We start from the raw sequence: 72,089 nt of genomic DNA, 5'->3' as shown, positions 1-72,089 counted from the left end.
TAAGACGCGGAGATCACCTTCCTTCCCACAGATACAGGAGAAATACATCTACACGTGGAACTGCTCCTACAGAACACCCACTGAACGCTGGCAGAAAACGTCCGACCTCCAAAAAGGCAAGAAACTCCCCCCGTACTTGGGTAGGGCAAAAGAAAAAAGAAATAACAGAGACAAAAGAATAGGGACGGCACCTGCACCAGTGGGAGGGAGCTGTGAAGGAGGAAAGGTTTCCACGCACTAGGAAGCCCCTTCACGGGCAGAGACTGCGGGGGGCAGAGGGGGGAAGCTTCGGAGCCACTGAGGAGAGCGCAGACACAGGGGTGCGGAGGGCAAAGTGGAGAGATTCCCCCACGGAGGATCAGTGCCGACCAGCACTCACCAGCCCGAGAGGCTTATCTGCTCACCTGCCGGGGCGGGTGGGGCTGGGAGCTGAGGCTCCGGCTTCGGTCGGATCGCAGGGAGAGGACTGGGGCTGGCGGCGTGAACACAGCCTGAAGGGATTAGCGCACCACAGCTGGCTGTGAGGGAGACCGGGAAAAGGTCTGCAGCTGCTGAAGAGGCAAGAGACTTTTTCTTGCCTCTTTGTTTCGCTGCGCGCAAGGAGAGGGGATTCAGAGCGCCGCCTAAACGAACTCCAGAGAAGGGTGCGAGCCGCGGCGATCAGCGCGGACCCCAGAGACGGACATGAGATGCTGGGGATGGTGCTGCCGCCTCCAAAAAGCCTGTGTGTGAGCACAGGTCACTCTCCACACCACCCCTCCCGGTAGCCTGTGCAGCCCGCCACTGCCAGGGTCCCGTGATCCGGGGACAACTTCCCCGGGAGAACGCACTGCCCGCCTCAGGCTGGTGCAACGTCACGCCGGCCTCGGCCGCCGCAGGCTCGCCCCGCCTCCTCTGTACCCCTCCCTCCCCGCGGCCTGAGTGAGCCAGAGCCCCTGAAGCAGCTGCTCCTTTAACCCCGTCCTGTCTGGGTGGGGAACAGACGCCCTCAGGCGACCTACACACAGAGGCAGGTCCAAATCCAAAGCTGAACCCCAGGAGCTGTGCGAACAGGGAAGAGAAGGGGAAATCTCTCCCAGCAGCCTCAGAAGCGGCGGATTAAAACTCCACAAACAACTTGATGTGCCTGCATCTGTTGAATACCTGAATAGACAACGAATCATCCCAAATTCAGGAGGTGGACTTTGGGAGCAGGATATATTAATTTTTCCCTTTTTCTTTTTATTTGTGAGTGTATATGTATATGCTTCTGGGTGAGATTTTGTCTGTATAGCTTTGCTTTACAATAGCTTTATTTTACTTCACTATATTATAGCCTCTTTCTTTCTTTCTTTCTATTTTTTCTCCCTTTTACTCTGAGCCGTGTGGACGAAAGGCTCTTGGTGCTCCAGCCAGGCATCAGGGCCGTGCCTCTGAGGTGGGAGAGCCAACTTCAGGACACTGGTCCACAAGAGACCTCCCAGCTCCACGTAATACCAAACGGCAAAAATCACTCAGAGATCTCCATCTCAACATCAAGACCCAGCTTCACTCAACGACCAGCAAGCTACAGTGCTGGACACCCTATGCCAAACAACTAGCAAAACAGGAACACAGCCCCATCCATTAGCAGAGAGGCTGCCTAAAATCATAATAAGGCCACAGACACCCCAAAATACACCACCAGACGTGGACGTGCCCACCAGAAAGACAAGATCCAACCTCATCCACCAGAGCTCAGGCACTAGTTCCCTCCACCTGGAAGCCTACACAACCCACTGAACCAACCTTAGCCACTGGGGACAGATACCAAAAACAACGGGAACTACAAACCTGCAGCCTGTGAAAAGGAGACCCCAAACACAGTAAGATAAGCAAAATGAGATGACAGAAAAACACACAGCAGATGAAGGAGCAGGGTCAAAACACACCAGACTTAACAAATGAAGAGGAAATAGGTAGTCTACCTGAAAAAGAATTCAGAATAATGATAGTAAGGATGATCCAAAATCTAGGAAATAGAATAGACAAAATGCAAGAAACATTTAACAAGGACGTAGAAGAACTAAAGAGGAACCAAGCAATGATGAAAAACACAATAAATGAAATTAAAAATACTCTAGATGGGATCAATAGCAGAATAACTGAGGCAGAAGAACGGATAAGTGACCTGGAAGATAAAATGGTGGAAATAACTACTACAGAGCAGGATAAAGAAAAAAGAATGAAAAGAACTGAGGACAGTCTCAGAGACCTCTGGGACAACATTAAACGCACCAACATTCGAATTATAGGGGTCCCAGAAGAAGAAGAGAAAAAGAAAGGGACTGAGAAAATATTTGAAGAGATTCTAGTTGAAAACTTCCCTAATATGGGAAAGGAAATAGTTAATCAAGTCCTGGAAGCACAGAGAGTCCCATACAGGGTAAACCCAAGGAGAAACACGCCAAGACACATATTAATCAAACTGTCAAAAATTAAATATAAGGAAAACATATTAAAGGCAGCAAGGGAAAAAAAACAAATAACACACAAAAGAATCCCCATAAGGTTAACATCGGATCTTTCAGCAGAAACTCTGCAAGCCAGAAGGGAGTGGCAGAATATACTTAAAGTGATGAAGGAGAAAAACCTACAACCAAGATTACACTACCCAGCAGGGATCTCATTCAGATTCGATGGAGAAATTAAAACCTTTACAGACAAGCAAAAGCTGAGAGAGTTCAGCACCACCAAACCAGTTTTACAACAAATGCTAAAGGAACTTCTCTAGGCAAGAAACACAAGAGAAGGAAAACACCTACAATAACAAACCCAAAACATTTAAGAAAATGGGAATAGGAACATACATATCGATAATTACCTTGAATGTAAATGGATTAAATGTTCCCACCAAAAGACACAGGCTGGCTGAATGGATTCAAAAACAAGACCCATATATATGCTGTCTACAAGAGACCCACTTCAGACCTAGAGACACATACAGACTGAAAGTGAAGGGATGTAAAAAGATATTCCATGCAAATGGAAATCAAAAGAAAGCTGGAGTAGCAATTCTCATATCAGACAAAATAGAATTAAAATAAAGACTATTACAAGAGACAAAGAAGGACACTATATAATGATCAAGGGATCAATCCAAGAGGAAGGTATAACAATTGTAAATATTTATGCACCCAACATAGGATCACCTCAATACATAAGGCAAATACTAACAGCCATAAAAGGGGAAATCGACAGCAACACAATCATAGTAGGGGACTTTAACACCCCACTTTCACCAATGGACAGATCATCCAAAATGAAAATAAATAAGGAAACACATGCTTTAAATGATACATTAAACAAGATGGACTTAATTGATATTTATAGGACATTCCACCCAAAAACAACAGAATACACATTTTTCTCAAGTGCTCATGGAACATTCTCCAGGATAGATCATATCTTGGGTCACAAATCAAGCCTTGGTAAATTTTAGAAAATTGAAATCGTATCAAGTATCTTTTCCAACCACAACGCTATGAGACTAGATATCAATTACAGGAAAAGATCTGTAAAAAATACAAACACATGGAGGCTACACAATACATTACTTAATAACGAAGTGATTACTGAAGAAATCAAAGGGGAAATCAAAAAATACCTAGAAACAAATGACAATGGAGATACGACGACCCAAAACCTATGGGACGCAGCAAAAGCAGTGCTAAGAGGGAAGTTTATATCAATACAAGCCTACCTCAAGAAACAGGAAACATCTCGAATAAACAACCTAACCTTGCACCTAAAGCAATTAGAGAAAGAAGAACAAAAAACCCCCAAAGCCAGCAGAAGGAAAGAAATTATAAAGATCAGGTCAGAAATAAATGAAAAAGAAATGAAGGAAACAATAGCAAAAATCAATGAAACTGAAACCTGGTTCTTTGAGAAGATAAACAAAATTGATAAACCATTAGCCAGACTCATCAAGAGAAAAAGGGAGAAGACTCAAATCAATAGAATTAGAAATGAAAAAGGAGAATTAACCACTGACACTGCAGAAATACAAAAGATCATGAGAGATTACTACAAGCAACTACATGCCAATAAAATGGACAACCTGGAAGAAATGGACAGATTCTTAGAAATGCACAAACTGCCGAGACTGAACCAGGAAGAAATAGAAAATATGAACAGACCAATCACAAGCACTGAAATTGAAACTGTGATTAAAAACCTTCCAACAAACAAAAGCCCAGGACCAGATGGCTTCACAGGTGAATTCTATCAAACATTTAGAGAAGAGCTAACACCTATCCTTCTCAAACTCTTCCAAAATATTGCAGAGGGAGGAACACTCCCAAACTCATTCTACGAGGCCACCATCACCCTGATACCAAAACCAGACAAAGATGTCACAAAGAAAGAAAACTACAGGCCAATATCTCTGATGAACATAGATGCAAAAATCCTCAACAAAATACTAGCAAACAGAATCCAACAGCACATTAAAAGAATCATACACCATGATCAAGTGGGGTTTATCCCAGGAATGCAAGGATTCTTCAATATACGCAAATCAATCAACGTGATACACCATATTAACAAATTGAAGGAGAAAAACCATATGATCATCTCAATAGATGCAGAGAAAGCTTTCGACAAAATTCAACACCCATTTATGATAAAAGCCCTGCAGAAAGTAGGCATAGAGGGAACTTTCCTCAACATAATAAAGGCCATATATGACAAACCCACAGCCAACATTGTCCTCAATGATGAAAAACTGAAACCATTTCCACTAAGATCAGGAACAAGACAAGGTTGCCCACTCTCACCACTATTATTCAACATAGTTTCGGAAGTGTTAGCCACAGCAACCAGAGAAGACAAAGAAATAAAAGGAATCCAAATTGGAAAAGAAGAAGTAAAGCTGTCACTATTTGCAGATGACATGATACTATACATAGAGAATCCTAAAGATGCTACCAGAAAACTCCTAGAGCTAATCAATGAATTTGGTAAAGTAGCAGGATACAAAATTAATGCACAGAAATCTCTTGCATTTCGATACACTAATGACGAAAAATCTGAAAGTGAAATTAAGAAAACACTCCCATTTACCATTGCAACAAAAAGAATAAAATATCTAGGAATAAACCTACCTAAGGAGACAAAAGACCTGTATGCAGAAAATTATAAGACACTGATGAAAGAAATTAAAGATGATACAAATAGATGGAGAGATATACCATGTTCCTGGATTGGAAGAATCAACATTGTGAAAATGACTCTACTACCCAAAGCAATCTACAGATTCAATGCAATCCCTATCGAACTACCAATGGCATTTTTCACAGAACTAGAACAAAAAATTTCACAATTTGTATGGAAACACAAAAGACCCCGAATAGCCAAAGAAATCTTGAGAACGAGAAATGGAGCTGGGGGAATCAGGCTCCCTGACTTCAGACTATATTACAAAGCTTCAGTAATCAAGACAGTTTGGTACTGGCACAAAAACAGAAATATAGATCAATGGAACAGGATAGAAAGCCCAGAGATAAACCCATACACATATGGTCACCTTATCTTTGATAAAGGAGGCAAGCATATACAGTGGAGAAAAGACAGCCTCTTCAATAAGTGGTGCTGGGAAAATTGGACAGGTACATGTAAAAGTATGAAATTAGAACACTCCCTGACACCATGCACAAAAATAAACTCAAAATGGATTAAAGACCTAAGTGTAAGGGCAGACACTATCAAACTCTTAGAGGAAAACATAGGCAGAACACTGTATGACATACATCACAGCAAGATTCTTTTTGACCCAGCTCCCAGAGAAATGGAAGTAAGAACACAAATAAACAAATGGGACCTAATGAAACTTAAAAGCTTTTGCACAGCAAAGGAAACCATAAACAAGACCAAAAGACAACCCTCAGAATGGGAGAAAATATTTGCAAATGAAGCAACTGACAAAGGATTAATCTCCAAGATTTACAAGCAGCTCATGCAGCTCAATAACAAAAAAACCAACAACCCAATCCAAAAATGGGCAGAAGACCTAAATAGACATTTCTCCAAAGAAGATATACAGATGGCCTACAGACACATGAAAGAATGCTCAACATCATTAATCATTAGAGAAATGCAAATCAAAACTACAATGAGATATCATCTCACACTGGTCAGAATGGCCATCATCAAAAAATCTAGAAACAATAAATGCTGGAGAGGGTGTGGAGGAAAGGGAACCCTCTTGCACTGTTGGTGGGAATGTAAATTGATACAGCCACTATGGAGAACAGTATGGAGGTTCCTTAAAAAACTACAAATAGAACTACCATATGACCCAGCAATCCCACTACTGGGCATATACCCTGAGAAAACCATAGGTCAAAAAGAGTCATGTACCAAAATGTTCATTGCAGCTCTATTTACAATAGCCAGGACATGGAAGCAACCTAAATGTCCATCGACAGATGAATGGATAAAGAAGATGTGGCACATATATACAATGGAATATTACTCAGCCATAAAAAGAAATGAAATGGAGGTATTTGTAATGAGGTGGATGGAGTTAGAGTCTGTCATACAGAGTGAAGTAAGTCAGAAAGAGAAAAACAAATACAGTATGCTAACACATATATACGGAATCTAAGGGAAAAAAAAAAAAAAAAAAAGGCCATGAAGAACCTAGTGGCAAGACGGGAATAAAGACACAGACATACTAGAGAATGGACTTGAGGATATGGGGAGGGGGTGGGGTGAGATGTGACAGGGTAAGAGAGTGTCATGGACATATATACACTACCAAATGTAAAATAGATAACTAGTGGGAAGCAGCCGCATAGCACAGGGAGATCAGCTCGGTGCTTTGTGACCACCTAGAGGGGTGGGACGGGGAGGGTTGGAGGGAGGGAGATGCAAGAGGGAAGAGAAATGGGAACATATTGTATATGTATAACTGATTCACTTTGTTATAAAGCAGAAGCTAACACACCATTGTAAAGCAATTATACTTCAATAAAGATGTTAAGAAAAAAAGTATATATACACTATACATATATAATGTATATAATAGAGTGAGAACAGTATATATAAATATATTCACATTCTTCTCAGGTCTCCTCTTTTCCAGATTAAAAATCACAAATATTTTCAACTGTTTCTTATATGAAATGAATTTTAGATCAAATATGATATTCTGTGTGTCTGCAATCGTTTCTCAAGGTGTTCAATTGTTCTGAAAAAAAAAAAAGAAAGGCTATGTGGTCAAATATGTTGGACTAAATTTCTTTCCTGCATTTTTTTTTAATACTTTGAAAAGTACACATGCATTATGTATCAGCAGTTATTGAGCTAGACTCCAATTCACTTGATTCTCAGTAGTCTGGGCACTTCCTATGAGTCTACTAAATCCATGTTCTTCCCAAACTAAATGAAAGAGAGAGAAAGAGACACAGAGAGAGAGATTGAATCAGAGCCATTAGGTTGGAGACTCTCTGGGGTTGGTCCTGAGAAGGCAGTTTTTAGGTGAGGTGTGTGAGATTGACAAGTGTTTGAGGAGGTGGTTTCACAAGTGCTTCTGTGGGGATGCGTCCAAGCAGAACAGACGTACTGAAGCATTTGAAGTCACTGACAATGGTATGGGCACCAATGTGGACATAAAAGCTATCTTCTAGATCTCTTTCTGGTTCATCTCATCTCAAATCACATCCACTAACAACTTTGTGCAAAAAGTGATTGTTAGAATGTGGGATGTAATGGCCTCTGAACTCTACTTGAACCGAACATAGAGAAAAATTGACACCACCATAATTTGTTTTAGCAATTTGTCCAAACATGATCTTCGGTGTATGGTTTGGCAATTTCAGAAACAAAAGTATGAGAATTCAACTAACAGCCTAGTGGTCTGGATGAATGAAGATACTCAAATACTTGAAGCTACAGTTTCACCTCCACCAGCTAGAAAGCAAGCTCTCATGTCATTTGAATCTTATGTTGTTGGAGCCCTGAAATTTGGATTTATGACTCCACAAGATTGACTACCCACCAATCAAAACGAATTCCTGTCTCTCATGTATAAAACAAACAGAGCCACCACTGTTAAGAGATATTCCAAGTGGCAACAGATATCAGATTTCAAACATACTCACTAGTGGAACTACTCATGACTGGTGAAGGTGACTCAAAAAGTTCACCACCTGTGTCCTTTGAACAACTTGTTTTCACAACATAGCGGTGGTGATATATGTATGAACAGCTCAACTAACTGCTCATCTTCTGGCTTTTTGACTCTCCTTCCACCAGTAAAACCAACTTAGCTTCAGCCATTGCTTGTAAATCTATGTGTTATGGTTGTGTTAAATGGACCAATGAAAACTTTCCATTCAATGATGATGTCGATAAAAATTAATTTGGTGGGAGAAAAAAATTCATGATAAAAATAACTGAAACTGCAAAAGCAGTTCTAGGAGGAACTACTTGCCAAATTAAAAAAGGAAGAGAGAGTAGGAAAATAGCGGCTACTCTGGTAGTTGTTACCAGTAGCACTGACAGGGTGGCCTACAGTGGCAATCTGGTCAACTTTACTCAACAGCAAGCTTTAAGAGACACACGGGTTAAACTTAAGTTTGATGCCCATTTAACCTGGTAATTGTGGAGTCACCGGTGCTCCCGATACAGTAAGTCCCCTACATATGGACCTTCAAGTTGTGAACTTTCAAAAATGTGAACGTGCGTTCGCATGTCCAATCATGTAAGTTAGTTCACGTGTCTGGCATACATTGTCACGTGCATGCATCCTCTACAAGTGGTTGTGCTTTTGTGTACTCTACTGTACAGTACTGTATAGAGTACTGTAGTATGGTATCTGTATTTCAAGCCAAGGATGATGTCTGGAAGCAAGCATAAAAGCAGCAGTGATGTAGCTGGTACTGCTAAGAAGTGCCAAGTGATAACAATGGAAAAAAAAGTGAAAATAATTGAGAGAGAGGAACGAGGTGAAAAGATGGAATTGGAGGTCCAGAGAAAGGATGAAGAGAGACAAGAGGAAGAAGGAGTAACTAAAGAACTGAAGAGATTCACAACACAGGAAATGGCAAGGGGATTTTCTTTATTTGAGGAGACACTGTTAGTTTTTAAGGCACAGGACCTGAATGTAGAACTGTACACGAAGGTTGCAGCAGCTGTTCAGAATGCAGTCCAGTGCTACAGTATCATCTATGACGAGAAAAAAGGAGCTACTACCCAGACATCACTGGGTCGTTTTTTCAAGAGGGTAGATAGAATTGAATCCAGCAAGGAACCAGAACCTGTGCCATCAACATCAGGCGTGAGTGAAATTACAGCTTGCCCTCCATCTCGTATTGCTGATGATCCTTCAGCTCTACCATCTCCCACCTCCTCTCCCTCCTCCAGGCAGGAACTCTTCTTGCCTATTCACTGGATGCCAGCCCCTGTATGCCAGCTGTTGTATTGTACTACTCTACTTTTCAAGGTACTGTACTGTAAGATTAAAAATGTTTTCTTTATTTTTTGTGTTTGTTTTTTATGTATTATTTGTGTGAAAAGTATTATAAACTTATTACAGTACAGTACTATATAGCCGATTGTGTTAGTCGGGTACCTAGGCTAACTTTGTTGGAGTTACAAACAAATTGGACTTACAAACGCTCTCTTGGAATGGAACTCATTCGTATGTAGGGGACTCATTGTACAGTAGCAGTCTTCAGAGAGGGCAAATGACTCTGTAACAATGGACAGAACCCTGTCATCTATCATGTCATAGAGAAGTGTCATCCAAACTTCTATCTTGATGACATGGCTTTAAAAGTGGGTGAATCAGTGTTGGACAACACACTGATGAGATCAGACAACTTTCTCCCCTGTCTGGAAGATTTGCCTCCTCTCAAGGAACAAGTCCCAGAGTTACACTTTTCTGCTTCTCCTGACTTGATGGACTTGACCTCAGGAGAATGACTAGAAGAATTCTGAGACTGGCAATAAGTAAAGAAAAGTAGAGGAGTTTCTTAATCTCCATCAGCAAGGTTTGTTTTCTTGGGAGGAAATTAAATATACCTTTGCTTGTGCTTCTTTGGTAAAGGCTGCACTGAGTACTATTTGGAATCATTTTAAACAGTTTGAAGAAGATTACAGCCAGTGGCTTACTGTGTGGAGTGATTTGCATTCTGATCTTGAGAATAAAGAACATTTATCAATTTCTGATCTTCATCAAGAGCTAACTGAAGTGTATGGTGGAGCAAGAGTCTATTCTGAATAAAATCACTCAATAGTTGCACACCGCACTGATTCAGGTGAGTCTCATGCTGGTCAAACTGACCTAAATGGACTGGAGAGGATACAAATCCTTGGGGGGTGAGTGCTGTTAGTATAGGTACTTGGCTAAAAAGGGAAAGGGAAAATAATGAGCATGACTTGCCTGCTATTTACAGGTAAAAGCCACATTGTTCCAGAAAAAGCCACATTTATCTTTGAAGACTGAAAAAACAGAAACTGGCCCTCTGCCTGTTGCTAAGCCAGAACCAAACCTTATCTCAAATATAACTCCTCCTGGACATGAGGATTTCAATCCCATATCTGTTGGCCTATGGCTTCAGATGCACCTAAAAGAACAAGGTTCCATAAACAACAATGTAAGTGTGGGCAAGTTTGATGGTGGTAGAGGTGGTCTGCATCTTACTGTATAACCTAATATTTCAGATACTGATCTCATTTTGAAGCTGCTGGACTTATTTAGGGTGAAATAATAGTTACCCATGTACAGAAATTGAGACACAGATGTAGAGAACAAACGTATGGACACCAAGGGGGGAAAGTGGCAGGGGGTGGGGGTGGTGGTGGTGGTGTGATGAATCGGGCAATTGGGATTGACATGTATACACTGATGTGTATAAAGTGGATGACTAATAAGAACCTGCTGTATAAAAAAATAAATTAAATTTAAAAAAAAGAAATAATAGTTGCCCATGTAATAAAATTTATGGAGTATTGTGAAAGGCTTCCTATTCTCTCTTTCCATGTTAACCAATCTGAAATCTTATGTTTGCAGTTCATTCCTTTAGAACTAAGTCACTGTTGACTTAAAATCTTTGTGAAATGTGAATATTTCATCTGTTCATTTTAATGTATTAAAGCATCGGCATTTTAGCATGGCTTGATTCATCATTCATTTTTGTTAACAGGTAGTTGCCATGCACGTATTATAGGGCAGGAAGTATGCCAGGTGCTGTAGAATATAGGTAGGTGAAGAAGACATAGACTCTACTTCTAAGGAGAAGAAACAGTGGAAATAAGACATGTACACAGACATCTATCTATATCTATTTTGAAAAGTTGAGATCAATAAATACAATGAGAGAGAATTATAAGCTTGATACTAAAACTTCAGTGGGAATTTCAGTTAGTAGGATGATTCAATCTTTTTTTTAGTCATTTTTTAAACAAACATTTATAGAGCATTTGCTATGTTCCAGGTATCATGCTGGATTCAGAGGTGATACAAATGAAAGGGATAGTCCCTACCTTTAAGGGGCCTAGTTTAGAGGGGGTAGGTAAACAAATATACAAATACAAAGAATAAAATAAATAAATAACAAATGTAAGAATAAAGCTGCCCAGGAGAAGCTTTGGGAATACAAAGGAAGTTTATCTCAGCTAGTCCAAGATCAGGCAAAGGTAGACCTTATGATGGAGAGAAGCTTTATGGAGGAAGAAACTATAGGGCTGAGGGGGAAATAAAGGTCACTGCAGGAAGAGATGACAGCTGTTTCAAAGGGACAGAGACATAAGAGAACATGGGGAATCCAGAAACTGAAAGAGTTCTGCATGCCCAGAGTCAAAATACAAGTGGAGTTAATACAGAACATGAGGCAATAGAAGTGATCAGGCTGAAGATCATGAAAGGTCTTGGACTTTTTCCTGAAAGTAAAAGAAAGTTAAAAAGGAGTTTTATGACAACAGAGAAATCCAATCCTGAAAACATGAATGTAGTTGCGGATTGGGAAGAGAGAGGTAGAAAAAGAGAGAGAGAAAGAAGGAGATAAGGAAAGAGTGAGAGAAAGCAAGAGACTGAGAAAAAGGAAAGGCTGAAAACTTGAGCCATTAGGAGAACAAGTTTTAGTGGCATGCTGTAGTGGGAGGCCCCATATTAGCAAGGGGTAGAGAGCAAAGAGAACCTGAAATTTCATTCATTCATTCATTCAATAAAAGAAAATTTTATTGTTATTAGAAAATGCTAAACACTGTTCTAAGTATTGGGGATATACTCTTTGCTTTCCTGGAACCTGGCAAGGGTGGCAGATATTAACCAAATAATCAACTAGAATGTATACTTACAAAATAAAATAAGTGTTATTAAGGATAGGTCCATGTACCAAGAGACCACATAACAGAGATGTAGGATTAGGTTCTTCAGTTGCAAGCAACCAAAATTTATTTGGGTTAACATGAGCAAAATCAGAAATATTGGTATATGTGGAACCTAAAATATGACACAAATGAACCTATCTACAAAACAGAAATAGACTCACAGACAGAACAGACTGTGGTTGCCAAGGGGGAAGGGGGTGGGGGAGGGAGGGACAGGGAGTTTGTGGTTAGCAGGTGCCAACTATTACATATAGAATGGATAAACAACAAGGTCCTACTGTATAGCACAGGGAACTATATTCAATATTCTGAGATAAACCATAATGGAAAAGAATATAAAAAAGAATGTATATACATGTATAACTAAATCACTTTGTTGTGCAGCAGAAATTAACACAACATTGTAAATCAACTATACCTCAATAAAATTAATTTCCAAAAATAAAAAATCAGAAGTTTTGGAAGGATATGAGGCAACTCAGTGTCAAGAAAGAATGGCTGAGAAACCAGGAGTCTGCAAATCAGGAAGCAAAACCACTTCAGGGATCCAGGTAACAGGGATTAGTGGACAGGGTCTTTAGATGAATTGGCTCAATTTTCCATCTCTACAATGCTACTCAACGTACACATTCCTGTGAGGGAGAGTCTGAGTGGCCTAGTGCTTGTCCCAGTCCCATTACTTGGTTAGGGAAAAGAAGATTACATACCTTGATGGATAGTCCTATCAGCACTGCATGCATGGGGGAAAGGAAGTTCTCAAGAAAACCAAGCTGTATTTCCCAGAAGCAGAATGACTGTTGCTCTGGTAAAAACAACAGATTTCCACTAACGAGGAAAACTGGACTAAACCTCAGGGAAGGTTTCCTGGAGGAGAGTTATTACTGAACTGAGATATGAAGGATGAGGAGGAATTAACTAGGGAAAGACTGGGTGTGCACTGTCATCAGGGGGTGGCTTCCTAGGCATAGAGAAGGCACAGCGTGTTCGCAGATGAAAGGCTAATTAGATAAAAAATTAACGCCTTTAAAATTTTGCCTTGTTAGTGTCCATTCAATGTCATGTGTGGATTATTCATTAGCAAGCATCTCCATTATCAGCAGCATCATTGCTACCTCTAAGTATAGCAATAAAGTACACCATCTATGAAAGTCAACAAAATTATCTACATGTTCTCCCCTTTCAGACGCTTGTTTATGGCTTTAAGAAAATGTTAGAGAGAAAAGCCGTTCTGGAGACTAATTTCCCCATGGTGAAGTCTGTCACCCTTGTCATCTCTTAGTAGAGGGTTTCCTAAGAAAATAATTATTGTAAACTGCGGAACAGTAGGGAGTTTCTCCTCTTTACCTGTTACTATACTAAGGAAGTAGATTTTACTATGCACCTTAGCATGTTAGAAATATAGTTCTTTCTTTCTTCACTCTTTTGAGTTATGTAGATAATTACCCCTTGCTAGGCAAAAGTTACATCATTCTGGAGACTGAAGCAGCTTCTCTCTACCATTCACTGTGCAACACTGAGCAAAGCAGTTTACTTGTCTCTGCTTGGGTTCCTTCATTTATGGAAGTGGTGATGAAACAGACTCTGCAGAGACCTTGCCAAAATGAATCATTTCTCTTATTTTATGAACAAGGAAAAGAGGGCCCAGAGAAGTAGTGTGATCTGCCCAACATCACACAGCTTCTTGGTGAGAGAGCTGGATTTAGAACCAGGTCTGTCTTCTATTTATCATGCTTTCTTCTTGGAGAACTTGGATGTGTAATACAAAGAAAACATTGCATGTGAAATAGAAACCACAGGTTTGAATCCTAGATGTAACACTTATTAGCTATGTGACCTTGGGTATTCACTTAAGCTTTCTAAACCTTGCTTTCCCTCATTTGTTAGGTGAGGATAACAATGTCAGCCCAACCCCTTTCAGGGTCATTTTAAGGATCAAAAGAAGAGAACATACATAAGGCTACTTTGCACACGATAACATGTAATGCAAATATTTGATGTTGCTGTTATAAACTACATTTTGAAAAATTAGGAAATTGAAACTCTGAGATGCTGAATAACTTACCCAAGATTCACTGGGTCATTTTCTGTCTAAGAAGATCTTTGAACTTCAAGCTCCTTTCCCTTTCCTCTACACTCTACACTCTCCCTTTGGTCTGGAAACACAAACTGTCATATGCTAATTTTTAAAAATTTAATCTTTAATTAAGCCCAGCCTAGAGTGTTACAGTATGGTAATAAATGTGTATTTCTTTATAATTAACTCTATTCCCAAATTCCTACCTTGTTAAAACTGAGCAAGAAAAAAAGAAAACAGTCATAACATGTAAACTAGTATATTGGAAAAAATAAGAATTTTTTAAAAGTTGAATTTTGACCTTCAGTTGAAAAAGGGGGAAATCATTTCCCAAAGTCATTGTGCAGCTTAGAAGCATAAGAATTTCCTCTTCCTATGGTGTCTAACACTGATAATAACTACCTTGGATATCTCTCCTAATGAAAATACTACAACTGTCTCACAAGGAAACGAAACTCAAATGACTAGTCAATGAATCCTTTGTCTCAGACCAGAGACCCCAGGATCTCAGGTAGAATGCTTTGGCTTCATCCTAACTTTTCAACATTACTCGTGCCTTACATCATGCCAACATCATCATCTTCACCATCAACCATCATTGTAATCATCCTCATCCTCATCATTGATAAGATTTATTGATAATTTACTATGTTCCTGGCGTGATACATGACACATAGCTCATTACGTGCACACTCTCATTCAAACCTTACAATAGCCTTAAGTGGTAACTATTATAATTATCTCAGGTTTTTAAGGGCCAGCAATGTGCACCTCACACATCTTTGTATCCCCCAGAGTGCTTGCAAATACAAACCACTTCCATTTCCTCTTCTATAAAATAGAGATAAAAATAGGTCCCTCCAGAGACTAGGAACCAAGATGGTGGAGAAGAAGGACGTGCTCTCACTCCATCTTGCGAGAACACCAGAATCACAACTAGCTGCTGGACAATCATCAACAGGAAGACACTGGAACTCACCAAAAAAGATACCCCACATCCAAAGACAAAGGAGAAGCCAATATGAGACGGTAGGAGGGGCGCAATCAAAGTAAAACCAAATGACAAAACTGCTGGGTGGGTGACTCACAGACTGGAGAACACTGATACTACAGATGCCCACCCACTGGAGTGAAGGTTCTGAGCACCACGTCAGGCTTCCCAACCTGGGGGTCCGGCAACGGGAGGAGGAATTCCTAGAGAATCAGACTTTGAAGGCTAGTGGGATTTGATTACAGGACTTCGACAGGACTGGGGGAAACAGAGACCCCACTCTTGGAGGGTGCACACAAAATAGTGTGCACATCGGGACCCAGGGGAAGGAGCAGTGACCCCGGGGGAGACTGAACCAGAACTACCTGCTGTGTTGGAAGGTCTTCTGCAGAGGCGGGGGGTGGCTCTGTTTCACCATGGGGACAAGGACACTGGCAGCAGAAGTTCTGGGAAGTACTCCTTGGCGTGAGCCCTCCCAGAGTCTGTCATTAGCCCCACCAAAGAGCTCAGGTAGGCTCCAGTGTTGGGTTGCCTCAGGCAAAACAACCAACAGGGAGGGAACCCAGCCCCACCCATCAACAGTCAAGTGGATTAAAGTTTTACTGAGCTCTGACTGCCACAGCAACAGTCAGCTCTACCCACCACCAGAGCCTCCCATCAAGCCTCTTAGATAGCCTCAACCACCAGAGGGCAGACAGCAGAAGCAAGAAAAACTACAGTCCTGCAGCCTGTGGAACAAAAACCACATTTACAGAAAGATAGACAAGATGAAAAGGCAGAGGGCTATATACCAGATCAAGGAACAAGGAAAAACCCCAGAAAAACAACTAAATGAAGTGGAGATAGGCAAAATTCCAGAAAAAGAATTCAGAATAATGAGAGTGAAGTTGATCCAGGACCTCGGAAAAAGAATGGAGGCAAAGATCGAGAAGATGCAAAAAATGTTTAACAAAAACGTAGAAGAATTAAAGAACAAACAAACACAGATGAACAGTACAATAACTGAAATGAAAACTACACTAGAAGGAATCAATAGCAGAATAACTGAGGCAGAAGAATGGATAAGTGACCTGGAAGACAGAATGGTGGAATTCACTGCTGCAGAACAGAATAAAGAGAAAACAATGAAAAGAAATGAAGACAGCCTAAGAGACCTCTGGGACAACATTAAACACAACAACATTCTCATTATAGGGGTCCCAGAAGGAGAAGAGAGAGAGAAAGGACCCGAAAAAATATTTGAAGAGATTAAAGTCGAAAACTTCCCTAACATGGGAAAGGAAATACCCACCCAAGGCCAGGAAGCACGGCGAGTCCAATACAGGATAAACCAAGGAGAAACACGCCAAGGAACATAGTAATCAAATTGGTAAAAATTAAAGACAAAGAAAAATGATTGAAAGCAGCAAGGGAAAAACAACAAATAACATACCAGGGAACTCCCATAAGGTTAACAGCTGATTTCTCAGCAGAAACTCTACAAGGCAGAAGGGAGTGGCATGATATACCTAAGTGATGAAAGGAAAGAGCCTACAACCAACATTACTCTACCCGGCAAGGATCTCATTCAGATTCGATGGAGAAATCAAAACCTTTACAGACAAACAAAAGCTAAGAGAATTCAGTACCACCAAACCAGCTCTACAACAAATGCTAAAGGAACTTCTCTAAGTGGGAAACACAAGAGAAGAAAAGGACATACAAAAACAAACCCAAAACAATTAAGAAAATGGTCATAGGAACATACATATTGAGAATTACCTTAAACGTGAATGGATTAAATGCTACAACCAAAAGACAAAGCCTTGCTGAACAGATACAAAACAAGACCCATATATATGCTGTCTACAAGAGACCCACTACAGACCTGGGACACATACAGACTGAAAGTGAGAGGATGGAAAAAGATATTCCATGCAAAAGGAAATCAAAAGAAAGCTGGAGTAGCAATACTCATATCAGATAAAATAGAGTTTAAAATAAAGAATGTTACAAGAGACAGGGAAGGACACTACAAAATAATCAAGGGATCAATCCAAGAAGAAGATAAAACAATTATAAATATATATGCACCCAACATAGGAGCACTCAATACATAAGGCAACTGCTAACAGCTATAAAAGAGGAAATTGACAGTAACACAATAATAGTGGGGAACTTTAACACCTCACTTACACCAATGGACAGATCATCCAAAATGAAATTAAATAAGGAAACCGAAGCTTTCAATGACACAATAGACCAGAGAAGTTTAATTAATATTTATAGGACATTCCATCCAAAAATAGCAGATTACACTTTCTTCTCAAGTGCACACAAAACATTCTCCAGGATAGATCACATCTTGAGTCACAAATCAAGCCTCAGGAAATTTAAGAAAATTGAAATCATATCAAGCATCTTTTCTGACCACAACACTATGAGATTAGAAATGAATTACACGGAAAAAAATGTAAAAAACACAAACACATGGAGGCTAAACAATACGTTACTAAATAACCAAGAGATCACTGAAGAAATCAAAGAGGAAATCAAAAAAACATAGAGACAAATTACAAAGAAAACACGACAATCCAAAACCTATGGGATGCAGCCAAAGAAGTTCTAAGAGGGAAGTTTAAAGCTATACAAGCCTACCTCAAGAAACAAAAAAAACCAGCAAATAAACAACCCAACCATACACCTAAATGAACTAGAGAAAGAAGAACAAACAAAACCCAAAGTTAGCAGAAGGAAAGAAATCATAAAGACCAGAGCAGACATAAATGAAATAGAAACACAGAAAATAATAGCAAAGATCAATAAAACTAAAAGCTGTTTCTTTGAGAAGATAAACAAAATTGATAAACCATTAGCCAGACTCATCAAGAAAAAGAGGGAGAGGACTCAAATCAATAAAATTAGAAATGAAAAAGGAGGAGTTACAACAGACACTGCAGAAATACAAAGCATCCTAAGAGACTACTACAAGCAACTCTATGCCAATAAAATGGACAACCTGGAAGAAATCGACAAATTCTTAGAAAGGTATAACCTTCCAAGACTGAACCATTAAGAAATAGAAAATATGAACAAACCAATCACAAGTAATGAAATTGAAACTGTGATTAAAATTCTTCCAACAAACAAAAGTCCAGGACCAGATGGCTTCACAGGTGAATTCAATAAAACATTTAGAAAAGAGCTAACACCCATCCTTCTCAAACTCTTCCAAAACTTTGTGGAGGAAGGAACACTCCGAAACTCATCCTATGAGGCCACCATCACCCTGATACCAAAACCAGACAAAGATACTACAATAAAAGAAAATTACAGACCAATATCACTGATGAATATAGATGCAAAAATCCTCAACAAAATACTAGCAAACAGAATCCAACATCACATTAAAAGGAACATACACCATGATCAAGTGGGATTTATCCCAGGGATGCAAGGATTCTTGAATGTACGCAAATCGACCAATGTGATACACCATATTAACAAATTGAAGAATAAAAACCATATGATAATCTCAATAGATGCAGAAAAAGCTTTTGACAAGATTCAACACCCATTTATGATAAAAACTCTCCAGAAAGTGGGCATAGAGGGAACCTACCTCAACATAGTAAAGGCCATATACGACAAACCCACAGCAAACATCATTCTCAATGGTGAAAAACTGAAAGCATTTCCTCTAAGATCAGGAACAAGACAAGGATATCCACTCTCACCACTATTATTCAACATAGTTTTGGAAATCCTAGCCATGGCAATCAGAGAAGAAAAAGAAATAAAAGGAATACAAATTGGAAAAGAAGAAGTAAAACTGTCACTGTTTGCAGAGGACATGATAGTATACATAGAGAATCCTAAAGATGCCACCAGAAAACTACTAGAGTTAATCAATGCATTTGGTAAACTTACAGGATACAAAATTAATGCACAGAAATATCTTGCATTCCTATACACTAATGATGAAAAATCTGAAAGAGAAATTAAGGAAACACTCCCATTTACCATTGCAACAAAAAGAATAAAATACCTAGGAATAAACCTACCTAGGGAGACAAAAGACCTGTATGCAGAAAACTATAAGACACTGTTGAAAGAAATTAAAGATGATACCAACAGATGGAGAGATATTCCATGTTCTTGGATTGGAAGAATCAATATTGTGAAAATGACTCTACCACCCAAAGCAATCTACAGATTCAATGCAATCCCTATCAAATTACCAGTGGCATTTTTTACGGAGCTAGAACAAAAAAATCTTAAAATTTGTATGGAGACACAAAAGACCCTGAATAGCCAAAGCAGTCTTGAGGGAAAAAAACGGAGCAGGAGGAGTCAGACTCCCTGACTTCAGACTCTACTATTAAGCTACACTAATGAAGATAATATGGTACTGGCACAAAAACAGAAACATAGGTCAATGGAACAAGATAGAAAGCCCAGAGATAAACTCATGCACCTATGGTCAACTAATCTATGACAAAGCAGGCAAGCATATACAATGGAGAAAAGACAGTCTCTTTAATAAGTAGTGCTGGGAAAACTGGACAGCTACATGTAAAAGAATGAAATTAGAACTCTCCCTAACACCATACACAAAAATAAACTCAAAATGGATTAGAGACCTAAATGTAAGACCGGACACTTTAAAACTCTTAGAAGAAAACATAGGAAGAACACTCTTTGTCATAAATCACAGCAAGATCTTTTTTGATCCACCTCCTAGAGAAATGGAAATAAAAACAAAAATAAACAAATGGGACCTACTTCAAAGCTTTTGCACAGCAAAGTAAACCATAAACAAGATGAAAAGACACCCCTCAGAATGGGAGAAAATATTTGCAAACAAATCAACGGACAAAGGATTAATCTCCAAAATACATAAACAGCTCATGCAGCTCAATATTAAAGAAACACACTACCCAATCCAAAAATGGGCAGAAGACCTAAATAGACATTTCACCAAAAAAGGCATACAGATGGCAAGAAACACATGAAAAGCTGCTCAACATCACTAATTATTAGAGAAATGCAAATCAAAACTACAATGAGATGTCACCTCACATCAGTTAGAATGGGCATCATCAGAAAATCTACAAACAACAAATGCTGGAGAGGATGTGGAGAAAAGGGAACCCTCTTGCACTGTTGGTGGGAATGTAAATTGATACAGCCACTATGGAGAACAGTATGGAGGTTCCTTAAAAAACTAAAAATAGAACTACCATATGACCCAGCAATCCCATCCTGGGCATATACCCAGAGAAAACCATAATTCAAAAAGACACATGCACCCCAATGTTCATTGCAGCACTATTTACAATAGCCAGGTCATGGAAGCAACCTAAATGCCCATTGACAGATGAATGGATAAAGAAGATGTGGCACATATATACAATGGAATATTACTCAGCCATAAAAAGGAACGAAATTGGGTCATTTGTTGAGACGTGGATGGATCTAGAGACTGTCATACAGAGTGAAGTAAGTCAGAACGAGAAAAACAAATATCGTATATTAAAGCATGTATGTGGAACCTAGAAGAATGGTACAGATGAACTGGTTTGCAGGGCAGAAGTTGAGACACAGATGTAGAGAACAGATGTATGGACACCAAGGGGGGAAAGCCGCAGGGGTGGGGATGGCGGTGTGCTGAATTGGACGATTGGGATTGACATGTATACACTGATGTGTATAAAATTGATGACTAATAAGAACCTGCTGTATAAAAAAATAAATTAAATAAATTTCAAAAATTACAAAAAAAGAAATGTCCCTCCAAGTGTTGCTAAAAGATTATATGAAACACCATAAAGCACCTTGCAGCCTGCTTGCCCTGTAGTGTGACCTCAATAATAAATAATATTTATTACTTAAATTTGAATAGGAACTCATGTTTATATGGGAAGCTTCTAATGGAGAGAAACCTCCAAAACCTAGGGGTAAGAAATTTTTAAAATCACTTCACCAGTTTAATCTCCTAATGGTAAACTTGGGATATATCAGACTCTCAGAGAATGTTGCTTCATAAGGTTTCTATCCCTTTCCAGAGACTCTCTTTGAACTCAGGCTAAAATCTATACTCTTCATTCTCCATGGTGCTAACTAATGCCATTCTCTAAAAACAACTTCAATTATAAAAAGAGTTACATATTGTAAAACTCTATTAATAACGTAAAAAGATTCTTAAGTGAAGTATTAAGTTAAAATACATTTAGTGTGTCCTTATATATATATGCACATGTATATATACACAAACATATGTGTGTGTGAGTGTGTGTGTGTGTATGTGTACATAATCATAGACAAAAGACTGGTTAAAATATATAAAAATACTGAGAATGGATTATAGATGACTTTTATTCTTTAACTGTTTAAGAAATTTCTGGACACTTTACAACGCACCTGAATTATTTTCATTTTGAAAAAAAGGAAGAAAAGAGGGAGACAGATCAAGTGATAGGCAGCCTTGCAAGACCACTGCAGCAGACCCTAGATTTTTGAGGTTTGTACACTCACAGCCCCACCCTGCATCTTCCAGAACCCTGTGACTGAGACAAGGCCACAGCAGAGCTGGCTCCAGAGCTCCCTACCATTTTCTTATAAAGCCATGGTTTTTTATAACTAGCTTCCAAAAGGAGCAGGTGGGGAAGCCTGCTCATTCATATTCAAGTTTGAGAGTATAATCTTGATAATAATAGTAGCTTAACATTTATTGAAGATTTACTGTGTGCCAGGCTCTTCGACTCTCCATGTATTCATTCATGTAATTCTCACAATAACCCCAGGAGGTGGGTTCTCTTCACTTAGTAAACATTAAGCTCCCAACCTGTAACAGGCACTGTTCAAAGCATTTGGGCAACAGTGAACAAAACAGAGATTCATTTTGGAGCCTCCATTCTGGTGGTGGAAGACAAATAATGTCTCCAAGTTACAAACATAGAAACTGAGATACAGAATGGTTAGACAACTTTCTCAAAGTCACAGAAAGCCAGCGTTGGGTCTGTGATTTGAACACAATGTCCCATCCCCAATATTTGTACTCTCAACTACTACACTGCAATTGGTGAAAAAAGAAGTCCCATTGGAAGGATGATGCAACAGAACCTGTAATGTGCACTTACTGAGATGTATCCTGAGTATAAACTCACAGTCTGACCTTGTATGTTATGCACAAAAGAATCACTTCAAATCCTTTCAGTTGAAAAATGTTGGCTTTGCAGTCAAATGCCATTTGGTTTGAATGAGAAGAGACAGGGTAATCCCTAAATTCCAAGTATTCCTAGGTGTATGTATATTAATTACATGCCAGAAATACTAGTGAAGGAATGTGATAGGTTGGCAGATGTACTCTGCCTGATTTCCTGTTCAAGTGGGTTGGACAGCAGGTTCTCCTAAAACTAAGTCTGATCAAGGTTTACAGAAGCAGGAGAAGAAAGACAAGGAAATGTATCTCCTCTCCTCCTATCCTGGAACTGAACATGGATACTCCTTTTTACAGGTCAACTTTTCAACAAGAACGGTCTAGGCTGGGCTCCAGGCCAGACTCTGGAACCATACCCAAAGAAAGTTCCTCTAGTTCTGTGCATGCAAGAGAGATGAGGCTCAGTGCTGGAAAAGCTTTGACTGAGCCGCACTGTGCCAGAGCACATTTCTTTTATGCATCTGCTAATTAGTCTGTATGCTTATGTTTATGTTTAACTGAAAGGAAAAATATTCTGAAATAATGAATGAAAAATTAAGAGAACAAACCAAGACGTTAAGCTGCTAGCTGGGGCCTACTATTTGGATTTACTCTGAGCCTTTGAATGATATGAATGATTTAAACTTAAATTCTAAGCTAATTTCCTTCAAAAAGTGGTTAAGTCCACTGGTATCCCCGTATAAGTGGGCTTCGAACTAGAGTGGAAGAGGCTAAACATGATCCCAGGCCCATATTGAGAGATTTCAAATGAAAGCAATGGTACCAACCACATCCCCCCAAGATTTAAAACACTGAGTTTCTCCAAAGCGGAACCCTCCAACTTCTTCATGGTTACAGCCACTGTACATAGCATATAGTAGGCTCTTAATAAATGTCTGTTAGATCAATGGCTCAATACATAGTTTTGATTCCTTAAGCAGGAATGAAGAGGATTTTTTTAGAGGTTCTCTATCTATAAGGAGCTTTTTATGCAATTTCCATAATAGTCTTGAAAAAAGTCAAAGAGTATTTATTAACTCTGTCAGATCTATCAATAGATAAAGTAACTCTTGTGAGTTCAGGGTAGATGCAGAATAACACCAAAGCAAAGCCTCTGGAAGAAACATTACATGAGTCACAGGAAAGAGAAGTTCAGAGAAAACCACAATAATACATTTTATGTGCACCATGTTCCTTCAGTCATCTTGAAATACTTCCCTCCTGAGGTACAAGCAACTTCCATCCTCTTCTCTAGCCTGGGGTTACAAAAGCTTTCAGAGATGTTTTGTGAGGAGCACGAAGCTGTGGGCGGCTGTTCTTTATTCCTCTTTGGCGCACACAGCACCCTGTCTTTCCGACCCTGAGCTCGCTTTTTGTACCTTGCTAAGCAGAACATACAACAGAATAATGGGTTCGTTTTCGGGGGTCTCAATAGCGCCCTTTCTTCCTGTTTTCATTAAAATAATGAATGTCAGTCTTCGATCCAGTGTGACTGCAGGTTAATTGGCAAGCTTTTTGCTGGGAGGGGTTGTCAGTCTGGGAGTTGTCAGGCCCTGCTGTGTGCCACTGATAGCCACAGCTGTGGAGTGGGCCCAGCAGAAGCAGCCTGATTAGCCCTGCGATTATTTCATATACAATAGAATCAGGCTGAGATACTACAACAATGAGGTGTCTGTCTTCTTTCCAAACAAAGTACAGGAAGCAACAGCAGAAAAGGAGGGCTGGGGAGAGGGTGGAACACTTCACGTGCCATCAATCTCCAGTGATCCTAGAAGAGTCTGGTGGAATCTTGGTTCTACAGAGGTGGCCGTGCTCATTTATTATTATTTTTTTCCTTTTTAACCTTTTTTTTTGTGCTAAAATACATGTAACATAAAATTAAGTGTACAATTCAGTGGCATTAAGTACATCCACAATTTTGTGCAGCCATCATCACAATCTATTTCCAGAACTTTTTCATTACTCCAAATAGAAACTGTATACCCATTACGTGGGACTAGGGAAAGATTTCTAACTCTTACGCAAATCCAGATGCAATGAAATACTTTTGATTACTTAACGATAAAAAAATTTGCATGATATAATCAAAAGACAAATAAATGAGTGTAAAATACTGGTAATATAATTACAGATAAAGTGTGGGGTTTTTTGTTTTTGTTTTTCCCTGTGCTGATTTAAATCAGACACATTAAGAAGCAAATTAAACAAAATCACCTTTTGGGGACTAAGCTAGGGTATAAACAGGCAAACAGACAGTCAGACAAAGAGTTTAGTGTGTTTTGTAAAACCAAGCAACAAACAAACATTCCAACTGGATAAAAAACCTGTCTTCTTTTATAAAAGCACAGTCTCGCAGGTATCTGCCTCCTCTTCTTCTAAATGTGCCTCACAGACTGCACTATGAAAAATCAATCCGACCAGGGAGCCTTGTTTTGTAACTTTTCTCTGTGGGCAAGGTTTTTCCTAAGAGTATACAAAAGGTTCAGAGGTACATTAACTCTGTCATGGCCATTAGCATTTTATGTGGTAAAGCATGGCTGTTGCTCACTAAATATATACTAGTGTGTCACTTAGGAAGTGGCTTAGTCTGTTCGGGCTTAGCAACAGACTGCGTTGCTGAAAAACAACAGAAATTTACTTCTCACAGTTCTGGAGGCCAAGATCAAGTCCAAGATCAAGGCGCCAGCATAGTCATCTTCTGGGAAGGGTCCTCTTCCTGATTCATAGCTGGCACCTTCTCTCTGTGTCCTCACGTAGTGGAAGGGGTGAGGGAGCTCTCTGGAGCCTCTTTTATAAGGGCTTAATCCCATTCATCTCACTAAGCACCTTCCAAAGGCTCCACTTCCTAATACTATCAAGAGTTAGGATTCCAACATAAGAATTTTAGGGAGACACAAACATTCAGACTATAGCAGCAAATTAATGGTGCAACACAAAAATCAATATATCCTAATGGTTCCCAAAGGTCAGTTGGCTTCAGAAACTTCTTCAGTCCTATAAGGACTCCTTTGCCAATAGGAGAGGGGTGGCAGCTGCAGAGACAATAATAATTTTGCCAAAGTGACAGGAGGCCCTTTAGCCAATTGTCCCTCTTTGAACCCATTCACTTTTTATTATGGACCCCTGTGGCAGAATTTGAGTAAAGCAACAATAGCAACATGACTTTAAAAACAAAGGACAAGACAAAAATTTGGAAATCTCAGAGGGTGGAACTGAATATTTGCCACATTCAGCAAGTATTTATGACTAGTCTCGATGCCATCAAATGTACTATGGATGTTATTTGCTATGAAACACAAATTCTATCTTGAAAATATGAGTTATATGTTTGTCTCTTAATCTCTTCTATTTTAGAAAATAAGAGTTTTCTGTTGAATTCCATAATATAGCTTTCTAATAAACCCAAACAGAAATGGATAGGAATACCTGATTCCCTAACTGGCAATATTTGCTGCTGAGTATTTCTCTGGTTCTCATCAACCAGAGTAATTTTTTGATCTTTAGAATTTTTCAAAAGAAGGTATCAAATTCATTTTCTACTATTGGTCCAACTGCATTATGGAAATTTGAACACAAAAGGTAGAACTATCATATGCTAAATCAATCTTCTTGGATTATTCAATATTTATTCATGTTTTGGGTATATTTGGTATTGAGTCAGATTTTAATATAGTGCACATACTTTTTTCCTCAGCCTGAAGCAATGAATTTTAGGGCCACTCACTTCAAATGTCTCGCACCTTCCTCCCCTTACACACACATACCCAATAATCATTGTAGACTGTATCCTGTCAAACTTCTAAGTGCAGATCCACAGATTTTATGGTATTGGGGACATCATTAGGTTTGGACATTTAGGGATAAAAAAATGACAGAAAAGATTGTGGTTGCCCTTAGCAACTACTGCATCACATGCTATTTGTGTTATCTGTGAGCTGCAGAGCATCACCTTCTTTTTAAGAAACACAAACATGCACATATAGTGCACCCCACGATAGTTTTCAGCTAATCACAGATTCCACAATAATAATAACATAAGAATTGGAGCACCCATTCATTTGGTTTCACTCTCCTGTTTATCATGTGGATATTTTCAAGATGTAATATTTTATTTTGTCTTGTTTTTAAGAAACAACTTCACTGAATGATTTTTATGACGAAAATAAGAGGCAGTGGAGCATTAGATTTGATCACAATAGCGGGCTGTTTAAAATAACAATAACTACTTAAGTCAATAATTTGAAAGACTCCCCAGTATAGAAATCTGGCTTTCAGATGATTTTCTCTCCAATTTCTTGATGTGTATATATTAATTTTTTTCTTCTTTAAAGGTCACTGCACAGTGTTTGTTATAAAGGGACATTAAAACAGAAACATCAATTTTTATCCTTGGTATTCTGAATGCAATCAAATAATGTTTGAAAATTTTTATAGGCCAAAAGGAAGTTGTTTCGTGCCAATTTAGCTAATTAGACTTCTAATAGTCTCACCTGTGAAAATTAAGTATTCTCACTCTGTGGATTGGCTGACCTACCTGTCCTTTCAAAAAGGCAATTATAATAAGGAATTGATAAAAAAAGTTCAGGTATTCCTCAATATGTTAGGCATTTCTCACTGTAAAAATAAATAATATTCTTCAAAGTTCCCTGTAAAACAAAAGACTTCACCTGAGGTTCTTTTTCTTTTCTTTTCCTTTTTAAGGTGGGGAGACATTGATGGAGACTTATCACTTCAAGAATTTCTCTCCAGTAAGAAATTGTGTAGTCACTAGGGTCATTCACAAATATTATGTTTCTCCTTCTGGTCCATGGCAGGGTTGAATTGTACATCCTTGCCCCTTTGAGTTTAGTTGAGGTCATGTGGCTTATTTTCGCCAATAAAATATGAGCAGAAAGGACACGGGTTACTTGATGGATGAAGCATTTAGAGCCAGTACTCAGTTGGCTACTTTCCCATGTCCTGCCTCCTCAGCAGTTGTGGAAACAGATGTGGAGATGGAGTTTCCATCAGCTCAGACTCCTGAGTTGCTACCCTGAGTAGGACCCCACCTGCAGCTAAGATTTTGAGGGTTTTCAGTTACTGCAACATTATCTTGCACAATTTGATGAACATAAAGATGAAAAGAAAACAAACCAAAACCCTAAGGCTACTGAATTTTAATCACTGCAGAGGAGGTTAGATTGTTTTTGTTTCACCTTTGGCTTACTAATTGAGGATAGGGTTGTATCTTCTTTCCAGGAACCCTATGGTAGATTACAAAAATTACCTCACCCCTTCTTTTATCCTTGTCCTTTGCCATATTTTTTTTCAGAGTCCTCTATTTGACACTGGGTTTAGCCATATGACCTCCTTTGGGAAGTTAGCAAACATGAAAGAAGAGTCTTGAAAATGATTGCACCATTGGGCGTACCCTCTCTCTTTTTCCTCTTCCATTGCCATCAGAACATGTCTGGGATAACCTGCTGAATGGTGAGAGATGTGTGAACAGAACCAAGTTGCCCTCAGCAGCCCAGCCAAGGTTAGTTTAAGTGAGTGGGCAGCCAGCCAAATCCCAGACATGTGAGAACCCAACCAAGATCAGCAAAGCCCCTAGAAAGCCATCATAGGCACATGAGCAATAAACACTTAATGTTGTATGCCAACGAGGTTTGTGATTGTTTGTTGCAGAACATTATTGTGGAATTAGACAATTGATGCATCCTCCTAACCCTCCACTCCTCATCCCTACTCTACACAGGCCCCTCTGAAACATTATCCCCATACAGCAACTCTATACTTGCTGTTTCTTCATAAGTTTTCCTCCCACTTCTCTCATGATAATGAACAATTATTTCCTTGGGAGGTACATGATACAAGTTAGCTTTTACACAACTGGTGGCATGTAGTCTTCATCTCTCTAGCTTTTTTGTTGTACTGCCAGGCATATTGGCTCTTCTTACCTAGCTATCCTCTTTGTGTCAACATTGGATTAAAAAAAGTCTTCTACCCAAATTGCATGTGTGTGTGCCTGTGTATGTAAAAAACATCACATATGTTGGGAGATTTCTTATATGCAAAAGTATTTCTAAATCTGTATAATTTTCATTAATCAAGTCTTCTCCTCTCTTCTAATCCAGACAACTGGCTCAATAGGAGAATTAATCCTGTGTATTTTATACTTCAGCTAACATTCAAGTGGCTCTTTTATGTTCTCTTGCCTTACAACTGAAGGTAGGCTAAGGAAGGCAAGACACTGCCAGGGGATGAAAGGGATCTATCTGAAATTACAGTAACCAATTTTCCAATTTGTTATCAGTTTCTCTTCTTAAAATTGTGTTAAGTGATATTTAGTTGATTGAGTTCATCTTATAAGAAAGGAAAAATGTATTTTTGAGAATAATTATAAGCCAAAATGCAGAAAAATATTTATGGTATCCCAAAATATATTACTTTACAGATTTCTTAAGATTCCCTCAATCCACTATGGTATTTTTGCTTATAAAACATCTCAACCTTGTCCAAAAGATGTTCACAGGTGTTAAAAGGGGATGTTTTAGGCAAGTCAATATTATGTTGAATCAATATTACTTCTAACAGTCAGAGCCCACCACCACATTATTTTAATACTTTCTGAAGGTTTTAATCACCAGGTTTGTAATGTCCTTTTAAGAACATGAAAATGCTGTTTCTTTCCTCATTCATTTTGTCTTTCCCCACCTGGAAAGTATTGATTCCCTCTATTTTTCTCTTAAGTGTATATTATAAGCTCCTGGCCAATGTGATTGCATTCCTATTTTTTGTTTTGTCAACATCAAGGATATATTTGTAGCTCTCTAGAAGTAATTTTAGCCATTTTGTGCCACCTTTTGGATACGATTATGGAAGTCCAATCTTAAAAACCAAATCTAAACCTCTAATGAGACAAAGAGGAGAGACTAAAGTTTGGTTGTGTTTTTCTTTCTGTTATGCTATCAGAGAGCAAACAGAGCTTCTTTTAAGTGGTCTCACTCTGCATGCATTTCTGCTTCCATATGCATTTAACAGGTATATGGATAGTTTTGACTAATTTATAAAGTGTAATAGTTTGCCTGACAATAAATTGTCATTTACTCATTGTAAATCCACGAAGTCTATCAAAGCAAATCACAATTTTGGAGCACTGTTAAACACTCTGCATATTTTCATAGTAAATCAGTGTTTGTTTATTTAACACAGGTGTTTCTGTAATTGCACTGCTTTAGGAAAATTCAATGCTCAATGGCCCTCAAGCACTTCCACCTGTGGAGTGTATTGGCCCATTATTAGTATGCCAAAAGAAATCATAAAATGTTAACTGATTAAAGACTTGGTTTTGATTATTCGGATTCTGGTTATGCTTTTCTTGTCACTTCATTCATGTTAAGCACATTTTCACCCCCCTCAAAAGAAGTTAGTTGCTAATGATATATTTAGCAAGAAAAACAGATGTTATATTCACATTAAGACCTTGAATTTAAGGAACAAATAGTTTTCAGGTTATAAATCAGATTTTGAAGATGAAGGAAGCAAAATAGAAAGCCAGTGAACTATTGCATCAATATAATTCCATGCTATACTGTTCTAAACCATACTGAGATGACAGTTCATTGCAAGGTTATAAATTATTTTATAAATCATTCAAAAAGCTTTTTTTGAACACAAATAGGCATGGAGCTGGGAGGGGGTGGTGCTTTGCATTGTGCTATAAGAAAATGCAAGGTCTTTGCCCCCTCAAAAACCTTACCATCTAGTTTGGAATGCAAAATGAATATGGCAAACAATTAGCAAACAAGCAGAGGCTAAGGCTTCACAATGAGGTGAAATTGGAGGTGAACTTTCGAAAACTTGAATAGAAAAAAGATAATCTTCTCAAGGTGGATGGGAAGCAATTAGCACTAGCAAAGGCATAAAGGCAGGAATAAACACGAAGAAGGCCTTGAAAAGTGTAGCTTGAAAAACTGGAAAAATGAGCTACCATCTTTGCTATATTCAGAAGTTTGGATTGTAGTAATTTTATTGTCATTTATTACTCAGCATTTTCAAATTTCCATTATAACTTCTTATTTGTTCTATGACTGATTTAGAAATGTGTTTTTAATTTCTGAAAGTATCAGTGTCCTTTTCTTACTGATAATCCAATTTAATTGCATTATCATCAGAAAGTACTCCACATACCTATTCTCTGAAATTTTTGATAGCTTCTTTATGTTTAATGTGTATTCAGTTTTCATGAACGTGTTCTTAAAAAGAAAAGGCACACCCTCTAAATGTCAAGTGCAGGATATAATATGTAATTAAGATTATATAATTATATGTTCTGTAATTAGAAATATATACATAGGTATATATATATATATATATAAAATCCTGCACTTAACAGTATGTATCCATTAAGTAAAATATATTAATTTTGTAATCCAAATATTCTAAAATTTTTATTAAACTCTGTCTGCTTAACATATCAATTGAGAGAAGTCTGTTGAAATCTTACAACTATAATGATTGATTTGTATATTTCTCATGAAGTTCTATCCTTTTTTGCTCTATAAATCTTGAAGCTATGTTATTAGATGCACACACATAATCCCTTTATCATCATGTAGTGACCCTCTTTACCCCTAACAATATTTTATCTTATGGTATCTTTTGTCTGTTATTAACATAGCTGTGTCAACATTTTAAAATATCTGTTAGTATATAGTTAGTATCTGTCTGGTATATATTTTTCAATCCTTTTCCTTTTAAATTTTCCATGTTTTTAAGTATTAGACATATCTCTTGAAAAAAGTATTTGGATTTTTTTTTATCCAGTATGACAATCTTAGTCTTTTAATGGATGAGTTCAATTCAGTAATATTTACTGTGACTTACTGATATATTCAAACTTGAACTTGTTTCTACAATCTTTATACTTTCCCTTTCTCTTGATGAACTTTGAAAAGAATACAATAAACTAATATCAAAGTTTCAAGGGCATTAGAACACTTTAGTCCTGATCACCCCCTTCTGACTTCCACAATATTGCTTTTCATTATTTCAGTTCTCTTTTTTTAAACTCACACACTGAGTATAATTTTTGTAATTATTTCATAAGGATATCTGTTTTTATACCTACAAATCACTATTTTCTGTGCCCTCCATTCACTTTTTCCTCTAAGACATTACTTCTGTGGTTATTTTCCCTCTGCCTAAAGACCCCTTTTAGAAGTTCTTTGTTAATAATCTGTTGGTGATGAACTCTCTCACTTTTGGTTATTTCAAAATGATTTCTTTCCACCTTTATTATTGAGAAATGGTTTTCTGGGTACACAATTGTAGGTAGACAGTGATTTTCTCTCAGCAGTTTTAAGATATTATTCTACTCTCCTGGATTTCATTATTCTACTTAAGAAGTCTGCAGTTATTCTAATTGTAATTCCTTTGTAGGTGACTGTTCTTCCTCTGGATTTTTGTAAAATCTTTTTGCCTTTGTTGTCTTGCAGGTGCACTACAATATCCCTAAAAGTGTTTTGTGTGTGTGTGTGTGTGTGTGTTTTAAATCACGCTTGATAACTGTTAAATCTTGTATCAATGCACTTGTTTGTTTGTTTCTTTTTTAATCAGTTCTGGAATATTTTCATCTATTATCTCTTTAAATAAAGTTCTTCTCTATTCTCTATATTATATTCTCCTGGCATAGTTAATTATCTTAGACTTTCTCATTTTATCCTGTCTCTAAAATCTCCTTATCTCTCTAGGCAATATCATCTCAGTCACTATTTTTTCTTTTCAGTTCTTTATAATCTACTCTAAAACCTAAACAGTGAGTATTATTTTAACTATTTTGTCATTTATTAATGTTATATTTGACAATTTATCAAATGTTACTGGTCATTTTTGATAGTCTTTTATTGATTGGTGAGAGGATGAGGAGGAAATGATGAGGGGAGATGTGCTAATTTTATCATTGCTTCCAGTAGGAAACTAACAAATACAGTTTAAAGGAATACAGTACCAAGGTATTATGTACAGTCATTACAAATATAATTACTTCAACAAAAATAAGCCTCAAAGGATCTATAAAAGTCTCAAAATAAGTCTCAAAGGATCTATAAAAAAGTAAAGCAAAGCAAGCAAACCACATTGTGGAAGATTTTATTTTAAAAAAACAGAAAAAGATACAAAATGCTATGACATTCATATCTGTTAAATCTCTAAATGTAAATTCATTAAATTTACAAATTAAAAGAGAAATGATTTCTGATTTTATCCAAAAAATAAACTCAATTTATATATAAGAAATAGATATCAAACAAAATGATTGAGACTGATTGAAAACAAAAGGATGGACAAACTATCCTGAGAACAAGCAAACAAAAAGAAAGCATTGATCATGATCTTACTATTAGACAAGACGACATTCAGTTTCAGCTGATTTAAGGATGAAATTCAAGATCATAGGGAGATTAGAAGGAAATTACTTGATAGATAAGGAATAAAGAAAAACTATTACCAAGTATTTGAGATATTTAGGCAAAAAGAGAATTTTAATATTATCTGGAAGCTATACCTGGCCCAAGTGGAAAGTAACTTTGATCAATTACAGGACCACTATAAAGTTCTCATTCCAGTCTTCCTTCTTTTTCCGAGAATTTATTGAGTACCAACTATGTGTCAGGCACCGTGTTAGCCACTTGGAAATCAGCAGTGAATAAAACAGATAGAAATAATGGCTTCCACAAATCTGCATTCTAGTGAGGAGAGACTTCCAATAAAGAGGTAACCAGTCAGAAAATATTCCAAGGATAAAGATAAGTGTCAAGGAGGAAAATATAACAGGAAAGTGGGAAAAGAGGATGTAGAAGACATCGTAATTTTAGATAGGGTAGCCAGAGAAGGCCTCATCGAGACAGTAACATTTGAGCAAAAACCTAAAGAGGTAAAAAAAACCCCATAAAATCAAATATGAAGGGAGAGTGTTGATGGCAGAGAGAACAGTAAATGCATAGTCTCTGAGATGGGTGTATGTATGCATGGCAAATGTAAGGAGATCTAAGAAGGTTAGTATGGCTGAAATTGAGGGAATGAGGCCAGGTACAGAAGGAGATAAGATCAAAGAAATAATGAGGAAACGGTAGCATAGTCTTCAGTGCCTTGTAAACCATTATAACTATTATAAGGACATTGGCTTTTACTTTGAGTGAGATAGACAGCCATTAGAGGACTTTAATGGGAGGAGGGATATAATCTCCTGCTTACAGGCAGGAGTAAAGAGAGGGAGAATGAATCAGATTGGTAAAGAGAGAGGGCATAATTAACTTCCTACATTATGTTGCATTTAAAGCTGAAGTTTTTATTTTTCTTTCCACCTCATTAATAAAGCTACTGTAGTGTCCTTAGAATACATAGAGTACAACATTTATAAAATGCTCATTCCATGATGAATTAAGTTTACAACTGCTGAAAATTAAATATAACATTCTAGAACAATTATCAAACTTTAGGGTGCATCAGAATTACTTGGAAGGTGTGTTAAAATCACAGATTTCTGAGCCCAACACACAGTTTCTGACTCAGTACTGCTGAGGTGGGACCTGAGAATTTGCATTACTTTTTTTTTTCCATATTTTTTAATTACCATTATTGCACCAATACAGCATACATACGCTGTATATACATATATCTGAAACTTCATTTTCAATTTTTCAGGAATTCAAATACATAATATATTACCATCTTGAGAATACAAAAAACACAACACAGAGGAAGATTGAGAAAATAGGTTCCCAGTAGTTAGTCACTAGTATTCTATAGGCTTTCCTTTTAGTGTTTTCTATTGGAATTTTTAAATGTCCTGCCATGTCTCTGTAAGAATAGAGCTGCCTGGAACGGGAAGCAATGAAAAAAAAAAAAAAAGGACCCAAAGTGAAAAAGAGTCAAGAAGGAAATCCAAGAGAGAGAATCTATTTTGAAACTAAATATAGGGACTCCCTTCAGCCAAAGGGTACACATCCAAATAGGTGTTAAGGGAAGAAGTGAGATCTTCCCGTTTCACTCTCAAAATTACCCCTTAACAGGTAAAATAGCTGGTGCCAGTTCACCTAAGAGCAGGACCCCTTCACAGCATTGTAAAAGGAATGGTGGGCAGAGGGAGGAAAAGTGGTGGGGGAGCAACTTGCTTCTGACATACTCCTGGTGATGGGTATCGCAGCCATCATTTGGGCAAAACCTATCACAGCTAAAGCCATGGCTCTCCAAATTGCTTCATAAATGATGGTACATGTAATAGCAGCTTTCTGTTGAAGAGCTGGATTGAAAAAATAAATGTTTATGAAAAGGAGCCAGATACCCAGGTAACAAGGCAATGTGTGTACTGAACAAGAGTTAAGTGCTTTCAACCTCTCTGCTCTACAAATTAGGTTAAAAACTCTAAACCCGGGCTTCCCTGGTGGCGCAGTGGTTGAGAATCTGCCTGCTAATGCAGGGGACACGGGTTCGAGCCCTGGTCTGGGAAGATCCCACATGCCGCGGAGCAACTAGGCCCATGAGCCACAACTACTGAGCCTGCGCGTCTGGAGCCTGTGCTCCACAACAAGAGAGGCCACGATTGTGAGAGGCCTGCACACCGTGATGAAGAGTGGCCCCCGCTTGCCGCAACTGGAGAAAGCCCTCGCACAGAAATGAAGACCCAACACAGCCAAAAAAATTAATTAATTAATTAATTAATTAAAAAAAATGCACCTGTATCTAACACATCATTGTTAATCAACTATATTCCAATATAAAATTTAAAAAAAAATTAAAATAAAACTCTAAACCCTTTAATTTTAGGACAAATAATGGGGTCATTACAAAGTAATGCTGTGCTTCAAATGCAGCAACTAGTTGGAGCTGCAAGAAAGTAACTGCTTCTCTAGAATATAACTAGGAAAATATAGCCCCTTGAACCTCCTTCATCCAAGAGACACCCACTGATCAGAGATGCTGCACTATTCAACAGAAGAAAGAAGAGTGGGGTGCCACCAGCACAACGCTCTTGTCACAGGAAGAGACATGTAAATGCACTAGAAGTTAAGAGGGCTGCACCCAGCACTGGATGTTCACTGTATAAGACAAGCCAGAGGGAGGATATACAGCAAGAGACCCAGGAAACAGGTCTTTCTTCACACCCACCCCTATCAAAATTCTGAATCTGTAAACACTGAGATCAGTCTGTCCATTTTTAGAGTCTTCAGTTAATGGAAAAAAGAAGTTCTGAGGTTTTTGTCTCCCCTGAAATTGCTAAACAGGGTTTCACAGAGAGGCACACAAGGGTCATGAGATGATTTTGAAATAAGTTAAAGAATTTAAAGATGGAGAAAATTTTACAGATGTTAGAGGTTATTTCCCCACCAAAGAGACCCTGGCCTTTAGAGCCCTGCATAGTCAGCCACAAGTATCACAAGACCCACTATTCCCCTGCCCTGATAGTGAACAGGAGATAAGAAATACTTTCTTGGCTGTACAGCAAGGAACAACACTGGGGAGTGACACAACCAGCCTGAATGCAATGGAGAAGCTATGAAAACAACTGCTCAATAATTTTGGTTCTGGGGAGGGAAGGAGTTCCGAGCTACCCTCACAGATTGGTGCCCTCAAGGTCATTTTGATTCTTCAAGTCTGTCCTTAATGTCCTGCCAGTGCTCTTCAGAACTGGACCCAGTTGGATGGCTGTGGTGCCTAGTTTGGAACAGAGCTGGATGCAGTGCTAAAGTCTCCCCACAAGTCATTGCTTGCAGAAACTGGAGCTGGAGCTGGTGCTGGTGTCGTTACAGGAGCAGGAGAATCCAAATCTAAAAGGATATCTGCATCACTACTTCCATGATTGGATTTTGGTATGGACGGTGGATGGACATGATTGCCGATGGCAACTGAGGAGGACGGTGGAGGAATTGTGACTCTGCCTCCAGGCGGGGGTGGGAGTAAGCTTAGGCCCCCAGCCCCTGTAGTCTTGGACTTAGAAGCACCCTCAACTTGATGGTCTGCCCTTCCTTGAAGCCCAGATCCAACTTGGGGCGATTATCCATTTCCTGAGATTCTTTGGAAATCTCAGATTCCTGCTTTACCCACTTGAAGTGATCTTGAAAAGAGACATTAAAGTCGAAGGCATCATCCCGATCTGAGGAGCCAATGCCAATGAAAGCACTATGCCCAGTACCATCCTGGATCCAGATTACAAAGTAGCAGCTGGAATCTGTCACTGTCTCCACAGCAATACCAGGATATTGTTCTACTGGTGCCTGAGCAAAGAGCTCCCCTGAAACTTTATCCTCGAATTTGATATAAGCAATCTTCCCTTTTGAAGTGATTCGGAGGCGACCAGTCCAATCAGATTGATCTAGTTTCCAGTCAGATGCCCTGTAACCGTGGTTGGAGGCCCGGGGCAGAATCGGGTAGATGCTGACATCGGGCTTCACACACAGAACAGACTCGTACTCCAACTCGGCCACCATCTTGGCTCTGAGAATTTGCATTTTTAAGTTCCCAAGTGATGCCTGTGCTGCTGGTCCAGGGCCTAAGCTTTGAGATCCACTGGTCTAGAACATGTAATGCATATAACTAGTGCAGAGATAATCTGAGAATTATTGGCATTTTTAGTAATCCTGCTGCGGAAATGACTGTGTTTTGGCATCTGGCTTTTAGAACCTCTAAACTCTTACTCTCTCATGACTGACATCTGAAAATAAAATTATTGGGTCCTTTCTGTTTATTCATCTACCACAGATTAATTTAAAAGTAAATAAGAAAGGTATAAGCTTCCTTCTTACAAAAACCTGCTTAATTTTTAAAAAATTTCTGAAAGTGATAATATTGAATTTTTTGAAGAGTCAAATACTTTGCTGCTAATCCAAATGCATTTGTACTAGAAAGTGCTTAAACCAGCTAATTCCTATTATTATTAAACCTTAACTTTTCATTGTTACTCAGACTCTTCAGAAGTTTATTAATATGATTCCATTTTTATTGTAATTATACTGCCTCTATTCTGAAGAGGAGATATACATTAAGGGCTTATATGAAATGTCATTTTGACAGTGATGTTTTTTGTTTGTTTTTACTAGTTACCATCTTTTTAGAATAAAAAGCGTAAGACACTAAATAAACTTTTCCAAAGGGTTTTTGTTGTGATTTTAGAAAGTGTGCCTGAGGACTTCCCTGGTGGTGCAGTGCTTAAGACTCCATCTGTCAATGCAGGGGACACGGGTTCAATCCCTGGTCCAGGAAAATCCCACATGCCACGGAGCAACTAAGTCCGTGCTCCACAACTACTGAGCCTGCACTCTAGAGCCCATGAGCCACAACTACTGAGCCCTTGTACCACAACTACTGAAGTCCATGTGCCTAAAGCCCATGCTCCGCAACAAGAGAAGCCACCACCATGAGAAGCATGCGCACCACAACGAAGAGTAGCCCCCACTTGCCGCAACTAGAGGAAGCCTGTGCACAGCAACAAAGACCTAACACAGCCAAAAATAAATAAATAAAAATAAATAATAAAAAACTAAATTAAAAAAAAAGAGCTAACTTTAAAAAAAAAGAAGAAGGAAGGAAAGAAAATGTGCCTGGAAACAGTTGACTATTACTGAAATGCTATATGTATTGAATGGGATTAACGTGTTAAAGCTTTCACAGTCTATGAAGTCTTTCACAAATATTCTTTGCTATCAGCAAGGTGAATGGGAAAAGCATGTGGTATTGCTGAATTTTTAAGGATTTATTATTGTCAAGGGACATTTCTTCAGTTTTGTGGCTTTACAGATTTTCAGTTAACCAGTGAGGTTTCACATGTTAATTTGGTACTTGGAAAATCTGCAAGCAAGTGAGAAGCAGGAACAAAGCCAACAAAATAAATGTGGAAAAGAGGGGGGAATATTTTTTTTAAAGATAGTCTTAAAAGGTTTGTGAACTTATCAATTTCTTCCTGCAAGAAATGTTGGCAATTGACCTGTTATGCCCTGAAAATGAAAGGTAAGTGTATCTAGTTACATGTACATTTGTTTTCCAAATCCCAAAGAAAACATAAGGCAATATAAGTCTTTTAGACTCAGAACATGTGATCCATTAAATGTGTCAGTTTGGTGAAAGATGATTTCAGGATGCAGTTATCTTGTGACTCTGTGTTTGAAGTGAAAGAGGAGAGAGATCAATTGGGCTCAGATTATTCCAAACTGCTTTATCTTAAAATTGTGATTTGGGGAAGTTTTTTTAATATTTTGTTTAAGTCTGAGAAGCTTCACAAAGAACATACAGCTGGTGACATGCTTATATTTTTATTCTTGGCCTCTTTATTTAAATATTTATGTTTGAACTTCTGAAAGTATATTGATTATTTTAAATATGTATTTCCTCAGCATGAACAAAGACCATTTTAAACATAGGAGACAATTTTAAACTGTCCATATTTGCTCTATTCCACAGGTCAAATAATTGTAGCATATAAATATTTTAAGTGCTATTCATCACTGATGAGAAACTTTTTGTTTTGTTTTGTAGTTAGGTAATTTTAGTAATTATTAATAAAGCCAGGTATATACGTTCACTGGGAAGATTTGTGATCTTAATGAATATGAGTCTTACTATTAAAGTCTGATATTCTTCCAAGTATCTGGGCAGAAGCTATTAAAGCTAAATACTATTTATCATTGTTTTTTGAATTTTCCCTGTCTTACACATGGCAAACATGAACCAATAAATGTTTGTTAATGAATGACTACAAGATATTTCAAGTAGTTAATGGAAAACACTAGACCTTAACACAGTGGTGCTATTGCTTATTAAAATTTTTATTATTTATTACTTATTTTTTTACATGAGTGTGGTTGATCAAGAGAATGAGATATGAGATTTCACATTTATATAGCACTTAATATCTGTGCTTTACTAATATTCATTTGTTTAATCCTCATAACCACCCTGTGAGGTGACTACTATTTATTTTCCCCATTTTTCAGATGAGGAAACTGAGGAACAGAGAGATTAAGAAAATTGCCGATGACAGAGCTAAAGATAAAAACCCATCCTGCCCCATAGAGTATGCTGTGAACCAGTAAGCTACACTGATTCTTTTCACATTTTAACCTTTCCTTCCTTTATGGTGCAGGCCAGAATCAGGACATTGAGAATGCAAAGTAGGCGACCCCTGTTGTGGATAGCAGGAAGGTAAGATGTAGCTAGTAGAATCATTGACTGTAACATAGAGGTGAGGTCAGGGACTTTTGGAAGAAGACTGGATAGCCTATGACTTATTCAGGGAGTGAGAAGAAGGTAGCTGGAAGAATTCATGCAGAAGATAGCATCGTGAGAGTACTTGCAGCACAGTGAAAGTAGCAGAAGGAAGACCTTCACACTTCCATCACTATCATCATCCTCATCATCATTTGTTTTGGGAAAGAAGGTTTATGCCAGCAAAACTCTGACTCTTCAAAAAATCTTTCATAAAAGTCTCACCCAGCATTTTCTGCTTCATTTCACTGTTCAGCAGTGGGTTACATGACCACTTGTAGATGGAAAGCAACTAAAAATAAAGGAGTTATAGATGGGGTTGGGCTCAATCATCACTCTACAAAAAGGTAATTCACAATGAAAACAAAACTTTACATGTGGAGATTGCATTGCAGGATTGTTTATAATAACAAAAAACTGGAAACAACCTAATATTCAATCATAATGAGAAAACTAAGTGAATTATGGCATATCCATATGATGGAAAATAAGCAACCTTTAACATCATATTTATGAAGAGAAATGTCATAGAAAATCCTTATGACATAATATTAAGTGAAATAAAGCAGTACACACTGCAGCACAAAACGTTAACAATAGATCTCCCTAAAATAGTGGGAAAATAAGTGATTTTCAATATTTTAGTTTTACTAATCAACATTTTCCAAGGTTTTTGACAATTGTTAATGCTTTTCATAGGTACACCAATTAGCAGACTTTCAAAAATAAATTTTGAAAGCTTTAAAAAATAACTCTGACTACACCAAGAAAGAAAAAGAGATTTATCGGATGGATTTATTGCCTTAATTTTTACGTATCACCAATCAAAAACCAAATTCTCAAGAAGGAAAGTCTGATAAGTCTACCTTGGGTCACATACTTATCCTATGGTCAGGGGAGCAGAGTTCTGTTAGTGACAGTCCTATCAGAATTATGTGGAGTGGAGAATGGGCTATTTCCTGAAGGAAAGGATTCTGGTCAGACAAAACCACCTGTGTAATAACAGCAGAAAAATAATGTTTCTTTTTAAAATTCACACTCATTAAATCCTCAGGCTGTTACAACACAGAAAGAATTGACCACATTTTGGGAACTCTAGGGATGGTCGGTGACAAATGTGGAGGAGACTAGAATTTGGGTAACTATCTTTCATGGAGGGTACACTATTCATTTAAGATCATAACATTCAAAGGGGAGTGCTGAATTCAGACTTTAAAAGATTGCAATTAGTATTCAAGGAGGTTTAGTCTGCAGGAAGGGTCATTAGCTTCAGTTTTTTTGGCAGTGCAAAATTTAGAGTCAAACAGGTAGGTATATTATAGATTTGAATGGCACAAAGAAATATTCATTCTCTAGGGAGGTACACTACAAAGAAGGAAAAGGGTGAGTGCCCTTTGTAGACCATACATTGGGCTAAGAACTTAACCTGCATGATATTTTCTCCTCACAACTCTATAAGTTAAGACCTATCCATATTTCAGACTTGACAAACCAGTTCAGTGAAATTAAATCACTTATTTAGATCATATACCAATGGGTGGGAGAGCTGGGATTCAAATCCAGGTTTAGGGTGTTGGGATCCAACAAAGCAAATTGGGTTCAAGCCAGAATTCTAGCTCTGTTACAGTTCATTAGCTAAGATAGATACCAATTCCTAAGGATTTGACTCATGTAAACATGACAAGAGTTAGAGAGAGGAGGCTGAAGATTTCATCCAAGCCATAAAATACACCAAACAGAGTGGAAGAGCCTACTCACTAGTAGAAAAAAAAACCACTCAGTTCTACTTCCTTGCTTTGTTCTATATTGACTCAGAGTTTGAGAGGAGCGTGAATGATTGGTGCTAGAACTTAGTGACTACAAATGAGTAAGAATCAACTAAAATCCAAGATATTAAGAATGCTCAATTTTCTAGACAGGACAGTCTATAGACTCAAATATTAGAATAGGACAAGTTCAAGAAAAGACAGGAACAAAGCTAAAAGTACACTAAGGCTATGGATCAAGGTGTAGTAATCTACAGCTGCATAACAAATTCCACCAAAAATTTACACCACAATAATAAAATTTAGCAGCTTAAAATAATAACACATATAGTTTATGTGAGTCAGGACTCAGGAAGTGCCTTAACTGGGTCCTTTCGGCTCAAGGTCTCTCATGAGGTTGTAGTCAAGATGTCACTGTGTCTGCAGTCATGTAAAGGCTTGACTGGGCCTGGAAGATTCATTTCCATGGTGGTCCATTCCTATGCCTGACAATCTGGGAAAGGCAAAACTATGGAGACAGTAAAAAGATCAGTGCTTGCCAGGGGTTCTAGGGGAGGGAGGGAAGGATGAATAAGTGGAGCACAGGGGTTGTATAGGGCAGTGAAACTATTCTGTATGATACTATAATGATGGATAAATGTCATTATACATTTGTCAAAACTCATAAAATGTACAACACAGAGATGTGAACCCTAATGTAAACTATAGGTTTTAGTTAATAAAAGTTGTGTCAATATTGGCTCATCAATTGTAAGAAATGCACTATGCTAATGCAAGATGTTAATAAATATTGGAAACTGGGGAGGTTGAGGGGTATATGAGAACTCTCTGGACCTTTTGCTGAATTTTTCTGTAAACTTAAAACTGCTCAAAAATAGTTTATTAATTTAAAAATAAAATAATTAGCAATATTTAAATAGCAATAGCAATTAAAAATCACTCCTTAATTTGTAAATTGACTATTTTTGATAAAATATATAACATAAAATTTTCCATTTTAATCATTTTTAAATGTACAATTTAGTGCATGAATTATATTCAAAATGTTGTGCAACCATCACCACTATCTCTTTCCAAACACTCTGAAATCATTAATCAATAACTTCTCATCCCTTCCTCCTCCCAGTCCCTGGTAAACTCTAATCTAGTTTCTGTCTCTAATGACTTTGCCTATTCTGGATATTTCGTATATGTGGAAGCGCACAAGATTTGTCTTTTTGTGTCTGGCTTATTTCTTTAAGCATAATGTTTTCAAGATTTACCCATGTTGTAGCATGTATCAAAACTTAATTACTTTTGATGGCTGTACAATATTATATTGGATGCATATACCACATTTTGTTTATTCATTCATCTTTGATGGATACTAGGGATGTTTCCACCTTTTGGTCATTGTGAATAATGCTGCAGTGAACACTGATGTACAAGTTTCTGCTCAAATCTCTGGTTTCAGTTGTTATGGATATACACCTAGGAGTGGAATTGCTGAGTTGTATGACCATTTTATGTTAAGCTTTTTGAGAAAGTGCCAAACAGTTTTCCACAGTGGCTGCATCATTCTACATCCTCACCAGTCATGTCCAAGGATTCTGGTTTCTTCACATCCTCATCAACATTTATTTTTCTTTTTCTCTTTCTCTCCTTTCTTCCTTTCTTTTTCTTTTTCTCTCTCTCTCCTTTCTTCCTTTCTTTTTCTTTCTTTCTTTCTTTCTTTCTTTCTTTCTTTCTTTCTTTCTTTCTTTCTTTCTTTCTTTCTTTCTTTCTTTCTTTCTTTCTTCCTTCCTTCCTTCCTTCCTTCCTTCCTTCCTTTCTTTCTTTCTTTCTTTCTTCCTTTTTCTTTTGCCATCCTAGTAAGTGTGAAGAAATGAAGTAGTATCTCACTGTGATTCAAATTTTTCTAATAGCTAAGGATGTTGAGCATCTTTGCATGTACTTATCAGCCATTTGTATATCTTCATTGGATAAATGCCTATTCAAATTTTGTGCCTATTTTTCTAAACTGCATTGTCTTTCTGTTGTTGAGTTTTAACAGTTTTAAAATATTTTCTACATATTAAACCCTTATCAGATATATGATTTGCAAATATTTTCTCTCATTCTATAGACTGTCTTTCTGCTTTCTTGATAATGTCTTTTGGTGTACAAAGTTTTTAATTCTGATAATGTAAAATTTATTTTTTTCTTTTGCCACTCATTCTTTTGTTGTCATAGCTAAGAATCCATTACCATGTTCAAGGTAGTGAAGATTTAACTCTGTTTTCTTCTAAAATTGTTGTGGTTTCAGCTCTTATATTTAGGTGGTTGATCCATTTGAGTTAATTTTTGTATATGGTATGAGGTAAAAGTCCAACTTCATTCTCTTGCATGTGGAAATCTAGTTATCTCAGCACTATTTGTTGATGAGATTGTTCTTTTCTCATTAAATGGACTTGGAGCCCTAGTCAAAAATCAACTGACCATAGATTTATGGATTTATTTCTGGTCTCTCAATTCTATTCCATTGGTCTATATGTCAATCCTTATGCCAATAGCACACTGTTTTGATTACTATAACTCTGTAGTAAGTTTGGGAATTAGGAGGTATGAATCTTCTGACTTTATTCCTCTTTATCATTATTATTTTGGCTATTTGAAGCTCCTTGCAACTCTATGTAAATTTAAGGATTATCTTTTCCATTTCTCAGAAAGGCTGTTAGGATTTTGACAGGGATTGCATTGAATCTGTAGTTGATCACTTTAGGTATTGTTGACATTTTAACAATATTAAGCTTTCCTATCCTATCCATAAAAATGGGAGGTCTTTCCATTTGTTTATTTTTTAATTTCTTTCAGCAATGTTTTGTAGTTTTCATTGTATGTCTTTCACCTCCTTGGTTAAACTTACTAAGTATTTGATTCCTTTAGATGCTGTTGTAAATGGAATTACTTTCTTAATTACCTTTTTCAATTGATCTTTGTATATATTTAGAAGCAACTGGTTTTTGTGTGTTCATCTTGTATCCTGCAACTTTGTTGATTCATTACTAGTTCTAGTACCTTTCTGTGGATTCTGTGAGATTTTCTGTATATAGGATAATTTCACCTGCCAACTGAAACAGTTTTACTTCTTCCTTTGTAACTTAAATACCTTTTATTTCTTTTTATTGTCTAATTACCCTGGATAGAACTTCTGGTACAATGTTAAATTGCAAAGGTGAAAGTGTGCATTCTTGTCTTGATCCAATCTTATGGGGAAAGTTTTCAGTCTTTCACCACTGAAAATGATATTAGCTGTGGGTTTTTCAGAAATGCCCATTATCATTATCAGGTTGAAAAGTCCACTTCTATCCCTAGCTTTTTCAGTATTTTTTGTCATGAAAAGGTGTTGGATATTGTCAAATGCCTTTTCTGCATCTATTGAGATGATCATGTGGGGTTTTTTTTCTTTGTTCTATTAATGCAGTGTATTAGATTGATTTTCTTATGTTGAACCACCCTTGCATTCTTGGCATAAATCCCATTGGTCATAGTGAATAATCTTTTTAATGTGCTGTTGAATTCAGTTAGCTAGTATTTGAAAATTTGAAAATTTTGCTTCAATATTTATAAGGGATACTGTTCTGTAATTTTCTTCTGATGTAACAATTGACTTTTGGTTATGTGTACTCTACTATTTATACTTTATATTCTTTTTTTTAAGATTTTTTAAATATTTATTTTATTTATTAGTATTTATTTTTGGCTGCATTGGGTCTTCGTTGCTGCACACAGGCTTTCTCTAGTTGCAGTGAGTGGGGCCTACTCTTCGTTGCAGTGTGCGGGCTTCTCACTGCAGTGGCTTCTCTTATTGCAGAGCACAGGCTCTAGGCACGTGGGCTTCACTAGTTGTGGCACGGTGGCTCAGTAGTTGTGGCTCACGGGCTTAGTTGCTCCGCAGCATGTGGGATCTTCCCAGAAAAGGGCTCAAACCCGTGTCCCCTGCAGTGGCAGGTGGATTCTTAACCACTGTGCCACCAGGGAAGGCCTCATATTTTATATTCTTGCTCTCTATATGCATATATTACTCTAAGTTCCACTTTCTTTTTTACCTTGCATCAATGTGTAAAGTCCTTTACATATTTCTACTCCGTTCTTAAATGCATCATTTCTGACAGTAATCAGAAATGCATTACTCAATTAACATATAATAATCTGCTATTATATCTAGCACAGTGACCATTTAGACTATTTCTAACCCTAGCTGAAATGTATAGCTAAAGCATAATGATTTATATGTCCATTTTTTATTTAAATTATTTCTTTGGAATAGAGTTTCAAAAGCAGTTTTACTGGGTTAAAAGTATGCTTATCTTGATTTCTATAAGTCATTGCCGAGTAACTCTCCAGAACGTTAATGTCACATTGAAGAACCATTCTAAATATTCACTCACAACTCCTACACTGAATTTTTTTCTTCATTATTTTCTTTATGTTTTAATAAATATCAGCTGATATTTCACATTTTTTGTTAATAATTCATTTTCTATGTAATTTTTACGCTTATGAAAGGAACATGTGTTGGTTGTAGAGACATTATAAAATTTAGTAAATTATAAGGAAGAATCTAGGAATAATCCTTTTTGAAATAATTCTTGTGGTTTTATAATACATTTTAGTATCAAGTGGATTAGACAGGTCTCAGTAGAAAACAGATGGCACCCTTAAATTAATATAATTCTAAGGAAATTTAATAAAGGGACTATTTTACCAGGTGTGGCCAAAATGTAAGAAAAGCGTAATAATTCTCACAGAAACCCAGGGCTAGTAATAGTGGACTCCATTAGCACCCTAGGCCTGACTATGCAAGTTACAAGAATTCCAAGACAGGGGACTGTGGAAAGGGCTGTCTGACAGGAACTGTAACCTGTTATAAATTAACACAGCCACTGCCAGTGTCTCTGGGGAGAGGGAGTAAGGGAAATTAACACCCTAACCTACCTCACTCTCCTTTCTCCCTCTGATCTCTTTCTGGGGTCCTCCATTAGCCAAATTCTATTGGACACCAGAGGGAATAGAAATCTATTGATGTCTGTTTAGGTCAGCCTCCAGTCTCCTAGGGTACAGAACAGAGTGAAGAGTGAATCTGAAAGGATAGACAGAAAATATTCAACATGTCAAATGTGACAAGACACTCTCAATCCTCTCTCCTTATTTCTTTCAATATTCCTTCAGTAAAGTTTGTAACTTTGCACAAGCCTACATGTATTGAGTGCTTACTATGTGCCAGGCATTTCTGAGGTGCTTTATGTATAGTCTTCACAATAACCCTATGAGTTAGGCACTATGATTATCCTTATCTTATACTGATAGATGAGGAAGAGGGGATCCTAGACTTAATTAATATGGCCATGTCACAGCCCTAGTAAGTATCAGTACCACAATTTGAACCCAGGGAGTCTACAGACTCTCTGCAGGAGTTCTACAAATTTTTTACAGTGTTATTTTTTGGTTTCTTATGATATTTTGTTGCAATCCTAAGTGGATTCTTTTCTCCCTTTCATTTCTTCTAATGAGTTATTGCTTCCATAAACAAAAGATACTGACTTTTTTATATTTATTATCTATTCTGTTCTTCCTAAACTTGCAATTCTGAGAATTTAATAGTTGAACCTCTTAGATTTTCTAGGTCTATATCATATGTAAAGATATTAGTGTTTTTTGTCCCTTTCTTTTCAGAAGTTATACCTCTTTTTTCTATTCCATGTTTAATATGTTGGTTTGAAAGAAAAGTTTTAAATAGTAATAGTGATACTAGTATATATTTTCTTGGTCTTTATATTATCTCACCATTATTTACAATTTTGGTAGTTTTTTTAAAGTTTATATTCTTAATGGAAAGATATGACTTGTTCTTAGATAGTAAGATTGAGAAAATGTCAGTTTTATGAAAATTACTCTGTGAATCCAACAGAATCCCAGTGAAAACACCACTAGCTTTAAGAAATGTTTTTTTAAATTTTTACAAAATGATATTGTCCATTTGTAATAATAAATATGTGAAAATACCAAGGAGAATTACAAATATATGGTAGACTGGCACTATTTTATAAAGCTGAAGAAATTGAAAGTTTGATATTGGCAAAAGAATAGCTATGTAATAGAAAAGAAGAAAGAGTCCAGAAGTTAATACAAACATATATGGGAATTTAGTACATGATAAAAGTGGCAATTTCAAATCAGTACCATGAAAACAGCTCAATAGTTAAATGCTATTGGGAAAATTAGTCATCTGGGAAAAAATATCTAACATCATATTTTACATAAAGTATAATTCTAGATAGATAAAATATTTACATTAGAAATACTAGATTAAAAGGTGAGCGAATATGTTTATAGTCTTGAAGTGAAAAAGGCATTTTTAAGCATAACACATTCCAGAAACCATAACGAAAAATATTTATAAGTTCGACTAAATAAAAAGGAAAATGTTTGTGTGGCAAAATATCAATTAAAGTGAAAAAAACATATGACAAATTTGGGGGAGGAAGAAACCAAAAGTTTTATGTCTTTAGTACACAAAGAGCTATTACAAATTAATAAGAAAAAATGCAGTTATTTTAATGAGCATGGGCATGCAGTTCACAAGAAAAGAAAGTCAAAATGGTAATATAAATATACAAAGATAATTAATCACACTGGCAAAAGGGAATCCCAAATAAAAATTAGAGGCAATTGTTCCCTTAGTTTGACAAAATATATGAAACATATTTATTATATCTAGTGTTGCCAGATATATGAAGAAATTGACACTTTAATTTGTTGTTTAATAACTAGTAAACTGATAGAAGAGCTTGGAGGGAAACTTAGTAGTTTCTCCCATGGTCATTTGTTCATTCAGATCTTTCTATTTTATTAATTAATTTTGAAAATTATCCACTACTCTGAGATTTAAAATTATTAAATTGTACATAGCCTTATCTTATTACTAATTAAATAATCTACATCTCTTATTATGTTTTCTTTACTACTTATAATTTTCTGTATTTTGCTTTCATAATTTTTCAGATTGCATATTTCAGATTAAGCAGGATTATTTTTTCTTTTTGTCCCCAAGAACTAGTTCTTGGATTAAATTAAAATTTCAATTCTATGGATTTTACTTTGTCTGAGAAATTTATTTCTGCCTTTAGCTTTACTATATCATTCCCCTTGATTTTCTTTGGAATATTTCATTGTTCTTTTTTGTATTTTCTTGGTTAGATGCTAATTCATGTTTTGTTTTGTTTTTAATTTTTATTGGAGTATAGCTGACTTACAATGTTGTGTAGTTTCAGATGTACAGAAAAGTGAATCCATTATACACATATATATGTCCATTCTTTTTCAAATTCTTTTCCCACATAGGTTGTTACAGAATATTGAGTAGAGTTCCCTGTGCTATACAGTAGGTCCTTATTAGTTATCTATTACTACGTGAAGTAAGTCAGACTCAGACAGAGAAAAACAAATAACAGATGATATCACTTATATGTGGAATCCAACAAAAATGATACAAATGAACCTATTTACAAAACAGAAACAAATTCACAGATCTCGAAATAAAACTTATGGTTGCCAAAGGGGAAACGTGGGGGGAAGTGATAAATTAGGAGATTGGGATTAATGTATACACACTAGTATATATAGGAAACGTCCCTTTAGTATATAAAAATAACTAGAAATAGAAAAAAGGATTGTGATAGAGCGTGGAGCAGGAAGGAAGGATGAGTCTTTTCATTTAGTGTCATGTTGCATTTTAAAAATTTTACTATGCTTGTATATCTCTTTTACCATAAAAAAGTAATAATAAAAGTAGAGCCAGTATAGGTCATTATCAAATGGACACTAAATTAAGGGTATTGGTCACAGAGGTGATCAAACACTTACCCTCATGGGCAATAACTCCCTGTGAAATCCTAGTTACACAGCTATGAGAGATGGGGGAAGTTGAAATTACTGAATTTCTTACTGCTAAACTGAAATTAAATTAAGCCACTTGAAATAACTAAAATGTCTTTAACTTAATGAATTGTGTCCCCCAGAAAAAAATGTATATGCTGAAGTCCTAACCCCCAATTTGAATGTGTTTGGAGATAAGGCATTTAAGGAGGTAATTAAGGTTAAATTTGGTGGAGGTGGTGGTTAATCTAATATGTCTGGGGTTCTTATAAGTGACACTAGTGATGTGTCTGCACAGAGAAAGGCCATGTGAAGACACAGCTAAGAGGCAGCCACCTTTAAGCCTTCTCTCTTCGAGAGAAACAGAACGAGTAAACTCAAACTTAGGTTGATTACTTCATAAATTTCTAGAAATATACTTTTAAAAATTAGATCTTACTAGTTTACCATATTGTTTTACTTTTCTTTACCAGGGACTTCAATTATATGAAGAGCATACTTTGCTGAACTTCCATTTCTACACCTCATTTTTAACTTTTCTTATTTATTTTTAATTTTTTAATTTTTTTACATCTTTATTGGAGTATAATGGCTTTACAATGTTCTGTTAGCTTCTGCTGTATAATAAAGTGAATCAGCTATATGTATACATATATATCCATATCCCCTCCCTCTTGTTCCTCCCTCCCATTTTCCCGATCCCACCCCTCTAGATGGTCACAAAGCACTGAGCTGATCTCCCTGTGCAATGCAGCTGCTTCCCACTAGCTATCTATTTTACATTTGGTAGTCTATATATGTCGATGCTATTCTCGCCCTTCGTCCGAGCTTACCCTCCCCACCCCCATGTCCTCAAGTTCATTCACTGGGTCTCTGTCTTTACTCCTGTCGTGCCCCTAGGTTATTCAGAACCATCTTTTTTTAGATTCCATATATATGTGTTAGCATACGGTATTCATTTTTCTCTTTCTGACCCACTTTGCTCTGTATGACAGACTCTAGGTCCATCCACCTCACTGCAAATAACTCAATTTCGTTTCTTTTTATGACTGAGTAATATTCCATTGCAAATATGTGCCACATCTTCTTTATCCATTCATCTGTCAATGGACACTTAGGTTGCTTCCATGTCCTGGCTATTGTAAATAGTGCTGCAATGAACATTGTGGTACATGTCTCTTTTTGAATTTTGATTTTCTCAGGGTATATGCCCAGTAGTGGGATTGCTGGGTCATTTGGTAGTTCTACTTTTAGTTTTTAAAGGAACCTCCATACTGTTCTCCTTAGTGGCTATATCAATTTATATTCCCACCAACAGTGCAAGAGGGTTCCCTTTTCTCCACACCCGCTCCAGCATTTACTCTTTGTAGATTTTTTGATGATGGCTATTCTGACTGATGTGAGGTGATACTTCATTGTGGTTTTGATTTGCATAACTCTAATGATTAGTGATGTTAAGCATCCTTTCATGTGTTTGTTGGCAATCTGTATATCTTCTTTGGACAAATGTCTATTTAGGTCTTCTGTCCATTTTTGGATTGGGTTGTTTGCTTTTTTCATATTGAGTTGCATGTGTTGCTTGTATATTGTGGAGATTAATCCTTCGTCAGCTGCTTCATTTGCAAATATTTTCTCCCATTCTGAGGGTTGTCTTTTTGTCTTGTTTATGGTTTCCTTTGCTGTGCAAAATCTTTTAAGTTTCATTAGGTCCCACTTGCCTATTTTTGTTTTCATTTCCATTTCTCTAGGAGATGGGTCAAAAGGATCTTGCTGTGAGTTATGTCATAAAGTGTTCTGCCCATGTTTTCCTCTAAGAGTTTTATAGTGCCTGGCCTTACCTTTAGATCTTTAATACATTTTGAGTTTTGTTTTGTGTATGGTGTTAAGTGTTCTAATTTCATTCTTTTACATGTTGCTGTCCAGTTTTCCCAGAACCACTTATTGAAGAGGCTGTCTTTTCTCCATTGTATATTCTTGCCTCCTTTATCAAAGATAAGATGACCATATGTGTGTAGTTTTATCTCTGGGCTTTCTATCCTGTTCCATTGATCTATATTTCTGTTTTTGTGCCAGTACCATACTGTCGTGATTACTGTAGCTTTGTAGTATAATCTGAAGTCAGGGAGCCTGATTCCTCCAGCTCTGTTTTTCTTTCTCAAATCGCTTTGGCTATTTGGGGTCTTTTGTGTTTCATACAAATTGTGAAATTTTTTGTTCTAGTTCTGTGAAAAATGCCAGTGGTAGTTTGATAGGGATTGCATTGAATCTGTAGATTGCTTTGGGTAGTATAGTCATTTTCACATTTCACAATGTTGATTCTTCCAATCCGAGAACATGGTATATCTCTCCATCTGTTTGTATCATTTTTAATTTCTTTCATCAGTGTCTTATAGTTTTCTGCATACAGGTCTTTTGTCTCTTTAGGTAGGTTTATTCCTAGGTACTTTATTCTTTTTGTTGCAATGGTAAATGGGAGTGTTTCCTTAATTTCCCTTTCAGATTTTTCATCATTAATGTATAGGAACGCAAGAGGTTTCTCTGCATTAGTTTTGTATCTGCTACTTTACCAAATTCATTGATTACCTCTAGTAGCTTTCTGGTAGAGTCTTTAGGATTCTCTATGTATATTATCATGTCATTTAGTGGCTGCCATCTGTGGGCAAATGGAGCAGGAAGCCCCTCTCCTCTCTCACCCTGAAACAATGGTGTCTTGCCTCTCTGGAAGGTCCAGACATTTTCCCGGACTCCCTCCTGGCTAGCTGTGGCTCACTAGCCCCTTTCAGGCTGTCTTCACACAGCCAACCCCAGTCCCCTCCCTGGGGTGTGACCTCCGAAACCGGATCCTCAGCTCCCAGCCCCCACCCACCCCGGCAGCTGAGCAGACAAGCGTCTCAGGCTGGTGAGTGCTGGTTGGCACCCATCCTCTGTGTGGGAATCTCTCTGCTTTGCCCTCTGCACCCTTGTTGCTGTGCTCTCCTCTGTGGCTCCAAAGCTTCCACCCCCATCCCCTCCAGTGAGGGGGCTTCCTAGTGTCTGGAAACTTTTCCTCCTTCACAGCTCCCTCCCAGAGGTGCAGGTCCCTTCCCTATTCTTTTGTCTCTGTTTTTTTCTTTTTGTTTTTGCCCTACTCAGGTATGTGGGGATTTTCTTGCCTTTTGGGAAGTCTGAGGTCTTCTGCCAGCATTCAGCAGGTGTTCTTTAGGAGTTGTTCCACATGTAGATATATTTTTGATGTATTTGTGGGGAAGAAGGTGATCTCCATGTCTTATCCTCTGCCATCTGAAGGTCTCTCCCTAATTCATGTTTTTTTTTAATCCATTAACTTTTATTTAATTATGAAAGTTTTTAAGACTGTGAGTTTTTTTTAAATGAAGTTTTGGCAATATTACCTACATTTTAATAGGTTTAACTCTCATTTGTTGTTATTTTATAAGTGCTGTGTTCATTATGCTTTGATATTCTCTTTTACTCAATCCTTATTTTAAATAGTTGTGTGATGATGATTTGTTCTAAATAGTTATATATTTTATTGCTTAAATTATTATTAATATCTACTTTTATTGTATCACCTGAGGCAGTAAATAATGTAAGCTTAATTTGATTTGGGGGAATTTATTAAGGCTTTACTTTTTAAAGGGTTTTTTTTATATGGACCATTTTTAAAGTCTTTATTGAATTTGTTACAATATTGCTTCTGTTTTATGTTTTTGGTTTTTCGGTCACGAGGCATGTGGGATCTTAGCTCCCCTACTAAAAATCAAACCCACACCCCCTGCATTGGAAGATGACGTCTTAACCACTGGACCACCAAGGAAGTCCCTATTAAGGCTTATTTTGATTGTTTGTTTATTTGCTTTTCTATACCCTAGAAAGAAATTTATGTGCTATATTTTTCAGAAATATTTAATATGTTCTTACATTTTGATTTGAATTAAATTATCAGAATATATTTTGAATGTTTTGGTACTATAATTTTCAAATTACATATAAAATACTTATTTATACATGTTCTCATTGAGTTTTTAAAAAGCAAATGTTATGAAGATAAATATATACAATGAATATAGATAATAAAATATCAAATTTTTGTAAATTTCCACATATGCTTAAAAAGAGGATGAAATTTCTCTGTAAAATTATTACCTGTTATATTTTTGTGAGTTTGTCTGCTAGGTATTTGCCCACCCTTTACATCCCATACAATATATATAATGTATGTGTACAGTTAAAAAAATAATAAATGAGGACCCATTTATACACTACTCAGTTTAAGGGTTAAATACTTCCAGTGCCTTTAAAGCTACCAGTATGCCCTCCCCATCACAACATCCATCTTTCCCCTAGAAGAGCCACTACCCTAAATTTTGTGCTTAGTATTCCCCCTGCTTTCGTCTATAATTTAAAGCCATAAATGGGAACTCTAGGCGATATTGCTTTCTTTTGGAAAGTTATTATTTATTAAACTGGAAAATTCCTTTACCTGTGGACTCAGTAAAGTCCTAACTAGGACTATTCCTCAAAGTGTTTAATATGCATCTAGAGTGGGCAATCCTAGATGTGTTCATTTTAAAGGTACATTTGTGCCTTTGTAAATTAATAGTTAATCTGCAGAGTTATACTTTGAAACTATGTATATATCTTATTTCCCAATAACCTTACATTCATTGGTGATCCCCACCTGAATCAATTATTATATTTGTAGATATAAAGTGGTGACTTTCTAATTCCTTCTATACTTAGTAGCTGTCATTAATCTGTAAATAAAAGCTTTCCTTCCCTCCCTCTTTTTGAATATTATTATGGACTCACAGATTCTCTTTTATTTAACATATTACAATATCTTACCTTGCTCAAATTGCTCCAGATGCAGTTCCAGATGTGGCCAATGCCAGCCCCTTTTTGACATGCCCCCATCATCCCTTGAATGCTTCCTTGCTTTATAACACAACAATATGTTCTTATATAGGTTTATCTTTTGCTTTGCCTGTTCCAGGCCTGGGATTGGTTATTATTCAAAGGAGCTTCATTTCCTTTTATGAAGAATGGTATTTAGAAACCCAGATCTGGGTGCTAGGAGTGCTTCTAGATCTTCTAAAATACACTACAAAGAAATAGGTTTTTTAAGAAACCATGAGTTCATACTGATATTCTAATTCAAGGAAGAATTCTTCCTCATTTTCTCCCATTTCATATTTTTATCTCTCTAAAGGACAATATACGATTGATTTTGTCACTAAAAGTGACTGGAGGACTTTGAATGAGAAATGTCTTGGTATTTTCCAAATTTTTATTCATAATAAAGAAATAACTTTCTCCCTTTGAATAAATGTTAATGAAGCAGTGGGATTATATTGTTTCTTATTACACCCAACAAGGCATGCTTGTTTAATGTACTAGTTACACATTTATTATATGTGTAGTCACTAGTTTTATATTATTTTCTATACATATGCCTGGAAACTTTTATTAACGTAGTTTTGCTACCTTATAAAAAGAGGGAAAATAAAAATGTAGTTGAGGCTCATGTGTAATCACAACTCTTTTGTTTGCACACACCAGGATGAAACCTTCTTGGAATTTGAGTAAAATAGGGCAATCAACTTATGTTTATTTTTTCTTGATGTAGTCTTATTTTTCTTGATGTATAATTTTTTTTGGTGGGTGAGAATCTAATAAGATATTCTGACAGATTTTCTATTGGATTTTTTTTTTAAATATTTATTTATTTATTTATGGCTGTGTTGGGTCTTCGTTTCTGTGCGAGGGCTTTCTTCTAGTTGTGGCAAGCGGGGGCCACTCTTCATCGCGGTGAGTGGGCCTCTCACTATCGCGGCCTCTCTTGTTGCGGAGCACAGGCTCCAGATGCACAGGCTCAGTAATTGTGGCTCACGGGCCCAGTTGCTCCGTGGCATGTGGGATCTTCCCAGACCAGGGCTCGAACCCGTGTCCCCTGCATTGGCAGGCAGATTCTCAACCACTGCGCCACCAGGGAAGCCCCTCTATTGGATTTTAAAAGGAAATTCTTTCAAGTTTTAGAATAGAGTCCAAAGATTTATAATGACTATGAGAAAATTCAAGTAGCTGAAAAGAGTGCTTAGGTGTTTCATCCTACAGTACAAAAGAAAGACAACAGGAGTTACACAACAAAATGGGAGGTGATATTTGATCAGCAAATACAAAAGGGCTCAGCAGGAAGTTCAGCTACCAGGCATGAAAGAGGTAGCAGTTATATGAAGCATATTTGTACAAAATAAAAAATATTGGAAACAACCATCTTAAATATATTATCATATTAGTTAAATGGAAGCACATATAGTGTTTTGTTTTTTTTGGCACTTGCATAGCAAGTGATAGTAGAGTTTGTTTACAGTAGAAATGTGCTTTCACAGAACATTACTGACAACCTTTTTATTACTTGATTATACATAACTACTTGTTTGATTATGTTATAGGGCAATCAGGAAAAAGAAATTGAGTATAGTCCAGTTTTTTTCAATCAGCTTAAGAACTAAATTGAATTATTACACCAATCATGCAATGATAAACAACTCTGTAAACTGTCAGTTTGTGGTCGCAGATAGGTGAAAAATGTAAAGTCATGCAGTTATCACCCTATGGTCAAAATCTAGTAAAACATTCTGCTGAGGAATGCTTCAACTCTTCATGTGTTAAGTTTTCCAAATATCGATTCAAGGTGAGAGGGACTTCCCTGGTGGTGCAGTGGTTAAGAATCCACCTGCCAATGCAGGGAACACGGGTTCAATCCCTGGTCTGGGAAGATCCCACATGCCGTGGGGCAACTAAGCCCGTGAGCCACAACTACTGAGCCTGCATGTCACAACTACTGAAGCCTGTGGGCCTAGAGCCCATGCTCCACAACAAGAGAAGCCACCACAATAAGCCCCACTCACCTCAATTAGAGAAAGCCCATGCACAGCAACGAAGACCCAACGCAGCCAATAAATTAATTAATTAATTTTAAAAAAGCAAGAATTATTGTCCATTTAAAAAAAAATTCAAACTGAGGAGAAGTAGAATACATAAGAGAAAGAAAAGAGAAAAAAAAAAACTGGGTAGAATGATTTGTAGGCTGTAGAAGTTAGAAAAATAGATCCTAATAGCCATGAGTATATTTATATCATATTTGTATAGTCAATCTTAGATACCTCTACCTTAACTGATTCTTACATTTTCAATATTAATCTGTTCCTCTTTCTTCCTTTAACCTAAATCGTGTATGAAGTAACAAGCAAAATATCTTGGGAGGTACATTAACATTTTGCTAATAGATATATTCAGGGAAAATATTCCTTTTTAACAGCTTAATTACATCTACAAAGAAAAATATACATATAGGTAAATTTATATGAGCCTTCCTTTAGACTATCAACTTATATACACATACAAATCCCTTTGCTCATTGAAAAGAGAATCTATCCTTCTTTGAAGTTAACACATAACAATTTCATTATGAATGATAGGCATGATGCTATGAATTGATGTCCATTAGGATCGAAGATTGGCTACAGTTTTTAGTGGAGTAATTGTGAATAAGGTCTGAAGCCTATCCTATAAATAGAAAAAATCACAAACACAGGCACACATCCTTTTAAATACTCAAAATTTCTGCATCTGATTTGGGGGAGCTTTTTTTATCCAGCAGGAAAAAGATATTGAATGACAAATAACACTAGAATATTTTACCACTTGCACAAGACTAGATGATGCTTATAGGATCCTGGTTCATGATGGTAGTACACTTGTCTTTCATTTCCCTTAATTGCCTCTTGATTCTTAAGGTTTATTAATAGCTTGGAGCCAGAGCTAAAACTTGAGTAAGCTAGCCTGTGTCAGTAAGCAACGTTGAATGAAATTGTCTCTTTGCTTTGGGCAGACAAAGCCTTCTTGTCATAGAATGTTCTGGGACACTTAAAAAGACATCCAAACATGGTCCCTGATATGAATTTTTCAAGACTCTCATAGAAAAAAAAAAATCCTGTATACAATTGGGGTTCAGATTTGACTGACAGAATGAGGGGTGTTATGATGGAAGGCAGATATCAAAGGGGAACAACAAGAACTTAATAAACAATTCATCACAACTGAGGAAGATGTCTGGCAGAGTGGGCCAGATTCAAAACATAATCTCATTGCTCTTCTATTTTAGAATTGTCTTTGGTGTTGTTACTTGTATTATTTTCCATATGAATTTTAGAATCAGCTTTTCTAGTTCCAATTGAGAATAATAACCCATTAATATTTTTATTGAGACCACATTATATATTTATAGCTTTACTTGTGGAGAATTTACATATATATAACATTGAACCTTCTTTCTACGTAGGAACATGGTGGGCCTATCCATGTGTTCTTGTATTCTTTTTAGTGTTTAAAAGTTTTCTCTAGCACTACTGAACAGTATACTTTAAAACGGTTAAGAAAGTGAAATAAGTCATACAGAGAACGACAAATACTATATGATCTTACCTATGTGTGGAATCTTAAAAAATAAAAAAAACTGAACTCTTAGATACAGAGAACAGAATGGTGGTTGACAGAGGTGCGGGCCAGGGAGCGAAATTGATGAAGTTGGTCAAAAGGTATAAACTCCCAATTATAAGATAAATAACTAAATAAGTCATGAAGATATAATGTAAAAATTTAATGGTAAATTTTATGTGTATTTTACCACAATTAAAAGTTTAAAAAATGAAGGAAGGTTATTGATAATAAAATATAATTAAGGAAGTAAACAATTCTGCTTTGTCTGGGAAATAAACTACATTATCTACTAAAAAAAGTTTTCTTTATGTAGATATTATATATTTATGATTATTCTTGGTTATTTTATAATATTGCTGCTATTGTTAATGTTTTTTTTATATAACTTTTAACTAGTTAATTTTATGCATATATGTGTGTATATATATGATACCCATACATTAATATTTACTCCACTATCTTACTAAACTCTTATTTGCTTGCAGTAGTTTTCTCAGTTGATTCTCTTGTATTTTCCAGTTACACAATTATGTAATTTGCAAAGAATGATAGTACTTTTTTTCTTCTTTCCAATTTTTATACTTGAGTGTCCCTTATCTTATCTAATGGCTTCAGCTATTATATGTAGTAAAGTGTTAAATAATAATGGAGATAGTAGACATTCCAGACTTCTTGCTGATTTTAGTGGTTACAGTGGCTGTGTTTCCCCATGATATTGAATTTTGGGCTGAGATAAGTACAGTTAATCATGTTAAAGAAGTATTGATTTATTCTTATTGAGTTTTTAAAATTGAGACTTGTCATTGAATTTTGTCAAATGCCTTTTCAGCATCTATGGAGATGAGCATATAATTTTCTACATCAATCAATTAATAGGATAAATTATTTTAATAGATTTCCAAATAGTGAACCATTCTTGATTCCTACAATAAGTCTTATTGGTCTGGATGCATGTTTCTTAAAAAGTACTGCTGGATTCTGGCTTACTAATATTTTGTTTTGGATATTTCTCACTATGTTTTTATTAAGATATAACTCATATACCGTGATATTCACCCTTTTAAAGTGTACAATTCAGTGACTTTGTTAAAATCACAAGGTTGTGCAACCTTGACCACTAATTACAGGATATTTTCATCTCATCAAAAAGAAACTACTTAAAAAGAAAAAAATAAAAGAAACTCCTTACTTATTAGTAATCACTCATGAATTCACAACCCTAGCTCTGGAAACTACTAGTCTACTTTCTATATGTATGCATGTCTATTCTGGGTATTTCATATAAATGGAATCATACAATATATGGTCTTTGTGCACAGCTTCTTTCACTTAGCATAACGTTTTCAATGTTCATCCATGTTGTAGCAGGTACTTCATTCCTTTTATTACCGAGTAATATTCTATTGTATAGATATACCACTTTTGTTTGTGTCTTCATCCATTGATGGACATTTCCAATTTGGGGCTCATAAATAATGCTGCTATGACTATCATGTACAAGTTTTTGTGTGGACATAATATTTCTTTTCTCTTGAGTATATACCTAGGGATGGAATTGATGAATTGTATGGTAGCATTTTTAACATTTTGAAGCACTTCCAAACACTTTCCAAAATGGTTGCACCATTTTACAGTTCCATCAACAATGCATGGTTCCAACTTCTCCATATCCTTGACAACACTTGTAATTGTCTGTCTTTTTTATTATAGCCATCTAAGTGGGTGTGAAGTGGTACCTAATTGTAGTTTTGATTTCCATTTCTCTAGTAACTGTTGGGGCTCAGCATCTTTTCATGTGTTTATTGGTTATTTCTGCTTTTTTGAGAAATGTCTATTCAAATATTTTAACAGAGTTATTTGTGCTTTTATAGTTTTATGTTGAGTTCTTTATGCATTCCAGATACTAGACCTTATCAGATAAATAACTTGCAAATATTTTCTCTCATTCTATGGGTTGTCCTTTCACTTTCACGATAGTATCTTTTAAGCACAAATATTTTTAACTTGATATAGTTCAATTTATCAATTTTTTTCCTTTGGTTTCTTGTGCTATAGGTCTCATACCTGAGTATCCATTGCCTAATCCAAGGTCACGAAAATTTACTGCTCTGTTTTCTTCTAAGAGTTTTATAGTTTTATCTCTTACATTTAGATCTTTGATCCATTTTGAGTAAAGGCTTGCGTATGACGTGAGTTAGGGATCCAATTTCTTTCTTTTGAATGTAGATATCCAGTTGTCCCAGTACCTATTGTTGAAAAGACTATTCTTTCCACCATTTAGTTGTTTTGACAACCTTGTTAATAATAGATTGACTATAAATGTATGGGTTTATTTCTGCACTTTCTATTTTGTTCTATTGATCTTTGTGTTTATCTTTATGCCAAAACACATGGTCTTGATTGCTGTAGCACGGTAATAACTTTTAAAATTGGAAAGTGTGAGTCCTCCAACTTATATTCTTTGTGCTATTATTGTCATAAACATTACAGCTTTATAGATTGCATATCCGTCAACTTAGTTCATTTGTATTTTAATAATATAGAAGAAAAAAAGTTACATACAAAAATATATTTATACATTTATATTTATACCTGTGTGTTGCCTTAATGGTTGTCTTCATTTCTTAATGAGGATTGGAGATATTGTCTAGTGTCTTGTCCTGTCATTATTCAGACACTCCCTTTAGTATTCCTTATAGGTCAGGTCTGCTAGCCATAAATTCTCTCATTGCTTTTGGTTATCTAAAAATGTCTTAACTTTTACATAACATTTGAAGGATAATTTTGTCAGATACAGAAATCTTTGTTGCCAGAATGTTCTTTCAGCCTTTAGTGTCATCTCTCTACCCTCTAGCCTCATGCTTTCTGATGAAAAATAAGGTTAATCTTAGAGGACTCTTTACACATGATGAGTCACTCCTTTCTTGCTGCTTTCAATTTTCTCTTTTCTTTGGTTTTCAATGGTTGAATTATGATGTATCTAGGTATGGATCGCTTTTATTTTATTTTACTTGGAGTTTATTGAGTTTCTTGAATGTATGTATTAATGTCTTTCCTCATATTTGGGAAGTGTTCAGTAATTATTTCTTCAGTATTTTTTCTATCCCTTTGTCTCTGTCCTCTCCTTCTGGGACTCCACTTTTCAAATGTACATATTGTTGATGGTGTCCCACGGGTATTTAAGTGTCTGTTCATTCACTTTTCTTCATTTTTTTTTCATTCTGTTCCTCACACTAAATATTTTCAATTGACCTATCTTCACATTACTAATTTTCTTCTGCCTGCTCAAATTTACTGTTGAGTTCTTTTAGTGAATTTTTTAACTTAGCTATTGTACTTTTCAACTACAGAATTTTTATTTGCTTTTCTTCATAATTTCTATCTCTTTATTGATATTTTCTTTTTGATGAAATGCCATTCTCATACTTTCTTTAGTTCTTTAGACATGGTTTCCTTTAACATTTTGAACATATTTTAAATGGCTGATTTAAATTCTTTGCCTAATAAATCTTACCTCTGGCTTTCTTCAAGAATAGTTGTTATTGATTCCTTCTCCCTGTTTCTTTATATGGCTTATATTTCTTTTGTTGAAACAACATTTTATATAATATAGTGTTAAGTTACACTTACATTGTTATATAATATAAAACATCATTTTATATAACTATGTTATTGCTGTTTTTTGTAGTTGTTGTTTGTTTTTTAGTGATCTTTCTGAACTAATTCTGTAAAGGCTACCTTCTTTGTCATATGTGAATGCTGAAGTCTCTGTTTAGTTAGCTTAAAGGTCAGGTAACAATTGAACAGAGATTTCCTTAAACACTTGAATCCAATACATTTTCCAGGCTTCGCTGGGAGGCTCTGTGTTCATGTCGGTGCACACCTTGAACACCGAGCGAGGCAGTTGACAACTCTGCTTTAGCCTTCACTTCCTGCTTGAGGAGACTCTATGTCAAACAGACATGAGAGTTTAGGGCCTTCTCAAGTCTTTTCTGAGAAGATGCAAGGGCCTGGGTATGTGCACAGCCCTTGGTATGTGCACAGTCTGACACATGTGCATGACCTTCAAAATTCTCAGGAATATGTCAGAGCTTTACAAAGGCCTTATGAACATCTCTTTCCCCAGCTTTTCCTTTCAGATTGTTTTTTTATAGCCTATCGTTTGTCCCAACTGTTATCTACCTCTTCAGGCAGCCACAAAATCAAACACACCAGTACTTTTTTGACAAATGCCCACAGAGAAAGGGTTTTTGCACTGACTGAGCATTGAGACAGGTCAAATAAAGACAGTCTTGCAAGTAGGGTATTCCAGGGAATCACCAAACAGGTGAAATAATAAAAATTACCTGAAAATGGGGAGATTGAAGGAGATCCAACCTCATTCTCTCCCCTCTGGTTGCTGCCAGGCTGCTGGTTTTCACCAAGATTTCAGGCTCTTGGTTTTCAAGGCTACACTGATGCTGGAGAGAATCAGATCAGAACAGGGCAAGTTATATTGCCACAAAGTTTGCTGGTATTGCTAAGATTCAAGGGTTTTACTTGAATAAACACTCCCCAGATTGCCGAAAGCATTGGATTAATTTCCAGAACTCTGAAATTTTTCTATTTGACAATTTTTGCCAATATTCTAGATTTTCTGAGGCCCTATTTTGCTTTTTTTGTGGCTGTCTGTCTTGTTTAAGAGTTTTGCATCAATACATAACAATTATATTTGTAGCCTTTCTTTTTCTGTTCAATTTTTTTCAAGTTTTGATGTTAGTACTGAACTCACTTCATAAATAGAATTTGGAAGTTTTCCCTTTTGGAGCAGTTTTACCAGCTTCAGAATTATCTGTCCTTTAAAAGTTTTGGAAAATCTTCTATGAAACCATGTAAATCTATTGCTGTTTGAAAGATAGCACTTTGATCATCTTCTTCATTTATTCCATATAAATGCATATGTTTAGATTTTCTATATTTTCTGAGATAAATTTGGTAAATTATAATTTCCTAGAATATTATATATTTCATTCACACTTTCAATTTAAATTGTATAGGTTTGAGGAGCATAGTCTCACATCCTTTTAATTAATTCTGTAGATATGCCTTCCTTATCATTTTTTACCTTTTATTAGTAATTTTTTCCTTTGTTATTCTTAATTAGATTAGCTGGCAGTATATTTTTTAATTTATTTATTAGTTCTAACATGTTTTCTTTATTTAACTCAATTTCTCTTTCTATCTTTATTAAATCATTACTTTAAACTTGCTTTAATTTTTTGTTGCTATATTTCTAATTTTAAGTTAGGTTATTAATTCATTTATTTTCATTTTGCCTTCTTATTGATATACATATTTAAGGCCATGAATTTCCCCATGAACCCTGCTTTAGCTGTATTTCATATGTGCTACAATATAATGCTTTAGTTATATTTGTTTTAAAGATATTCTTCAATTTTTAATTTCCTCTATAACCCTCAAAAATTATGGGGATTTGCTTTCTTTTTATAAACTTATTTATTTTATTTTACTTTTGGCTGCATTGGGTCTTCATGGCTGTGTACAGGCTTTCGCTAGTTGTGGCAAGCGGGGACTACTCCTCACTGTGGTGCTCAGGCTTCTCATTGCAGTGGCTTCTCTTGTTGTGGAGCATGGTCTCTAGGTGCACGGGCTTCAGTCATTGTGGCACACAGGCTCAGTAGTTGTTGCTCACAGGCTTAGTTGTTCAGCGGCATGTGGGATCTTCCCAGACCAGGGCTCTAACCCGTGTCCCCTGCATTGGCAGGCAGATTCTTAACCACTGCACCACCAGGGAAGCCCTTGTTTTTTATTAATAGGCAGAAAATGCTCTTTTCATGATATCAAAAACAAAAAGATTTATAAAGTTCTAGACTTATAATCAAAGAGTTTTGGGGGGGGTTTTGTATTACATCAATATTAGTGAATGCTGTAGAGTCTATTGGAAAAGTTTCTTCTCTATTTTTTAGAATATAGCATTCAATATATATAAAAAGTTACCTATCAATTATATTGTCCATTTCTTTTATATTCTTATTTTTGTCCACTTGATTTGATATAGACTGGAAGAGAAGAATTATCATTCTACTAGTATATTTTTATCTAATTTTCCTTTCATTTCCTATGATTCCTGCTCTGTAAATGCTGTTGCTATGTTACTTTGTGCTAGATATACAGCTCTATTTTACCTTAAATGTGAATCATATCCTTTATCATGGTCTTTTGAAAACTGTGGTTTGAAGATCATGTATGTATTAGAATTTCCTCCTTTTCTTTTACTGTAACAGGAGAAAAGAAGCAAAGATAGAAACAGACATTACTAAGATTTTCTTCTGGTTTGATGATGATGTGACAGCTTCCCTATAACAGGTTCAGCTTTCTCTATGAAGTATGAGACATAGGGCAATGATGGATAGCTTGAATATTCAGGAAGAATTAACAAGATATGAAAAAGTGATTGCAGAGAGAAAGCAAGATTAAAGAGACATTAGTTAAAAATTTCTGGAATTTGTTGAGTGTTCTTTTAATTTGCACAGCACACATATAGGGTAAAAGATACTAATGCACATGGTTATTTGGTGCTTATCTGCTTTGCAAGAGATTGATCATCTAGATTCAAATTTTTCTAGGTTAATACTATTGAAAAAATGTGAAGTGTAGATTGGTTCAAGATGGTGCAGTAGAAGGACATGCTCTCATTCCCTCTTAAAATAACCCAGAATCACAACTAACTTCTGAACAATCATCGAGAGGAAGACACTGGAACTCACCAAAAAAGATACCCCACATCCAAAGACAAAGGAGAAGCCAAAATGAGATGGTATGAGGGTCGCAGTCACAATAAAATCAAATCCCAAAACTGCTGGGTGGGTGACTAACAAACTGGAGAACACTTATACCACAGATGCCCATCCACTGGAGTGAAGGTTCTGAGCCCCACGTCAGGCTTCCCAACCTGGGGGTCCGGCAACGGGAGGAAGAATTCCTAGAGAATCAGACTTTGAAGGCTAGTGGGATTTGATTGCAGGACTTCGACAGGACTGGAGGAAACAGAGACTCCACTCATGGATGGCACGCACAAAGTAGTGTGCTCATCGGGACCCAGGGGAAGGAGCAGTGACCCCATAGGAGACTGAAACAGACCTACCTGCTAGTGTTGGAGGGTCTCCTGCAGAGACAGGGGGTGGCTGTGTGTCACCATGAGGAAAAGGACACTGGTAGCAGAAGTTCTGGGCAGTACTCCTTGGCATGAGCCCTCCCAGAGTCTGCCATTAGCCCAAACAAAGAGCCCTGGTAGGCTCCAGTGTTGGGTCACCTGAGGCCAATAAACCAACAGGAATGGAACCCAGCCCAACCCATCAGCAGACAAGTGGATTAACGTTTTACTGAGCTCTGCCCACGAAAGCAACAGCCAGCTCTACTGACCACCAGTCCCTCCCATCAGGAAACTTGCATAGGCCACTTAGAGAGCCTCATCAACCAGAGGGCAGAGAGCAGAAGCAAGAAGAACTACAGACCTAAATAGACATTTCTCCAAAGAAGATATACAGATTGCCAAAAAATAACCATGAAAGAATGCTCAACATCATTAATCATTAGAAAAATGCAAATCAAAACTACAATGAGATATCATCTCACACTGGTCAGAATGGCCATCATCAAAAAATCTACAAACAATAAATGCTGGAGAGGGTGTGGAGAAAAGGGAACCCTCTTGCACTGTTGGTGGGAATGTAAATTGATACAGCCACTATGGAGAACAGTATGGAGGTTCCTTAAAAAACTAAAAATAGAATTACCATATGACCCAGCAATCCCACAACTGGGCATATACCCTGAGAAAACCATAATTCAAAAAGAGTCATGTACAAAAATGTTCATTGCAGCTCTATTTACAATAGCCAGGACGTAGAAGCAACCTAAATGTCCGTTGACAGATGAATGGATAAAGAAGATGTGGCACATATATACAATAGAATATTACTCAGTCATAAAACGAAATGAAACTGAGTTATTTGTAGTGAGGTGGATAGAACTAGAGTCTGTCATACAAAGTGAAGTAAGTCAAAAAGAGAAAAACAAATACAGTGTGCTAACACATATATATGGAATCTAAGGAAAAAAAAATAGTCATGAAGAATCTAGGGGCAAGACGGGAATAAAGACACAGACCTACTAAAGAATGGACTTGAGGATATGGGGAGGGGGAAGGGTATGTTGTGACAAAATGAGAGAGTGGCACGGACTTATATGTACTACCAAATGTAAAATAGACAGGTAGTGGGAAGCAGCTGCATAGCACAGGGTGATCAGCTCGGTGCTTTGTGACCACCTAGAGGGGTGGGATAGAGAGGGTGGGAGGGAGGGAGACGCAAGAGGGAAGAGATATAGAAATATATGTATATGTATGACTGATTCACTTTGTTATAAAGCAAAAACTAACACACCAATGTAAAGCAATTATACTCCAATAAAGATGTTTTAAAAAAAGAAAGAAAGAAAGAAAAAGAACTACAATTCTGCAGCCTGTGGAACAAAACCCACATTCACAGAAAGATAGATAAGATGAAAAGGCAGAGGGCTATGTACCAGATGAAGGAACATGATAAAACTCCAGAAAAACAACTAAATGAAGTGGAGATAGGCAACTTTCCAGAAAAATAATTTGAAATAATGATAGTGAAGATGATCCAGGACCTCAGAGAAAGAATGGAGGCAAAGAATTGAGAAGATGCAAGAAAGGTTTTACAAAGATATAGAAGAATTAAAGAACAAACAAACAGAGTTGAACAACACAATAACTGAAATTAAAAATATGCTAGAAGGAAACAATAGCAGAATAACTGAGGCAGAAGAACGGATAAGTGACCTGGAAGACAGAATGGTGGAATTCACTGCTGTGGAACAGAATAAAGAAAAAAGAATGAACAGAAATGAAGACAACCTAAGAGACCTCTGAGACAACATTATATACCACAACATTTGCATTATAGGAGTGTCAGAAGGAGAAGAGAGAGAGAAAGGACCCAAGAAAATATTTGAAGAGATTATAGTCAAAAACTTCCGCAACATGGGAAAGAAAATAGCCACCCAAGTTCAGGAAATGTAGAGAGTCCCATACAGGAGAAACCCAAGGAGAAACACACCGAGACACAGTAATCAAACAGACAAAAATTAAAGACAAAGAAAAATTATTGAAAGCAGCAAGGGAAAAATGACAAATAACATACGAGGGAACTCCCATAAGGTTAAAAGCTGATTTCTCAGCAGAAACTCTACAAGCCAGAAGGGAGTGGCATGATGTACTTAAAGTGATGAAAGGGAAAAACCTACAACCAAGATTACTCTACCCGGAAGGGTCTCATTCAGATTCTATGGAGAAATCAAAAGTTTCACAAGCAAGCAAAAGCTAAGAATATTCAGCATGAGCAAACCAGCTCTACAACAAATGCTAAAGGAACTTCTCTAACTGGGAAACACAAGAGAAAAAAGGACCGACAAAAACAAACCCAAAACAATTAAGAAAATGGTCATAGGAGCATACATATCGATAATTACCTTAAACATGAATGGATTAAATGCTCCAACCAAAAGACACAGGCTTGCTGAATGGATACAAAAACAAGACCCATATATATGCTGTCTAAAAGAGACCCACTTCAGACCTAGGGACACATTCAGACTGAAAGTGAGGGGATTGAGAAAGATATTCCATGCAAATGGAAATCAAAAAAAGCTGGAGTAGCAATACACATATCAGGTAAAATAGACTTTAAAATGAAGAAAGTTACAATAGACAAGGAAGGACACTACATAATGATCATGGGATCTATCCAAGAAGATATAACAATTCTAAATATATATGCACCCAACATAGGAGCACCTCAATACATAAAGCAACAGCTATAAAAGAGGAAATTGACAGTGACACAATAATAGTGGGGGACTTTAACACCTCACTTACACCAATGGACAGATCATCCAAACAGAAAATTAATAAGGAAACACAAGCTTAAAATGGCACAATAGACCAGATACATTTAATTGATATTTATAGGACATCAAAAAACAGCAGATTACACTTTCTTCTCAAGTGCACATGGAACATTCTCCAGGATAGATCACATCCTGGGTCACAAATCAAGCCTCAGTAAATTTAAGAAAATGGAAATCATATCAAGCATCTTTTCTGACCACAACGCTATGAGATTAGAAATCAATTACAGGGAAAAAAACGTAAAAAAGACAAACACATGCAGGCTAAACAATACGTTACAAAATAAGCAAGCAATCACTGAAGAAATCAAAGAGGAAATCAAAAAATACCTAGAGTCAAATGACAATGAAAACACAATGATCCAAAACCTATGGGATGCAGCAAAAGAAGTTCTAAGAGGGAAGTTTATAGCTATACAAGCCTACCTAAAGAAACAAGAAAAATCTCAAATAAAAAACCTAACCTTACACCTAAAGGAACTAGAGAAAGAAGAACAAACAAAACCCAAAATTAGCAGAAGGAAAGAAATCTTAAAGATCAGAGCAGAAATAAATGAAATAGAAACAAAGAAAACTATAGCAAAGATCAATATAACTAAAAGCTGGTTCTTTGAGAAGATAAACAGAATTGATAAACCATTAGCCAGATTCATCAGGAAAAAGAGGGAGAGCACTCAACTCAATAAAAATAGAAATGAAAAAGAAGAAGTTACAATAGATGCTGGAGAAATACAAAGCATCCTAAGAGACTACTACAAGCAAATCTATGCAAATAAAATGGACAATCTGGAAAAAATGGCCAAATTCTTAGAAAGGTATAACCTCCCAAGACTGAACCAGGAAGAAATGGAAAATATGAACAGACCAATCACAAGTAATGAAATTGAAACTGTGTTTGAATATCTTCCAACAAACAAAAGTCCAGGACCAGATGGCTTCACAGGTGAATTCTATCAAACTTTTAGAGAAGCACTAACACCCATCCTTCTCAAACTCTTCCAAAAAATTGCAGAGGAAGGAACACTCCCAAACTCATTCTATGGGGCCACCATCACCCTGATACCAAAACCAAAGACACTACAAAAAAGGAAAATTACAGACCAATATCACTGATGAATATAGATACAAAAATCCTCAACAAAATACTAGCAAACAGAATCCAACACCACATTAAAAGGATCATACACCATGATCAAGTGGTATTTATCCCAGGGATGCAAGGATTCTCCAATATACGCAAATCAATCAATGTGATACACCATATTAACAAATTGAAGAATAAAAACCATATGATCATCTCAATAGATGTAGAAAAAGCTTTTGACACGATTCAACACCTATTTTTGATAAAAACTCTCCAGAAAGTGGGCATAGAGGGAACCAACCTCAACATAATGAAGGCCATATACAACAAACCCACAGCAAACATCATTCTCAATGGTGAAAAACTGAAACCATTTCCTCTAAGACCAGGAACAAGACAAGGATGTCCACTCTCACCACTATTATTCAAGATAGTTTTGGAAGTCCTAGCCACGGCAATCAGAGAAGAAAAAGAAATAAAAAGAATACAAATTGGAAGAAGAAGTAGTAAAACTGCCACTGTTTGCAGATGACATGATACTATACATAGAGAATCCTACTTAGGCCACCAGAAAACTACTACAGTTAATCAATGAATTTGGTAAAGTTGCAGGATACAAAATTAATGCACAGAAATCTCTTGCATTCCTATACACTAATGATGAAAAATCTGAAAGAGAAATTAAGGAAACACTGCCATTTACCATTGCAACAAAAAGAATAAAATACCTAGGAATAAACCTACCTAGGGAGACAAAAGACCTGTAGGCAGAAAACTATAAGACGCTGTTGAAAGAAATTAAATATGATACCAACAGATGGAGAGATATTCCATGTTCTTGGATTGGAAGAATCAATATTGTGAAAATGACTATACTACCCACAGCAATCTACAGATTCAATGCAATCCCTATCAAATTACCAATGGCATTTTTTACAGAACTAGAACAAAAAATCTTAAAATTTGTATGGAGACACAAAAGACCCCAAATAGCCAAAGCAGTCTTGAGGGGAAAAAACGGAGCTGGAGGACCCAGACTCCCTGACTTCAGACTATGCTACAAAGCTACAGTAATCAAGACCATATGGTACTGGCACAAAAACAGAAATATAGATCAATGGAACAGGATTGAAAGCCCAGAGATACACCCACGCACCTATGGTCAACTAATCTATGACAAAGGAGGCAAGGATATACAGTGGAAAAAAGACAGTCTCTTCAAAAAGTGGTGCTGGGAAAACTGGACAGCTACATGTAAAAAAATGAAATTAGAGCTCTCCCTAACACCATACAGAAAAATAAACTCAAAATGGATTAGAGACCTAAATGTAAGACCGGACATATCTTCTAAGAGGAAAACATAGGAAGAACACTCTTTGTCATAAATCACAGCAAGATCTTTTCTGATCCACCTCCTAGAGTAATGGAAATAAAAACAAAAATAAACAAATGGGGCCTAATGAAACTTAAAAGATTTTGCAAAGCAAAGGAAACTATGAACAAGATGAAAAGACAACCCTCAGAATGGGAAAAAATATTTGCAAACAAATCAACAGACAATGGATTAATCTCCAAAATATATAAACAGCTCATGCAGCTCAATATTAAAAAAACAAACAACCCAATCAGAAAATGGGCAGAAGACCTATATAGACATTTCTCCAAAGAGGACATACAGATGGCTGAGAAGCACATGAAAAGCTGTTCAACATCACTAACTATTAGAGAAATGCAAATCAAAACTACCATGAGGTATCACCTCACACCAGTTAGAATGGGCTTTATCAGAAAATCTACAAACAACAAATGCTGAAGAGGGTGTGGAGAAAAGGGAACCCTCTTGCCCTGTTGGTGGGAATGTAAATTGATATAGCCACTATGGAGAACAGTATGGAGGTTCCTTAAAAAACTAAAAACAGAATTACCATATGACCCAGCAATCCCACTACTGGGCATATACCCAGATAAAACAGTAATTCAAAAAGACACATGCACCCTAGTGTTCACTGCGGCACTATTTACAATAGCTCAGTAATGGAATCAACTTAAATGCCCATCGACAGAGGAATGGATAAAGAAGATGTGGTACATATATACAACGGAATATTACTCGCCATAAAAAGAACGAAATTGCGTCATTTGAAGAGACATGGATGCACCTAGAGACTGTCATTCAGGGTGAAGTAAGTCAGAAAGAGAAAAACTAATATCGTATATTAACGCATATATGTGGAACCTAGAAAAATGGTACAGATGAACCGGTTTGCAGGGCTGAAATAGAGATACAGATGTAGAGAATAAACGTATGGACACCACGGTGGGAAAGCAATGGGGAGTGGGGGTTGTGGTGTGATGAATTGGGAGATTGGGATTGACATGTATACACTGATGTGTATAAAATGCATGAGTAATAAGAACCTGCTGTATAAATAAATTAATTAAAAATAAAGTGAACTCTAATGACTGTGTGACCTAATAGGAACAGGTTTTTTCACAAGGTTGGGGAGAGTAAGAGTCTGCAAGTAACATTGGGAAGCAAGGAGGATACCAATCTCAACATCTGAGTTTTATGGATTATGAAAGGAAAACCAAACAGTGCCCATGTGAGGCAATGGCAAGAAAAGGAAAATGTTTTCAGGGAACTGCCAAGTTACAGAGTGGATAAACAAAGGAAGGAAACATTCAGAGAAGCTGTGGGTATAAAATAATTTTCCCGTACTGGATGAGGATTTTCCAAAATCAGAGTGGCAAGATTGTGAAGAACCACTTTCAGTGACTATGGAGGGTCTTCTAGCCATCCTCAACTTTCAGTGTTCAGTAATTTTTCTAATCGTGGCTAAGGTAGTGTGCCTGAGTTGATACAGGTGGGGCCAGAAATTTAATCATACAGAAGTAATGTGACAGAATTGGGCAAGACACATAACCTCTTTGAACCTTTATTTCCACATCTCTCTGAAGATGAATGGAGACCAGACATATATAAAACACCAAGCACAGAGCCTGAT

General features: G+C 36.7%; 1 pseudogene across 1 annotated transcript; it reads right to left on the bottom strand.

Annotated features, from left to right (window-relative positions):
- Positions 1–36,038: 36,038 nt before the first annotated feature.
- Positions 36,039–52,036, bottom strand: LOC309653224 (adaptin ear-binding coat-associated protein 1 pseudogene; annotated as a pseudogene). The gene has a single exon. The product of its transcript is annotated as an adaptin ear-binding coat-associated protein 1 pseudogene (transcript).
- Between the last annotated feature and the right edge of the window lie 20,053 nt (positions 52,037–72,089).

The sequence above is a fragment of the Balaenoptera physalus genome (assembly GCF_965194825.1).
Source record: "Balaenoptera physalus genome assembly, chromosome: X".
Taxonomy (NCBI): Eukaryota; Metazoa; Chordata; class Mammalia; order Artiodactyla; family Balaenopteridae; genus Balaenoptera; species Balaenoptera physalus.
The sequence above is the reverse complement of the archived record's forward strand: the minus strand, read 5'-3'. Positions and strand labels throughout refer to the sequence as shown.